General features: G+C 45.4%; 2 protein-coding genes and 1 pseudogene across 2 annotated transcripts in view; all 3 read left to right on the top strand.

Moving 5' to 3' along the window:
- The window catches only part of LOC123448336 (receptor-like protein EIX1), an 11,890-nt gene extending 5,042 nt beyond the window's left edge, over positions 1-6,848 (top strand). The window contains 1 exon segment of the mRNA XM_045125174.1: positions 6,707-6,848. Coding sequence (XP_044981109.1) covers positions 6,707-6,848 — 142 coding nt within the window.
- Positions 6,849-31,434: 24,586 nt separating this feature from the next.
- Positions 31,435-32,484, top strand: LOC123448338 (receptor-like protein EIX1). Its single transcript, XM_045125177.1, has one exon. The coding sequence runs from the start codon at positions 31,435-31,437 to the stop codon at positions 32,482-32,484; it is 1,050 nt and encodes a 349-aa protein (XP_044981112.1).
- Positions 32,485-32,581: 97 nt separating this feature from the next.
- Positions 32,582-36,368, top strand: LOC123448340 (annotated as a pseudogene).
- Positions 36,369-72,089: the final 35,721 nt, after the last annotated feature.

A 72,089-nucleotide genomic window follows, 5' to 3' on the forward strand; every position in this document is an offset into this window, starting at 1 on the left:
TGTGATGTGATATGGCCAATGATGTGATGTGATATATTGGATGTATGAGATGATCATGTTGTAATAGAAATATCGACTTGCACGTCGATGGTACGGCAACCGGCAGGAGCCATAGGGTTGTCTTTATACTAACATATGTGCTTGCAGATGCGTTTACTATTTTGCTAGGATGTAGCTTTAGTAGTAATAGCATAAGTTGCACGACAACCCCGATGGCAACACGTTGATGGATGATCATGGTGTGGCGCCGGTGACAAGAAGATCGTGCCGGTGCTTTGGTGATGGAGATCAAGAAGCACGTGATGATGGCCATATCATGTCACTTATGAATTGCATGTGATGTTAATCCTTTTATGCACCTTATTTTGCTTAGAACGACGATAGCATTATAAGGTGATCTCTCACTAAAATTTCAAGACGAAATTGTGTTCTCCCCGACTGTGCACCGTTGCTACAGCTCGTCGTTTCGAGACACCACGTGATGATCGGGTGTGATAGACTCAACGTTCACATACAACGGGTGCAAAACGGTTGCGCACGCGGAACACTCGGGTTAAGCTTGACGAGCCTAGCATGTGCAGACATGGCCTCGGAACACATGAGACCGAAAGGTCGATCATGAATCATATAGCTGATATGATTAGCATGGGGATGCTTACCACTGAAACTACTCTCGACTCACGTGATGATCGGACTTGGGATAGTGTAAGTGGATCATGAACCACTCAAATGACTAGAGAGATGTACTTTTTGAGTGGGAGTTTAGCATATAATTTGATTAAGTTGAACTCTAATTATCTTGAACATAGTCTAAGTCCACTTTGAATGTATTTGTGTTGTAGATCATGGCTCACGCAAGTGTCATCCTGAATTTTAATACGTTCCTAGAGAAAGCTAAGTTGAAAGATGATGGAAGCAACTTTGTAGACTGGGCTCGTAATCTTAAGCTAATCTTACAAGCTGGAAAGAAGGATTATGTCCTTAATAGTGCGCTAGGAGATGAACCACCCGCTACGGCTGATCAGGATGTTAAGAACGCTTGGTTAGCACGTAAGGAGGACTACTCAATAGTTCAATGTGCAGTATTGTATGGCTTAGAACCGGGACTTCAACGTCGCTTTGAGCGTCATGGAGCATTTGAGATGTTCCAGGAGTTGAAGTTTATCTTTCAGAAGAACGCCCGGATCGAGAGGTATGAGACCTCCGATAAATTCTATGCTTGCAAGATGGAGGAAAACTCGTCTGTCAGTGAACACGTGCTCAAAATGTCTGGGTACTCAAACCGTCTAGCTGAACTGGGGATTGAACTCCCGCAAGAAGCTATCACTGACAGAATCCTTCAATCACTGCCGCCAAGCTATAAAGGCTTTGTGTTGAACTACAACATGCAAGGGATGAACAAGTCTCCCGGCGAGTTGTTTGCGATGCTGAAAGTCGCAGAGTCTAAACTCCGTAAAGAGCATCAAGTGTTGATGGTAAGCAAGACCACTAGTTTCAAGAGAAACGGCAAAGGCAAGAAGGGCAATTCGAAGAAGAGCGGCAAGCTCGTTGCCAATCCGCCGAAGAAACCCAAGGCTGGACCTAAGCCTGAAACAGAGTGCTTCTATTGCAAGGGTATGGGTCACTGGAAGCGCAATTGCCCCAAGTATCTGGCAAATAAGAAGGCGGGCAAAGAAAAATCAGGTATATTTGATATACATGTTATTGATGTGTACTTAACCGGCTCTCGTAGTAGTGCCTGGGTATTCGATACCGGTTCTGTTGCTCACATTTGCAACTCGAAGCAGGAACTGCGGAATAGACGAAGGCTGGCAAAAGACGAAGTGACGATGCGCGTAGGAAACGGTTCCAAGGTTGATGCAATCGCCGTCGGCACAGTGTCACTTCAACTACCATCGGGATTAGTGATGAACTTAAATCATTGTTATTTAGTGCCTGCGTTGAGCATGAACATTATATCTGGATCTTGTTTATTGCGAGACGGTTACTCTTTTAAGTCTGAGAATAATGGTTGTTCTATTTCTATGAGTAACATCTTTTATGGTCATGCACCGAATGTGAGAGGATTGTTCATATTGAATCTTGATAGAGATACGCATATACATAACATTGAGACCAAAAGAGTTAGAGTAAACAATGATAGCGCCATATTTTTGTGGCACTGCCGCTTGGGTCATATTGGTGTAAAGCGCATGAAGAAACTCCATGCTGATGGACTTTTGGAGTCACTTGACTTTGATTCACTTGACACGTGCGAACCATGCCTCATGGGCAAGATGACTAAGACTCCGTTCTCCGGAACAATGGAGCGTGCAAGTGACTTGTTGGAAATCATACATACCGATGTGTGTGGTCCAATGAGCGTGGAGGCACGCGGCGGATATCGTTATTTTCTCACCTTCACTGACGATCTAAGTAGATATGGTTATGTCTACTTGATGAAGCACAAGTCTGAAACATTTGAAAAGTTCAAGCAATTTCAGAGTGAAGTGGAAAATCATCGTAACAAGAAGATCAAGTTCCTACGGTCTGATCGTGGGGGTGAATATCTGAGTTTCGAGTTTGGTACTCACTTAAGACAATGTGGAATTGTTTCGCAGTTAACACCGCCTGGAACACCACAGCGTAATGGTGTGTCCGAACGTCGTAATCGTACTTTATTAGAAATGGTGCGATCTATGATGTCTCTTACTGATTTGCCGTTATCGTTTTGGGGTTATGCATTAGAAACAGCTGCATTCACTTTAAATAGGGCACCATCAAAATCCGTTGAGACGACACCATACGAACTTTGGTATGGCAAAAGGCCAAAGTTGTCGTTTCTTAAAGTTTGGGGATGTGATGCTTATGTCAAAAAGCTTCAGCCTGAAAAGCTGGAACCCAAAGCGGAAAAGTGCGTCTTCATAGGTTACCCAAAAGAGACAGTTGGGTACACCTTCTATCTCAAATCCGAGGGCAAAGTGTTTGTTGCTAAAAACGGAACTTTTCTCGAGAAGGAGTTTCTCTCGAGAGAATTGAGTGGGAGGAAGATAGAACTTGACGAGGTTGTCGAACCTCTCATCCCTCTGGATGGTGGCGCAGGGCAAGGGGAAACCTCTGTCATTGCGAAGCCGGTTGAGGAGGAAGTTAATGATGATGATCATGAAACTCCAGTTCAAGTTTCTGTTGAACCACGCAGGTCGACGAGATCACGCGCTGCTCCAGAGTGGTACGGTAATCCCGTCTTATCAATCATGTTGTTAGACAACAATGAACCTGCAAATTATGAAGAAGCAATGGTGGGCCCAGATTGCAACAAATGGCTAGAAGCCATGAAATCCGAGATAGGATCCATGTATGAGAACAAAGTGTGGACTTTGGAGATGCTGCCTGAGGGCCGCAAGGCTATTCAGAACAAATGGATCTTTAAGAAGAAGACGGACGCTGACGGTAATGTGACCGTTTATAAAGCTCGACTTGTGGCAAAGGGTTTTTCACAAGTTCCAGGAATTGACTACGATGAGACTTTCTCTCCCGTAGCGATGCTTAAGTCCGTCAGAATCATGTTAGCAATAGCTGCATTTTTCGATTATGAAATCTGGCAGATGGATGTCAAAACGGCGTTCCTTAACGGTTTCCTTAAGGAAGAGTTGTATATGATGCAACCCGAAGGTTTTGTCGATCCTAAAAATGCTGACAAGGTGTGCAAGCTCCAACGATCCATTTATGGACTGGTGCAAGCATCTCGGAGTTGGAACAAACGCTTTGATGAGGTGATCAAAGCATTTGGGTTTATACAAGTGGTTGGAGAATCTTGTATTTACAAGAAAGTGAGTGGGAGCTCTGTGGCGTTTCTAATATTATATGTGGATGACATATTACTGATTGGAAACAACGTAGAGCTTTTGGAGAGCATAAAAGGTTACTTAAATAAAAGTTTCTCTATGAAGGACCTAGGAGAAGCTGCTTACATTCTAGGCATTAAGATCTATAGGGATAGATCAAAACGCCTGATAGGACTTTCACAAAGCACATACCTTGATAAAGTTTTGAAGAGGTTCAAAATGGAACAGTCCAAGAAAGGGTTCTTGCCAGTGTTACAAGGTACGAGATTGAGTAAGACTCAATGCCCAGCAACTGATGAAGATAGAGAGCATATGCGCTCCGTCCCCTATGCTTCAGCCATAGGCTCTATCATGTATGCAATGCTGTGCACTAGACCGGATGTTAGCCTGGCCATAAGTATGGCAGGTAGGTTCCAGAGTAATCTAGGAGTGGATCACTGGACGGCGGTCAAGAATATCCTGAAGTACCTGAAAAGGACTAAGGAGATGTTTCTCGTGTATGGAGGTGACGAAGAGCTCGCCGTAAAAGGTTACGTCGATGCAAGCTTTGACACAGATCCGGACGACTCTAAGTCGCAAACCGGATACGTATTTATTCTTAATGGGGGTGCAGTAAGCTGGTGCAGTTCCAAGCAAAGCGTTGTAGCAGATTCTACATGTGAAGCGGAGTACATGGCTGCCTCGGAGGCGGCTAAGGAGGGTGTCTGGATGAAGCAGTTCATGACGGATCTTGGAGTGGTGCCAAGTGCACTGGATCCAATAACCTTGTTCTGTGACAACACTGGTGCCATTGCCTTAGCAAAGGAACCAAGGTTTCACAAGAAGACCAGACACATCAAACGACGCTTCAACCTCATCCGCGACTACGTCGAGGAAGAGGACGTAAATATATGCAAAGTGCACACGGATCTGAATGTAGCAGACCCGCTGACTAAGCCTCTTCCACGGCCAAAACATGATCGACACCAGAACTGTATGGGTGTTAGGTTTATTACAATGTGATTCACATGGTGATGTGAGGGCTAGATTATTGACTCTAGTGCAAGTGGGAGACTGTTGGAATTATGCCCTAGAGGCAATAATAAATGTATAGTTATTATTATAATTTCTGTATCAAGATAATAGTTTATTATCCATGCTATAATTGTATTGAATGAAGACTCATTTACATGTGTGGATACATAGACAAAACACCGTCCCTAGCATGCCTCTAGTTGGCTAGCCAGTTGATCGATGATAGTCAGTGTCTTCTGATTATGAACAAGGTGTTGTTGCTTGATAACTGGATCACGTCATTGGGAGAATCACGTGATGGACTAGACCCAAACTAATAGACGTAGCATGTTGATCGTGTCATTTTGTTGCTACTGTTTTCTGCGTGTCAAGTATTTATTCCTATAACCATGAGATCATATAACTCACTGACACCGGAGGAATGCTTTGTGTGTATCAAACGTCGCAACGTAACTGGGTGACTATAAAGATGCTCTACAGGTATCTCCGAAGGTGTTGGTTGAGTTAGTATGGATCAAGACTGGGATTTGTCACTCCGTGTGACGGAAAGGTATCTCGGGGCCCACTCGGTAATACAACGTCACACACAAGCCTTGCAAGCAATGTGACTTAGTGTAAGTTACGGGATCTTGTATTACGGAACGAGTAAAGAGACTTGCCGGTAAACGAGATTGAAATAGGTATACGGATACTGACGATCGAATCTCGGGCAAGTAACATACCGAAGGACAAAGGGAATGACATACGGGATTATACGAATCCTTGGCACTGAGGTTCAAACGATAAGATCTTCGTAGAATATGTAGGATCCAATATGGGCATCCAGGTCCCGCTATTGGATATTGACCGAGGAGTCTCTCGGGTCATGTCTACATAGTTCTCGAACCCGCAGGGTCTGCACACTTAAGGTTCGACGTTGTTTTATGCGTATTTGAGTTATATGGTTGGTTACCGAATGTTGTTCGGAGTCCCGGATGAGATCACGGACGTCACGAGGGTTTCCGGAATAGTCCGGAAACGAAGATTGATATATAGGATGACCTCATTTGATTACCGGAAGGTTTTCGGAGTTACCGGGAATGTACCGGGAATGACGAATGGGTTCCGGGAGTTCACCGGAGGGGGGCAACCCACTCCGGGGAAGCCCATAGGCATTTGGGGGGGGTCACACCAGCCCTTAGTGGGCTGGTGGGACAGCCCACCAATCCCCTATGCGCCAAGATAGAAAAATCAAAGGAAAAGAAAAAAAAAGGGAGAAGTGGGAAGGGGGAAGGACTCCCTCCCACCAAACCAAGTAGGACTCGGTTTGGGGGGGGGGGAGAGTCCTCCCCCCTGGCTCGGCCGACCCCTTGGGGATCCCTTGGACCCCAAGGCAAGGTCCCCCTCCCTCCTCCTATATATATGGGGCTTTTAGGGCAGATTTGAGACGACTTTCTCACGGCTGCCCGACCACATACCTCCATAGTTTTTCCTCTAGATCGTGTTTCTGCGGAGCTCGGGCGGAGCCCTGCTGAGACAAGATCATCACCAACCTCCGGAGCGCCGTCACGCTGCCGGAGAACTCTTCTACCTCTCCGTCTCTCTTGCTGGATCAAGAAGGCCGAGATCATCGTCGAGCTGTACGTGTGCTGAACGCGGAGGTGCCATCCGTTCGGTACTAGATCGTGGGACTGATTGCGGGATTGTTCGCGGGGCGGATCGAGGGACGTGAGGACGTTCCACTACATCAACCGCGTTCTCTAACGCTTCTGCTGTGCGATCTACAAGGGTACGTAGATCACTCATCCCCTCTCGTAGATGGACATCACCATGATAGGTCTTCGTGCGCGTAGGAAATTTTTTGTTTCCCATGCGACGTTCCCCAACAGCAAGCTGTGGTGCACTGCAGTGGAGATGAAGCTTAGCATCAACAGGATGATGCCAGCAGGAAGAGACCCCTCCATGGCGACACGGAGTCAGGACACCATCACTTGCTACGAGCTGGAACAACCTTCTGCCGCTAGTATGTAATAAGGTGCCTTGTAATATCATATGAATGGACCAGCCATATGTTATTTCCTTAGAATAACCAGGTGAACTCCCTTGCCCCGCTAGATATTATTGACGATCCACTTGGACCTCTTTATAGTTCCTACTAGAGATGAAGCACGTATAATTTTCCATGTGGGTTTGCCTTTGATTTGACAAACATGTAAGTTTCTAAAATGCATTTTCTCCACTATTTACCAGGATTCATGCGTTTTTCTTATTTCTGTCAAACATGTAAGTTTACAAAATTCCTATATTTTCTAAAAGAAGTCCTCTGTTTTGCACTTGTATGTCTATCATATTCTTGTGTCTGTCCTTTCCTATGCTTTCAGAATCCCGTGTACCAAAGAGGCCCTTTTGATTGGAAACGGAGCCGGGTTTCACATTACAATTTCAATCAACAAGCTTAATGATTTCTAATTAGTCTGAAGATCATCATCCACTGACGGTGTTGCCCGTCTCCAGTCATCTAGAGCTGCAGGAAGAGCAACTGACGGTATGTTTCCAAGCAAAAACACAAAATCTTCCTTCTTTTACATGCTGAATAACATTCAAGATATAAAAACAACAAGTAGAAGAAGATATAAACCCCCGTCCACAGCCGAGTGACTCCTAGCACAGGCCAAGAAAATGAGAAAGCAGCTAACCAATTCTGATAGAAAAATGACTGGTTGCAAGCACAAACAAACAAATCTGGTATCACAATAAACACTTTCTACATGGCTCAAAATTTTGATAAAATTCCCCACCCATCCAAACGGAGATTTTGCGTCACTGGCAAACACATGTCAGAAACAATACTCAGCCAACTCTCCATAGGGTTATGGTGTTAACAACCAATTCCACAGGTTATGATGCACACAAAGACAGCCGCGGGCAACAGAAAACATAAAGGGGTAGCACAACTGACATAATATAGTTCATATAGAGTTCTAATAATACAAGCTCATATGATAAACAAGCCGGTAGGGTAGAGTAGCGATAATACAATGAAGAAAGGAACTCCAGAACACGGTCTAGATAGCCATAATTATAACCCTAAGATAAATAAAAGACAGGCAAAGGAAGGAGCAGACCAGCAGACATATAATCCACTACTCCCCCTCCATCCATTGATACCGAGTTGCTTTATCTATAAAGTGGGGCAAAAGCCTATTTCGACCATCCATTGATACCGAGTTGCTTTATCTATAAAGTTTGGCGAGAACGTCGTAGAAGACGATGTTGCGCCACAGATCCACCCAAGCAATGGTGCCATTGCTTCCTCCGATGGTGAGTGTCTTGTTTGTCAAGTGTGTTCCTGTATATGAACCCATGACCACCGGCTTGTTGCTCCAGGTCTTGGTAGCAGAGTCATAGATGCAGAGGTTAGGAGATTTTTCACCCCAGAAAAGGTAAGCTTGTGCGGCAACGACGAAGTGATCTGCCTCCGCCTCGGCCTCTCCATGTCCATGGGGGCATAGGGCGAAGTGGCGATCCGCCTCGGCCTCTCCATGTCCATGGGGGCGTAGGGCGAAGTGGCGATCCGCCTCCATCTCCGCCTCTCCATGTCCATGGGGGCGTAGGGCGAAGTGGCGATCCGCCTCCATCTCCGCCTCTCCATGTCCATGGGGGCGTAGGGCGAAGTGGCGATCCGCCTCCATCTCCGCCTCTCCATGGGGATGGGGGTGTAGGGCGAAGTGGTGGGATCGGAGGGTTAAGTCGTTGTGGTTGGTGGTGTTTTTGGAAGATTTGTTGGGTTTGCGCATGATGGCGAGCGAGGGCTCGTTGAGTTTGTGTTGGAAGCCGGGGAGTTGGTCAAGTTTGCGGGAGAGGGCGTCGTAGACGAAGTAATGTCGATTTCGTGGATACCAGTGATCGGTGTGATGGTTGCCGGTGGCGACGCATAGGAGGACGAGGCCACCGTCGGTCTCTGTGGCCAAGATGTAGGGAGTGGTGTTTAAGTCGGTGAGGTCCATGTGGGAGGTGTGGACGTAGAAATAGGAGACGAGGGGCGGGGCGACGGCGCAGAAGGTGACCTTGAGGCGGCCCGTGAGGCTGGGGCCTTCCATCTCGCAGACGGCAGTGGTGGCGTTGTCCCGGTCGATGAAGTAGGCGCATGGGTCGATGAGGACGAACGGTGGCAGCTCGCCGCCGTCGGGATAGCCATAGGCGGGAGGAGCCATCTCCTCGACCAATTCCTCGTCCTCGCCATCGCTATCGGGATAGCCTTAGCCGTAATCGGGAGGTGCCATCGATCCTCCCTCCCAGGCTTGCCGTCAATCGATCCCAAATCGATTGCCTTGTTCAAGGTCAAGCTCGATGGATCGCAAATCAATCGTTGATTCGTCTTGGGTGGGTCTGCGTGGATGGATTTATGTGGTGGATTGGTGCGATTGATCCGAGTTGGGTGGGGAGATCGATTCGAGATGGAGATGGAGACGAATTGCAGTGGGAGACGGAGTAAAAGGGGATCGACGCAGGACTCCGCCGCCGCCTCCTGCTGCTGGTGCTGGGAAGAGAGTAATTGAGAGCGGTGGGTGGTTATTGCGGATGCCGGGGCTAGGGTTTTGTTCGGGCCTCCTACTACTCTTGACAGCCGGCACTCTGGGCTGCAACATGGGCCGCTGCCCACGGCGAGCCATCCTTGCTATTTTGTTTTGTTCATCTATCAAAATTTTGGAAATGATAAATCCCAAAAAACAAATCAAGGCAATTTTTAGTTCAGTCAAGGTCGACAAACAAGCCAATTTTCCAACAAGAAAAATGAACTAAGACAAAATAACCATGTGTTAACAATTAAAATCGCCACCTCGCGTCAACTAAGGTTGCCATTAAATGAAACGTTCGGACGACATTCTTAAAATCCAAACCTTCGGGATTTATCGGATTCCTAAAATTTATTATCAACTCAAAAATATTAAAAAATTACTACGTGAAAAACAAAATATTAACACCATCAATAATATCAAGTAAACATCACTCACCGTGCCACAAATCAGTAAAAGAAGAAAAAGGTAAACGTCGCTCGATTCGTCGACCAGCGAGTGTTTACTTTTTTTTACTAGGACAACAATGTCCGTGGTTTCCACGACGTGGACAACATAAAAATGTTGCATTGGCTGTATTTGTCCCCACAACTTCATCACTCCTTCCCTTTGTTCTAATTTTTCTCGACAAACATCTTATTTCTCCTACCCCATCAAGACAAAATTTGCTCTTCCTTCGACCTCGTTTATCACGGTCTACTCTTCACTCTAACTTTGGTCTCATCACTCCATACGAGTTCCCTTAGCTCTAGATCTAACATCGCAAAAATGTATAAGCTATGTCACCAAGCCATATATCCAAAATCGGTGCCACCAAGTTATCATATTCGGGCCTACCGATTTTCATCCAAGACAGAACCTAGCCAAACCCTACCTTTTCCGTACAATCAATTCTGCATCGGTGCTATCGAGTTTGGATGGCCAACCTTTTGTTGCTCGTTACACAAAATCGGAATTTCCGAGTTTCTATATCGGTGCCACCTAGTTTTACCATGTGACCGTTAGTCACCGTTTCGGTACTACCGAGAGGCCTATATCGGTTCCACCGAGATTCGAAACTTGCTACCTTTTGATCAAATCGGTACCACCGAGTTTGTAACCTCGGCGTCACCGAGTTGGTCAGTTATGGTGTAACGGTTGGACTTTGGGGGATGCCTATATGTACCCCTCAACCTACCTCTCATTCATAGAGGAAGCACTCAGAACACACATATCATTGCCAATATTCATTTTTCTCAGAGAGAGCCACCTACTCATGTGTTGAGATCAAGATATTCCAATTGATCCATTTGAAACTTGATCTCTAGCCTCCCCAAGTTGCTTTCCACCAAATCAATCTCTCCTACCCATGCCAAATCTTTGAGAGAGTGATTGAGTGTTGATGAGACTATCTTTTGAAGCACAAGAGCAAGGAGTTCATCATTCTACTACATCTATTACCTTTTGGAGGGTGGTGCCTCCTAGATTGGTTAGGTGTCACTTGGGAGCCTCCTACTTCATGTTGTGCAGTTGAACCAAGAAGTTTGTAAGGGCAACGAGATCGCCTACTTCGTGAATATATACCGTGAGTGAGTCTAGTCCTTCGTGGACGAAAGCCGTGATGGAATAGACAAGGCCGCTTCTTCGTGGACCCCTTGTGGGTGGAGCCCTTCGTGGACTCTTGCAGTCGTTACCCTCCATGGGTTGAAGTCTCCACTAACATGGACATACGATAGCGCCACCTATCGGAACCATGCCAAAAATCGCCGCGTCAACTTTTGCGTTTGATCTCCTTACCTTACCCTCTACTTTATACTTGCATGTTTCACTTTCCGCTGGTATACTATTAGATGTGCATGTGTAGGGTGAGATTGACTTGTCATAATTGCTAAAAGTGGCCCACAACTAAAATTGGGAAAATGCTAAGTTTTTATTGGTCAAGTAGTCTAATCACCCCCCTCTAGACATACTTTTGATCCCACAAGTGGTATCAGAGCTTTGGTCTCCATTGCATTGGTTTCACAACCTAGGAGTATGGCGTCTACTGAGGGAATTATCACTGTATAGGTCCATAGTTTGATGGAACTAATTTTGCTAGTTGGAAGCAAAAGATGAAAATGCATATTCTTAGTTATAATCCTGCTGTTTGGGCTGTTATTCGTGTTGGTGTGCAAGGTGACTTCTTCAGAGAAGGGAGAGAACCGGATCGTGATGCGACAGCAGAAGAATTGAAGATGTTGCAATTCAATGCACAAGCCTGCGACATCATATTCAACTGACTATGCACCGAAGAAGTCAACAAAATCATCCGCCTTGAGAATGCAAAAGAAATTTGGGATACTTTGGTTGATGTGCACGAAGGTACTGATTCTATGAGAGAATCTAAGTTGGATGTGCTTCAAAGTCAACTTGACAAGTTCAAGATGAAGGATGTTGAAGGAGTTGCTGAAATGTACTCTAGGCTAACTCTCATCACAAATGAGATTGCCGGCTTAGGAAGCGAAGAGATGACCGACAAATTCATCATCAAGAAGATACTTAGAGCTTTGGATGGAAAATGTGACGCCGTGCGCACATTAAATCCAAATGATGCCAAACTACAAGATCGCAAGCGAATAGAAGTCATTGGAAGGATTGTTGCTCATGAGATGTCACTCAAGGACAAAGATGAGTTGCACAACAAGTCAAGCGTTGGTGTGCAAGGTGACTTCTTCAAGCGATGCTCCCGCTACTTCAAAGGACGATCTTTTACCAATGAAGACATAAGCCTCACGGTTAGAAAATTCAACAAGTTCTACAAGAGTAGAGGCGAAGAGAGAAGCTCAAGCTCAAGACATGATGAGAAGCGTTTGTCTGGTCGTGACCGAAACTGCTACGGCCGTGGGAAGCCCAGACACTAATCCAATGAGTGCTTGGCTCCTTACAAACGAAGAGAAGAGTCGCCTCGAAGACGAAGCTCAAGCGATGAGTCACCTCGCACAAAGAGAAGGAGTAGAGAAGATAATTATGAACGAAGACACTCACGGAGAGGCAAGGAATCAGAGAAGAAGGACAAATACACCAAGAGCGGCTTTAGAAGAAGACATCAAGCTCATGTTGGTGAATGGGTTTCTGGCTCTGAGTCTGACAATCAATGTGAGAGAAGCTACCACTCCAAATCCGACTATAGTTAAGATGAAGGTGTTGCTAGCATTGCACTTGTTTCCTCCAACTCCTACGACTTATTTGATTCACCAAATGAGGGGTTCGGAAACTGCTTCATGGCTGAAGGCCCCAAGGTACCACACCCCGAATATCTTGATTTTGACAGTGATGAGGATGACTTGTTAGGAGAAGATGACTTGCTCTTTGATAAGACTAGTGATAACATTGAGAATGAACTTGCTAATTATCATGCTAGTCAAGAGAAGCCAATTGATGATGATAAGAAAGAGATTGGACGACTAACTAAAGAATTAAACACTCTTAAGTTAGCTCACGAAACTACTCTAGAAGATCATCGAGAGCTTGCAAGAACTCATGAGAAGCTATGCTTCAAGAAGCTCAATTTAGAGCATGAGTTACTAAAAGCACTCAATGATGATTTTCGAAAGAAGAGTTATTCTTATCTAGCCAAACGACTACTCTTCTCTACATTTGTTCCACATGTTAAACCCAAGAACACTAGTAACAAAGACAAGAAAGTTTCTTCATCTAGTAACAACAATGCTATAGTTAAATCAAATGATGTTGTTGATATTAGCTCTCTTGATTCCACTAATGATTATCTTAGCCAAGTTACACTTGAGCAAGAAAATGATTTATTGAAAGGGATTATGGAGAGAGGTGTATTCAAGAGTCTTGACGGAAGTGAGCAATTTGAGGAAATTGTTCGCAAGCAAGGAGGATATCAAAAGAAACAAGGTGTTGGCTACTTCAACGTCAACGGATATATTTGGGAAGAAGGTCCATATCCCACTCCCAAGTTTGTTTCTCAAGAGGAGAAGTATGATCCTACTCCTCCCAAGGGAACAAGCTCTCAGGATGGCCTTCTACCACAAGACCACAAGGGCAAGGGCAAGCTTCAAAAGGAGATTGACTTATTTGAAGAGGAACCCCAAGCCAAGGTCAAGTGGATTCCCAAAAACACTACTAGCACTATCTCATCTAATGCTACCACAACTAAAAGGATCACGATCAAGTTGATGTGGATCCCCAAGATGAAGAACTAGAAAGTTCTTGATAGGTGACTCCTCCAATGAAATTCATTCTTATTCATTTTGACAAGAACTATATGCAATCAAGCTCAACCATATGCATTAGTTCAAGGAGTCACACATTCCCTCAAAGGTAAGCAAGGGATAAGGTAACTAATGTATCTTTGGACATCATACCACATGTATTTCACTCCATGTCCATAGATATTCTTGCATATGTTCCTTGTGCTTCGGGACTGGCCCATGTAGGTGAGAAGAGTAAGAAACAACAAGGATTGCTCCCAATTCAAGATGATCTTCATCAACATTGAGCATCCACCACTACTTCACCTACTTGATGTCTTCTATGACCAAACCCAAGGTTAGTTTATCCCTCTTAGGGGGGATGTAATATCAAGGGGGAGCTTCACTCTAAATCTTGAGTATAAGCATCTCCTAAAGATATGAACACATTAATGCTTTATGTAAAAGTGGTAACCCCACTTCTGCTTAAACGGTGAGTATGACCTATGATCAAGTATTCTTATTTGGCTCCTATGTCAATATACTCATATATAGATGACTTTGTTATCGCCAAAGTGTTTGATAGATGCTAGGGTATTTGTGCATGTTCACCATGTTTTACTTGTCATCTTATTGTGTGAGCATATTGGTATGCATGTCAAGGAGATCCAATTGTTGCTATTTGGCTTGTATTTTATATTTTGCCAATTGGATGTACAAGAATGCCAAGGAACCGCCTCTATCTATCTATGCTTTCTAGTCTCAAGTTCTATTCATGCTACATCACAAAACTTGAACAAGCACTTATCGATCCCTCTGTGTGAGGAGCACTCAGAGTCCCGTGTCGACAAGGGCTACTTTCCAGAACCTATTTGTGAATCTTGGTGTAACCAATCCCAAATTCTCAGTTCCATAGATTCTCAAAGTTGATCTAGGTTTTAATCTCGGTACCACCGATGCCATAATCTCGGCTTCACTGAGTTTCCATGTCAACAAACAGCAGTGGAACTCGGTGGCACCAAAATTTTAGTATCAATGACACCGACAGTGAAGGGTACTTAATCTGGCAGATCCGACATTTTGAAATTCCATCTTCAAACGTCAAGTCTCCAACACTAAATTGCCGCACGAGGACCCCTTGGTCATCGCCTTTGCGTCCTCGAGTGCCTTCGCTGTTGGGAATCGCCGCCGACGGAATCTTCACCGCCGTCATCACATAGTGGATTCATCACCAAGCTAGGGTATGAATCCAACCCCTTGTGTGCTCCTCTATCTGATTCATGCGCATTAGGTTACTTCCATCTACAATCCATATTGTGAACTCCTCTATGCCACAAAACTCTTCCATAAAATAGAGAACGAAGAAATTCTAGATCTCGTCTCCCGCAACATGGATCTCGGTGATATAGAGTTGGTAAAATCAGTTCCACCGATTTAGTTTTTAGGGTTTTTGAGAACCGCTTCGGTGAGGCCGAGTAGTTCTTTTCGGTTACGCCGAAAAGGCTGCCCAAGTTTCTACTGATGCAAGTGGTTAGTATCAGTGACTCCGAAAACTTCAACCCGGTGCTACCGAAATACATTCTGCAGTAGATCATACACAAAGTTTCTAAGTTCAAATTGTTGAAAAACTTTTGTATTTTTTGTGATGCTCAACCCTTCTGCTTTTCTACATCTATTTCACAAGGTTTGCTTGTCAGCTAGTTTGCTTGTCTGGTCGACTGTCGGGATGTCAGGTTCTGAAGAAAGCCAGAACAATTTTAGAGAGGACGGTGTTGAGATGGACTCAGGCACCACTCCTGAGAGGACACCTTCTGACCCAGGTACCCCCAGCTCCAAGGGCTTGCCCAAGGAGCTACCAGGTCCAGGAGGAAGCTCAATTCTGACGAGGAAGATGTTGATTTTGTGCCAGAAGAGATTTATGTTCCTCGGAAACAGAAGGACAAGGCTCCTATCAAGAAGACTGTCAGGAAGGAGTATGCCAGACCTTCTGACATTAGAGCTCCAAAAGCTAGGTTTGCAAAGAAGCCAGGTCAGAAGAGAGCAATGAAGAGAATTGTCCATGTTATTGGAAGACCAACCTCAATGTGTGAAGACCTAGCAGAAACTACTGCTGGAGAAGAAGAAGATATCCCAGCTGATGCACTACCTCCAAGGAAGAAGAAGCTCATGGTTGATGCCATGCCAAAGAAATCTGCTCCAAAGCCTGCTACAACTCAAGCTAAGAAGGTTGTAGCTCCCAAGAGGATTACCAAGGACATTCCTGCAGCTGTCAACGAGAAAGGCATTGCTTCCAAAGCCTTTGTTGCAGAGGAGGAAGAAGAGGATGCATCTATCCTTATGAATTTAAGACCTCATCTGCCACTACACAATAATGCTCATCCAGTTGCCGAGGACATGAAGAAGAGGAGAGATGCAGGGCTGAGGAAGTGGAGATCCATTTGATCCATATGCTGATAGGAGGAGGACTGTTGTTGATCCTTGCTTTCACACAAAGGTGCAACATGATTTCTATGAGACTGTAGGTATTCCTCCGGAGTTATGGTATTGATAATATTGCTTTCAATATTTATGGGAGTACCTGAGTTATAATGCTTGATTCTCTGCCCATTTACAACTCTCGGACAATTACCTTCCGTGTTGTTGATCTTGATAGCACCGGAACGATATACTTCCTCAACAATATAGGGACCTTCCCATTTAGAGAGAAGCTTGCCTGCAAAAAATCTTAAACGAGAATTATATAGCAAGACATAATCACCTACATTGAACTCACGCTTTTGTATCCTCTTATCATGCCATCTCTTAACCTTTTATTTGAACAACTTGGCATTCTCATATGCCTGAGTTCTCCATTCATCAAGCGAGCTAATGTCAAATAACCTATTCTCACCAGCAAGTTTGAAATCAAAGTTGAGCTCTTTGATTGCTGATGTCCCACAAGCGTATGGGATCGCAACAGTTTTCGAGGGTAGAGTATTCAACCCAAATTTATTGATTCGCCAAAACGGGAAGCGAAAGAATATTCTCAAGTATTAGCAGCTGAATGCGTCAGATTCAACTACACCTGAAATATTAGTGTCTGCAAGCAAAGTATCAGTAGCAAGGTAGTATGATAGCAACGGTGCCAGAAACAATCTGTTGACACGGCTGACTATTCCTAACTGTTGTATCAATGGTGCCAGCACGTTGACGGGGGATTATTCTTGATAAGAATGCTTCCCCGGCTACGGCTCCAACAAAGTCTTGCAACAAGTAACAGCGGAGTAGCAAGGAACAGCAGTAGCAGCAGCAGCAGCAGAGTAACAAGTAACAACATGTCACGCCCAAGATGCGACCCTATCCTCAATTTGGCACGAAGGCCTCGTCAGGGATAGAAGCGCATCTCGTCGTGTCGCAAGAATGGATATCGTTACAAGTACATGTACTGAAAAGATGAGATGTATATATATATAATTGGCTTACACTCGCCACAAGCTACATCAGAGTCATATCAGTACATTACATAATCATCAAGAGTAAGAGCAGGGTCCGACTACGGACGAAAACAAACGAGAAAAATAAGAACGACGTCCATCCTTGCTATCCCAGGCTGCCGGCCTGGAACCCATCCTAGATCGATGAAGAAGAAGAAGAAGAAGCAACTCCAAATGAACAATCAAGCGCTCGCGTCAAGTAACCTTTACCTGTACCTGCAACTGGTGTTGTAGTAATCTGTGAGCCACAGGGGACTCAGCAATCTCATTTCCAAAGGTATCAAGACTAGCAAAGCTTAATGGGTGAGGTATGGTTAAGTGGTGAGGTTGCAGCAGCGGCTAAGCATATATTTATGGTGTCTAACTTACGAGTACAAGAAATAAGAGGGGGAAGATCTACACATAACGGACGTGAACTACTGATGATCAAATGAATGATCCTGAACACCTACCTACGTCAGACATAACCATCGTGTCCTCGATCGGAGAAGGAACTCACGAAAGAGATAGTCACGGTTACGCACACAGTTGGCAAGTTTTAATTAAGTTAACTTCAAGTTATCTAGAACCAGTGTTAAACAAAATATCCACGTTGCCACATAACCGCGGGCACGACTTTCTGAAAAGATTAAACCCTGCAAGGGTGCTCCAACTAGTCCATCACAAATTACCACGAGCCGCATAGAAATCCTCAATCACGAAGCTCGCGATCTCGTCGGATTCCCTAGTGGAAAACCTCAACTCTGAGATTACCCAAAGCATCACCGGAATCCCGATGCACAAGATATCTCGTCAAAGGTAAAACTAATCCAGCAAGATCGCCCGACGTGTCGACGATCCCGATAGCAGCCGTGTATCTCGTTCTCAGGACACGGCGGATAAGCTACGCGTACGAGTGCCAAACCTCGAGTTTCCTCGCGGTGGCCCCGCACAGTGCTCTGTTTTGGACCAGCACCATCAGCACTGGCCCTACCTGTATTATGTAGAATTACTCCTCGGGTAGCGCTAACTCCCTATGCATTTCAATATTATCAAGTTATTATGTTGGGAAAATAGTACCAATGTTGGGCCTTGCCAGACCAGCTTTAATCTAAAACGAATTATCAAGGGGGTCCCCATAACAACCCCGATTGTGTTAGGAGCGCTCGTTTATGGAACATAACAACGGTAGCCGAAACTAAGGGGGCAAAGGTGGAACAAAACACCAGGCTAGAAAGGCCGAGCCTTCCACCTTTTATCAAGTATATAGGTGCATTAAATTAAATAGCATTAATATGGTGATATGACAAGGAACCCATGTTTTCACATGGAAGCAACTGCACCTGCAACTAGCAACGCTAACAACAGGGTTAAGCAAGCGGTAACATAGCCAATCAGTGGTTTGCTAGGTCGTACAGGTTGAAGGTGATCATGGCATTGTTGAGAGGTAATATTGAACAAGTGGTAGGCAACGAGACATAATCGATAGAAGCGATAAAACTAGCATGGCAATGATAGTAATGGTATCTAGGGAAATGATCATCTTGCCTGAGATCCCGCTTGGAAGAAGAACAACTCCGAGAAGTCGGCGAACCAACGTAGTCGAACGGGTCCTCACATTCCGACTCGCTTGCGGAACTCTATCGAGACGGAGCAAACCGGAATCAAACATCAACACAGATATTCACCACACGATGCACAACATGATGCATAACCTACTATGATGCATGATCAGTTCATTGATGCAAGGGATGGCATGGCAATTCACCTCACGCAAACACTACACATTAAGTGAAGCTCGATATGCAACGGGTTGCATATCGACGAAACTCCACGTTTAATTATTAGTTCACTCCCGTTAATTTACCGGCAAGGTTAAATGTTTTTAACATGGCAAGGGGTGAAGCGACGGTTCTACGTGGCATCCTAGTAGGGTAACACGCGAGACATAGATCGGAGCTACGTTACAAGAGACATGCAACACAAGACAATTATGCCATGAATGCGTCATGCATGCGAGTTCAAACATCACGGGCAAGAAGAGAAGGAAACATGTGTCGCCATGGCGAGCGAGAGGGAACCATGGCAGCAAAACGGAAATGAAGCCACGACAACGTTCCTATCCCGACAACTCGTCGAGATCTCGTGCCAACGTACTGGGAGCGCGTGCGGGAATGGTAAACAAAGATGGGGTGATCCCGATACCGGGTTCCCATGTGTCGGGCACAACATAAGGGGACAACGTGCAACGGGCAACATACGGTGCAACACACGATACAACTCATACATCATATGTGTTCGGTATACGACACGTCTCATCGGTATACCTTCGACGCATGCATATCGGAGCGGATCGGTTCGTAGAGGACGTCGTGGAAGTCGTGGACGTCGTGGAAGTAGTCGTACATGGTCTCGTCGATGGTAGTCGTTCTCTCGGCGTCGTGGTTCTCGGGTATTTGGCGTTGGTAGTCGATCACGTCTCCGTCGATGTTCGGGGTTCATCGAGGTCGTCGTTGTACTCGCCGATCTTGTCAGATCCACGGCAGGCGGGGATGGCAGTCAACACAACAGCATCAGCTAGCAACAACAGCGGAATAGCAACAGCAGCACGCTACGCCAACTAGCGGACCATAGCGACGACGACATCAACCATCATCACACAGCAGCTAAGCAGCAACTAACTATAGTAGCAAGCAACTTACATCATCTAGCATTGGCGGCAGGCAGGCACTAGCAAGAGCAGCAGGCTAGCAGCAAGCTACAACTAGCTAATTAGCAGCAGCAACAATACAGCAGCACGCAGGCACAAATAGTAGCAAGCAACGGCATCAGCGGTAGCTATAGCAATAGCAACAGCATAGCACAGGCAGCCACGGCTCCAACAGCAAGGCGAGAACGGCACCGGGAACAGCAAGGAGCAAAGCAAGCTACAACAAGCATGCACCAGCGACAGCTTAAGCAGGCAACATCAACAGTACAGCCAACAGCAACCAACAACGGGCAGCACTGGCACAAGCAGGCACAGCGGCAAGGCAAAAAAAAGGCAGCAGCAGCATACGGCGACACAGGGGCCTCAGGCCGGCCGGGAGGAGCCGAGAGCACGAGGCTGGGGAGCAGGGAGGCGGCGACCGTCGGGGAGCAGGCCATGGCGGCGCCGGCGAAGGCCTCCAGGCGGCGCGGGGACGGGTTGCACACCGGCGGGGAGGAGTCGAGCCATGGCTGACGGCGGCAGGGCCCTGTGAGCGGCGACCGGAGGCGAGGTAGGGGCGACGGTCTGGGAAGCAGGGGCGACACCGAGGCCATGGAGGCGGCGCAGAGGAGCGAGGCGGGCGGCGGCGAACGCGGCGAGGGACTCCGGCGGCAGGGGAGAGGCACGGGGCGGCTCGAGGGGAACCTCCCTGGTGGCGAGCGAGGGGAGGCTACACGCGCGTGGGAATCGGGGAGGAGGACGGCGCAGTCGGGAGGAGAGGGAGGGATCGAGCGACGAGGAACGAGAGGGGAGCTGGAAGATGACGCACACGCAGGAGGGGGATCGGGAACGAGGAGCGCCTCCTCTCGCTAGGGTTGGAGGTTGCTGGGCCTTGGCCCAACTCGGCCACAGGTTGGGCCTTTCCTCTCTCTTTACCTTTTGCTTTCTAAAAAAAATCAGAAAAACAAAATAAAGGAAAAAATAGGTTTTTAACAAAATGAAGAAAATGCCTTTTACTCCTTTTAAAGAAATAAACCCAACTTTAAAAATAGGTTGGCATTTTTTTAAACGAATAAAAATAAAACCTTTTTTTTTGAAGAATAAAAGAAACCTCTTTTATTTTTAAAGAATAAAATAAAAGCTCTTGAAAAGAGAAAATAAAATGAGACAGTTTTAAAATAAAACAAAAGGAGAATTAAAATAAAAACCCAAGGGTTAACCCCACATTTAATAAAAGGACCTTTTTTTAAAATAAGACGCTTTTTTTTAAAGGGGATAAAATGGAAACTTTAGCAAACCGCAAAAAGACATAAGAGGGGAGAGGAGGGGAGTTCCTATCGCACTAAAACTCGGCGAGCACTCCAAGCTCACACACTCAAAACACCACACGCGATGCAAGATGCCATGCATGATGCGACGATGCAAACTAAATGATGATGCCACCAAACAAAACTAATCTCACGACGGAAACGGAAATAAAAGGGGGAATCTTCTGGGCGTTGGTCTCAGGTTGTCACAACTCTCCTACACTACAAGAGGATCTCGCCCCGAGATCCAAGAATGAAAGGGGGAGAGGATGAGAAAGAATGAGAAGTAAAAATTTAGTCGCTTCTTGACAAAGAAGTGAAACCAACGATCCTTGAAGGTAGCAAAGCGATGAGGAAATATATGAGAAGAAGCAAGAATTCACGGAAAATTTCGGCAGCACTTCGGTAGGAAAATGGGACAAAAAATTCGAAAAGGTAGGAGAATTAGACAATATACATATCAAACAACTAAATAGAACAAGGGAACACCATGATCTTGATAGAACACCAAGATAGACCCAAAAGAGCAACATCACAAAGCCTCCGGAACAAGAGAATATGAACTAGCTCATACGGAAGAAGAGAATGAAGAAAGAATGACAACTACTAACTCCAATGAACTTGGCAAGCACCCTTGCGAGAAGAATTGGACGAAGTTGTTGGAAAAACAACAACGCAAAGAACAAGATAATAGTGGGCTTATGAAAATCATCTCAACATATATGAGGTGATAACCAACCACTAAAAGAAACAAGGATTGATTGGGAGAAACAAGATATGACCAATTAATTACACCAAGAGGATACATTGAGAACTTGGATTACTGACAAGCACCATGATAGCAACAATCCATAGGAAAAGCTTTAGGTGAAATCCAAACCAAGATAGCTCAATGAAGAAATCATGGGTAGAAAATATCTCATGATCATAGAATTGGTGGGTTTAATTATCTCATTCTTGAAATAAAATCTCTTCGAGGCTCCTACACTAACAAGAATGCTATAATACCACCTCAAAGGATAAGGAAGAACAAATGCACTTGGAAAAGCAAGAGAAGAAAACTTGAGGTACTCCAACAAGAATCTTGAAGAACACTTTGAGAAAGAATTGATATCATGAGCCACTCCGATAGAACAATTGAAATCTCTTGGAAGAAGGAAGAACAAGAATAAGAATTATGTTATGCTTGTCCTTCATCAAATTAAATTGATGACAAAGCAACGGATTTAGCATACAACTTATTCTACTTGAGAGAACCTTGAAGAAATAGAGAGATAAGCACCACTTGAAGCATAATTGAAGGAAGCACCGGTAATAATTCACAATTAAAAGGGAACACCAAGAATTAATGGAGATACATGCGGATGAAGAGATCATGAGCCACCTGAGAAAAACTAGAACAGGCACCGGATAAACGAGAGACGAACGAAGAGACAACAATGGAGAAGGATTGAGGATGAAAGCTGCAAGCTGAGAAGGAAGAATCTTCAGAAATGATGGCCTTCGGAGGAACGAGAAATAAAAACAACTCAGAAATGCACCGGATAGCAAGAAAGGGATACTCATGACTGACAACAATTAAGATGATGGCACAAAGCTGAAATGATGAATATCCAAGAGAATGAACCAAGATTGAGAGAAACACTCCTTCAGATTTCCAAGCTGAGAATGATGACGAGAAATAACACCAAGAATACTCAGATACTCCAGAATAATGAAGAATGAAAGGTTGAGCCAAATATGAGAATAATTCGAATAGATCTTAAAGGAAGAATATGACAGATGAAATTCATACTTACGTCATAGTTGAAAAGAATTAAAGATCTCCGGAAGATTACAATAGCTATAACAGATCCTGGGAAAAACCTGTGGGTTATGGGCCCACTCAAAGAAACCACCGTTAGAAAACATTGCTAGAAAGAGAGATATTGCACCGTTATAAATGACAACTAGATGACGCTGAGCACGTTGAAATAAATGAAAGAATTGAAAACAAGAATTTCTGAGATAACTTCAACGCTCCGGATAGAATAGAGATAACTGAATAAACAAGATAGACTGATAAGAATCTCCAACATAGGAAAGAATTACAAGGATGAACATGATATGATGACACGGACAATTGAAATAAATCACCGGAAAAATCATAAGAATGAATAACGATGAACAAGAAGCTCCTGAGAATCTTCACAATGAATCACGAGATAGGACACGGAATAAAAGATAGCTGAAGCAACAATGAAAAGAAAACTCTTGGAAGAAAATCCAATCACTGAAGAAAAAGGGCGGGAGGGTGGGGAAAAACAAAGACAACTTGGGACAGATGAGACAAACTCCGGTAAGAATTGAGAGAATGATCTGCAATATTGGAGAGGATAGAATTCACTGAAGAGAAGCACACCGGTTGAAAAAGAATTGATACGATGACTCCGGTTGAAAAGAATTGATAAGACAACTGATTGAGCAAAGAATTTGCACTCTCATATGAATATGAGAACACTGCTTAGAAAAGATCTGAAGTCACCGCTTGACATCGAAGCAACTTGAATTACCATAGTTCAACAAAACAAAGGGTGAGGATTTGTTGGAAGATTGTCCTATAAGCAACTACTTGAATTCACACCTATGAATTCCCGAAATATCTGGTCATGCAATCTGGTACACGGATACAAGGAGTAATAACACACAACTCCTATACTAACCCGTCACCTGTATCACATCCGTCAACACACAACCAGAATCTCAGACCATCATCTACTACAGACCCTCGTGATCACAACGATACAAAGTATGGCAGTACTCCCGAACAATCTGCACCAGTACTGGGGACATCGGGGTTATCTTTCCACTACTAGTATTGAAGCAATTACGAACATCCTTCGTACTGAGATACTAAGAAATCTGAATGATAACGATGTGCTCAAGAATCCCCTGGAGCTCAACTCTCCTGAAACTTAAAGAAGATAGGAGGCACCAAGACAAAACTCCGTCACATCGGCATCATATAGATTCCAAAAATATCCGCGTGATCCTAAAAAATTTGAGTGAGAAGAGGAGTAGAATTAAATTATTACGTCAAGATTCCTCACCAGAGCATAGAAGAGGACAAAAAAGAATCCTACTCTCCGATATATAACTAGACTAAAAGTAGTTTTTCACTAGACTCGACCCGGCCAAGTTCAATCAATCAAGGGGGCTCCTAGGTCGGTACTGCTCTGATACCAGCTTGTTACGCCCAAGATGCGACCCTATCCTCAATTTGGCACGAAGGCCTCGTCAGGGATAGAAGCGCATCTCGTCGTGTCGCAAGAATGGATATCGTTACAAGTACATGTACTGAAAAGATAAGATATATATATATATAGAATTGGCTTACACTCGCCACAAGCTACATCAGAGTCATATCAGTAGATTACATAATCATCAAGAGTAAGAGCAGGGTCCGACTATGGACGAAAACAAACGAGAAAAATAAGAACGACGTCCATCCTTGCTATCCGAGGCTGCCGGCCTGGAACCCATCCTAGATCGATGAAGAAGAAGAAGAAGAAGCAACTCCAAATGAACAATCAACGCGCTCGTGTCAAGTAACCTTTACCTGTACCTGCAACTGGTGTTGTAGTAATCTGTGAGCCACAGGGGACTCAGCAATCTCATTTCCAAAGGTATCAAGACTAGCAAAGCTTAATGGGTGAGGTATGATTAAGTGGTGAGGCTGCAACAGCGGCTAAGCATATATTTATGGTGGCTAACTTACGAGTACAAGAAATCAGAGGGGGAAGATCTACGCATAACCCCACCATGTCCTCGGTCGGAGAAGGAACTCACGAAAGAGACAGTCACGGTTACGCACACAGTTGGCAAGTTTTAATTAAGTTAACTTCAAGTTATCTAGAACCAGTGTTAAACAAAATATCCACGTTGCCACATAACCGAGGGCACGGCTTTCCGAAATGATTTAGCCCTGCAGGGGTGCTCCAACTAGTCCATCACAAATTATCACGAGCCGTATAGAAATCCTCAATCACGAAGCTCGCGATCTCGTCGGATTCCCTAGTGGAAAACCTCAACTCTGAGATTACCCAAAGCATCACCGGAATCCCGATGCACAAGATATCTCGTCAAAGGTAAAACTAATCCTGCAAGATCGCCCGACGTGTCGACGATCCCGATAGGAGTCGTGTATCTCGTTCTCAGGACACGGCGGATAAGCTACGCGTACGAGTGCCAAACCTCGAGTTTCCTCGCGGTGGCCCCGCACAGTGCTCTGTTTTGGACCAGCACCATCAGCACTGGCCCTACCTGTATTATGTAGAATTACTCCTCGGGTAGCGCTAACTCCCTATGCATTTCAATATTATCAAGTTATTATGTTGGGAAAATAGTACCAATGTTGGGCCTTGCCAGACCAGCTTTAATCTAAAACGAATTATCAAGGGGGTCCCCATAACAACCCCGATTGTGTTAGGAGCGCTCGTTTATGGAACATAACAACGGTAGCCGAAACTAAGGGGGCAAAGGTGGAACAAAACACCAGGCTAGAAAGGCCGAGCCTTCCACCTTTTATCAAGTATATAGGTGCATTAAATTAAATAGCATTAATATGGTGATATGACAAGGAACCCATGTTTTCACATGGAAGCAATTGCACCTGCAACTAGCAACGCTAACAACAGGGTTAAGCAAGCGGTAACATAGCCAATCAGTGGTTTGCTAGGTCGTACAGGTTGAAGGTGATCATGGCATTGTTGAGAGGCTAATATTTAACAGGTGGTAGGCAACGAGACATAATCGATAGAAGCGATAAAACTAGCATGGCAATGATAGTAATGGTATCTAGGGAAATGATCATCTTGCCTGAGATCCCGCTTGGAAGAAAAACAACTCCGAGAAGCCGGCGAACCAACGTAGTCGAACGGGTCCTCACATTCCGACTCGCTTGCGGAACTCTATCGAGACGGAGCAAACCGGAATCAAACATCAACACAAATATTCACCACACGATGCACAACATGATGCATAACCTACTATGATGCATGATCAGTTCATTGATGCAAGGGATGGCATGGCAATTCACCTCACGCAAACACTACACAATAAGTGAAGCTCGATATGCAACGGGTTGCATATCGACGAAACTCCACGTTTAATTATTAGTTCACTCCCGTTAATTTTCCGGCAAGGTTAAATGTTTTTAACATGGCAAGGGGTGAAGCGACGGTTCTACGTGGCATCCTAGTAGGGTAACACGCGAGACATATATCGGAGCTACGTTACAAGAGACATGCAACACAAGACAATTATGCCATGAATGCGTCATGCATGCGAGTTCAAACATCACGAGCAAGAAGAGAAGGAAACATGTGTCGCCATGGCGAGCGAGAGGGAACCATGGCAGCAAAACGGAAATGAAGCCACGGCAACGTTCCTATCCCGACAACTCGTCGAGATCTCGTGCCAACGTACTGGGAGCGCGTGCGGGAACGGTAAATAAAGATGGGGTGATCCCGATACCGGGTTCCCATGTGTCGGGCACAACATAAGGGGACAACGTGCAACGAGCAACATACGGTGCAACACACAATACAACTCATACATCATATGTGTTCGGTATACGACACGTCTCATCGGTATACCTTCGACGCATGCATATCGGAGCGGATCGGTTCGTAGAGGACGTTGTGGAAGTCGTGGACGTCGTGGAAGTAGTCGTACATGGTCTCATCGATGGTAGTCGTTCTCTCGGCGTCGTGGTTCTCGGGTCTTCGGCGTTGGTAGTCGATCACGTCTCCGTCGATGTTCGGGGTTCGTCGAGGTCGTCGTTGTACTCGCCGATCTTGTCGGATCCACGGCAGGCGGGGATGGCAGTCAACACAACAGCATCAGCTAGCAACAATGGCGGAATAGCAACAGCAGCACGCTACGCCAACTAGTGGACCACCTCCCATCTCCCTTCAGCGCCGGCCACTCGCTCCGGCCACACCTCCTCTTCCTCGACGACGGTCGTGGACACCACCACGGCGTCCAGCCGTGCCGCCACCGCCGCCTCCTCCCCCTTTGTCTTCGGTACACCCTCTCCCCTATCTACGTTTGCCCCTCTCTTCTCCACCACCGCACCCATCTCCGCTGCCCCTTCTCATCCACCCACCGTTCATCAACCACGCCACCCCATCTTCCATGACAACATCCAGAACCACATAAAATTCCAGCTCAACCCCGATGATCACAACTACCACAAGTGAAAGTCCTTCTTCCTCCTCATTCTTATCCGCTACAGCGTTTCCCAATTCATCGAACAACCCCTCCCACCCAACGCTGATGCCCACATCCGCGAACTCGACGCTCACCTCGTTCTCTGGATCTACTCTTCCCTGGCTGATCCCCTCATCGATCACGTTGTGGGTGCCACCACCACCTTCGATTTCTGGGGCGCATCCGCGACTACTTCCTCGCCAATCGCGCCGCCCGGTACATGACTCTGATTTGGCAGTACCACAATCTTAAACAAGGTGACCTTTTTGTCGCCGAATATGCTCGCCGCATGAAGCTCATCACTGTCGGCCTCCCCGACATCGACTACCCGGTCACTAAAGTGGATCTCACCACTCAGTTCCTCCACGTCATCGACAAACGGCTCGACACCATCCGCGTCGTTCTCGGAGACACGATGCCTCTTCCACTGTTTGAGACCGTGTTCTCTCGGCTCAAACTTGCTGAGGAGAACCCGTCCCAACGGAGGCCGACGAGCGCGCCACCATCCTCGCCGTCACCAGCAAGAACACCCCCGGCTCCTCCACTCTGCGCTCTGGTGATCTGCCCGCCGGCTCCACCGATCGCGGGCCTACACAACCTCCGGGTCGTGGTTGTGGCCAGGACGGCGATGATCGCGGCCGCGGAGATCCATCCGGCCGTGGCCGTGGCCGTGGAGATCCATCCGGCCGTGGCCCCCATCTTCCCCTTCCATACAACCCCTACATGGGGTTCTTTGCTCCATATGGCATGGCGATCCCTCCACCTCGTCCCGGCTGGGTTCCCCCAAACTCCGCCGACGTCCTTGGGCCCGCTACGGGCTCCCATGCCCAAGCATACCATGCTCACCACCTGCCGACCACTCCTTCCCCGCCGATCCACCAACCCGCATGGGATCACCTCGCCATGCTTCACGCCGCCTACATCGCCAACAACCAGCCACCTGCGGGCTCCGCCACCTCCAACTGGTACCTCGACAGTGGCGCTACCTCGCACATCACCGGCAACCCTAGTAACCTACCCTCTCGACTTCTCCATTAAAGCATAAACCATCTAGTGTTGTCGTCGGCAATGGACAAAACCTTCCCATCACTGGCACATGATCCACCACTCTTTCTCCCTCCCCCTTCCACCTTCGCGACGTTCTCTTCTCCCCGCACGTAGTCACCAGCCTCATCTCCGTTCGCCAATTTACACGCGATAACTCTTGCTCCATTGAATTTTACCCCTTTGGCTTTCTTTTGAAGGATCTGCGCACCAGGAAGGTTCTCATGATCTCCGCTAGCTCTCGCGACCTCTACCCATTCTTCGGCAATAACTAGACGTGGCCAGCTGCGCTCTCCGCCACCACCTCCATCGCCGAGCTATGGCACCGCCGTCTCGGCCACCCTGGCTCGCAGTCCCTTTCTTTCATTACTAGTGATTTTCTTGCACCTTGTAATGAAACTCCCGCATCACCATGTACTACCTGCCAATTAGGTCGGCAACCTCGCCTCTCCTTCCCCTCCTCTACTAGCCGAACCTATTTACCGTTTGAATTAATACACTGTGATCTGTGGACGTCTCCTGTTGTCAGCTTTTCGGGCTACAAATACTACCTGATCATATTGGTTGATTACTCGCACTTCTCATGGTCATTTCCTCTCCGCAACAAGTCCGACACCTCTCTCACCCTCGAACAATTCTTCTCGTTCGTCCGCACCCAATACAACGTGATCATCAAGGCCCTCCAGTGTGACAACGGCGGGGAATTCATAAACACACACCTGCGCTCCTTCTTCTCCCTCAACGGCATTTGCCTTTCAGTTTTCTTGCCCTCACACATCCCCGCAAAATGGCAAGGCCGAACGGCTCCTTCGTACAACCAACGACATTATCCGCACTCTCCTAGTCCAAGCTCACCTCCCTCCTCCATTTTGGGTTGAGGCTCTCCACACCGCCACATACCTTCTTAACCGGCGACCGTCCCGCGCCATCGACGGCCACACACCCTTTCTTCATCTCCGTGGCGTAAACCCTACTTATGATCACCTTCGCGTTTTTGGTTGTCTTTGCTTCCCCAACCTCTACGCCACAACCGATCACAAGCTTTGTCCTCGCTCCACTCGCGGTGTTTTTCCTGGCTATCCTCTTGAGCATAAGGGCTACCAATGGTACGATCTCTCCTCGCGGCGTGTCATCGTCTCCCGCCATGTCGTTTTTGATGAAGCAACGTTCCCTTACGCTCCAGACACACCATCAACCAGACACCTGCCAGCCACACTTCATCCTTCCCGCCAGTCCACAATTATCATGAACAAAGAAATATAATAATAACTAATTTATTATTGCCTCTAGGGCATATTTCCAACATGAAGATGCTAGTCTTCGATAGGACTAGGCATTCTCTCCCTTTTCTCGCATTGCTGCAGTCAGTCCACGTATAAACCCCCCCTCCTTTGATACTGATGCATGCTTAGTATAGTTCTGATGTCAGTCTTGCGAGTACTTTGAAGATCAAGAGTAGTTAGGAGGTTCCCAGGCAGGAGGCCTTGCCTCGTTCGATCGTTGTATCTTTTGTGCTAGCCTTCTCTAAGGCACCTCATGTTTAATGTTTGTACTCAGATATTGTTGCTTCCGCTGACTCGTGTGCTTATCGAGCTTCCGTATTCTAGCCCTCGAGGCCCCTGGCTTGTACTATGAAGCTTGTATGTTTTATTTGTGTCTAGAGTTGTGTTGTGATATCTTCCCGTGAGTCCTTGAGTTTGATCCTACACATTTGCATGTATGATTAGCGTACGATTAAATCGAGGGCGTCACATGGGGCGCATGGTCGAGGAGGCCCACCATCTGCGTGCCCCTGCGCTGCTGACGCCGACATCACCGTTCCCTACCCCCGTTGGTCGCCCACATCGCCAGTTCCCGCCCCCATCGGCCGCCCTCATCGCCGGATCTAGCCTCCGACCTCGTCCTCGTCGTCTGCCGCCATGGCCAGGCCGCGCGTATACAAGTGTTGCAAACGTCACCCAAACTTGCTTCAACAACTTTATGAAAAAAGCTTCAAACACAGATGAAAAAGCTGCAACTAGACATAGAAAAAAGGTGCAAGCGGTCATCACCATGACGGAATGCTACAATCATTAACATAAAATGCTACAACCGTTGATGAAAAAAGCTACAACGAGATATATAAAAAGGTGCAAGCGGTCATCGCCATGGCGGAATGCTACAACCGTTGACATAAAATGCTACAACCGTTGATGAAAAATGCTACAACTGTGGACGAGGATGGCCGGCAAGGTGCTCGCTTTTGTTGGCTCTGCAAGGACGACGACCGGCGACGAGGACGTCCAGCGAGAGGGGGCGACGGGAGAAGGACCCCTCGACCGCCGGGGGCAGGGGAGAGGGAGGGGTGGGGAGCGTTGCTGCTTGTTGGATGAGGATGACCAGCGGGGCACTCACGTTCATGACTCGAGGTTTAGGATGAGAGACGAGATCTGACGGTTAAGGGACCCCTAATTTGATGGCTGCGCTGCGACCAGCGCGAGCGTTCGGGCCCAGTACTTGCCAAAAAATATATGGGCGTCTTGGGCTCTTGGCCGACGTGTCATCCACCGCAACGCCCTGCCAAACCTGTTTAACCGACGTGTAGAAAATGACCAGGAAAAGCGATGGCCGCTGTTTAGCCGACGACAGCGTTGTTGATTGCAGATTGCTTTGTATCATACACATCCGTCAAACTAGGAAATTTTGTTATTATCACAGTCGTGGCTACATCACATCACATTAATCTAGAAATGGCCACTTACAGAACAGAAGGTGGGGAAGGAGCAGGCTGATCATGTTTCATATTTGGGGGTGTGCTAAGGAGCAGGCTGAGCAGAGGGCGACGGCGAAGCAGACGTTCGATTTGGGGCAAAAGGCTACAAGAAAGTGATGTATAACCGCCTCCGTAGAATTTTTGGAGGATCTCCTCGGCACCACCAGTTATCTGAATTCAAATTCACTGCAGATTGCAACCAGTACTGAGAGACTTGAGATAAGGACGTGCAGGGAGACCAGACTAGCAGAGAAGACAAGTTTTGATCTGCAATACAATGGGGGGTCATACGGTTCTTCAGATGAGTACCTAGCTTTTGTATTCCCCAACTAGCTCAGTTTAGCTTCACAAGTTTGGTCCACTGCCATGAGATCTCATACAATGCTTGGATTGCTCATAACGCTGGCCCTTTGGTGCCTTGTGATCACCAACAACACCCGGGGCACAGCTGCTGCATGCATCGCTGTTGAGAGGGATGCGCTGGCTACATTCAACGCCAGCATCACTGATCCTGGTGGGAGGTTACACTCATGGCAAGGGGAAAACTGCTGCAGCTGGGGTGGTGTGAGCTGCAGCAAGAAGACCGGCCATTTCGTCAAGCTGGACCTTGGTGCTTACTCCCTCAAAGGCGAGATCAGTCCATCTTTGGCCACTTTGAACAGATTGGTGCACCTCAACCTGAGCCATAGTGACTTCGATGGGGTGCCCATCCCGGAATTCGTAGGTTCCTTCAAGATGTTGAGATATCTTGATCCGTCGCATGCCGGTTTTGGCGGAACAGCTCCTGCTCAACTTGGTAATTTGTCGAGACTCGTCTATCTTGATGTGGGTTCGTTCGGAGGTCCTGGGATCACTGCAGATAACTTCCATTGGGTTTACAAGCTGACTTCCCTGAGGTATCTGGACCTCAGTTGGTCCTATCTTGCTGCTTCTGTGGATTGGCTGCAGGCAGTGAACATGCTACCGTCACTCCAAGTGCTTCACCTCAACGATGCTAGTCTTCCTGCCACTGACCTCACTTCTCTTTCTCAAGTCAACTTCACTTCCCTTAAGCTGCTTAATCTGAAGAGTAACGATCTGAATTCCTCCATGCCGAATTGGATTGACAAGCTATCTGGCCTCTCAGAGTTGGACATGACTAGCTGTGGGCTTTCAGGGATGATTCCTGATGATCTTGGCAAACTGACCTCACTTAAGTTCATATTACTAGGGGACAACAAGTTGACTGGAGCGATACCAACATCAGCTAATAGATTATGCAACTTGGCTCAAATCAGTTTGTCCGGGAACATCTTGTCAGAAGATATTGAGGAAGCAGGCAAGAGCCTGTTTCCCTGTATGAAGTGGTTGCAGGTCCTTGAACTTTCGGGTAACAAGTTAACTGGAAACCTATCTGGTTGGCTTGAGATATCTTGATCCGTCGCATGCCGGTTTTGGCGGAACAACTCCTGCTCAACTTGGTAATTTGTCGAGACTCGTCTATCTTGATGTGGGTTTGTTCGGAGGTCCTGGGATGACTGCAGATAACTTCCATTGGGTTTCCAAGCTGACTTCCCTGAGGTATCTGGACCTCAGTTGGTCCTATCTTGCTGCTTCTGTGGATTGGCTGCAGGCAGTGAACATGCTACCGTCACTCCAAGTGCTTCACCTCAACGATGCTAGTCTTCCTGCCACTGACCTCACTTTTCTTTCTCAAGTCAACTTCACTTCCCTTAAGCTGCTTAATCTGAAGAGTAACGATCTGAATTCCTCCATGCCGAATTGGATTGACAAGCTATCTGGCCTCTCAGAGTTGGACATGACTAGCTGTGGGCTTTCAGGGATGATTCCTGATGATCTTGGCAAACTGACCTCACTTAAGTTCATATTACTAGGGGACAACAAGTTGACTGGAGCGATACCAACATCAGCTAATAGATTATGCAACTTGGCTCAAATCAGTTTGTCCGGGAACATCTTTTCAGAAGATATTGCGGAAGCAGGCAAGAGCCTGTTTCCCTGTATGAAGTGGTTGCAGGTCCTTGAACTTTCGGGTAACAAGTTAACTGAAAACCTATCTGGTTGGCTTGAGATATCTTGATCCGTCGCATGCCGGTTTTGGCGGAACAACTCCTGCTCAACTTGGTAATTTGTCGAGACTCGTCTATCTTGATGTGGGTTCGTTCGGAGGTCCTGGGATCACTGCAGATAACTTCCATTGGGTTTCCAAGCTGACTTCCCTGAGGTATCTGGACCTCAGTTGGTCCTATCTTGCTGCTTCTGTGGATTGGCTGCAGGCAGTGAACATGCTACCGTCACTCCAAGTGCTTCACCTCAACGATGCTAGTCTTCCTGCCACTGACCTCACTTCTCTTTCTCAAGTCAACTTCACTTCCCTTAAGCTGCTTAATCTGAAGAGTAACGATCTGAATTCCTCCATGCCGAATTGGATTGACAAGCTATCTGGCCTCTCAGAGTTGGACATGACTAGCTGTGGGCTTTCAGGGATGATTCCTGATGATCTTGGCAAACTGACCTCACTTAAGTTCATATTACTAGGGGACAACAAGTTGACTGGAGCGATACCAACATCAGCTAATAGATTATGCAACTTGGCTCAAATCAGTTTGTCCGGGAACATCTTGTCAGAAGATATTGCGGAAGCAGGCAAGAGCCTGTTTCCCTGTATGAAGTGGTTGCAGGTCCTTGAACTTTCGGGTAACAAGTTAACTGGAAACCTATCTGGTTGGCTTGAGATATCTTGATCCGTCGCATGCCGGTTTTGGCGGAACAACTCCTGCTCAACTTGGTAATTTGTCGAGACTCGTCTATCTTGATGTGGGTTCGTTCGGAGGTCCTGGGATCACTGCAGATAACTTCCATTGGGTTTCCAAGCTGACTTCCCTGAGGTATCTGGACCTCAGTTGGTCCTATCTTGCTGCTTCTGTGGATTGGCTGCAGGCAGTGAACATGCTACCGTCACTCCAAGTGCTTCACCTCAACGATGCTAGTCTTCCTGCCACTGACCTCACTTCTCTTTATCAAGTCAACTTCACTTCCCTTAAGCTGCTTAATCTGAAGAGTAACGATCTGAATTCCTCCATGCCGAATTGGATTGACAAGCTATCTGCCCTCTCAGAGTTGGACATGACTAGCTGTGGGCTTTCAGGGATGATTCCTGATGATCTTGGCAAACTGACCTCACTTAAGTTCATATTACTAGGGGACAACAAGTTGACTGGAGCGATACCAACATCAGCTAATAGATTATGCAACTTGGCTCAAATCAGTTTGTCCGGGAACATCTTGTCAGAAGATATTGCGGAAGCATGCAAGAGCCTGTTTCCCTGTATGAAGTGGTTGCAGGTCCTTGAACTTTCGGGTAACAAGTTAACTGGAAACCTATCTGGTTGGCTTGAGGGCATGTCAGGATTAAGAATCCTTGATCTCAGCGCGAACTCACTGTCTGGAGTTGTGCCATATGGTATTGGTAACCTATCAAGCTTGACATACCTGGATATTTCCTTTAATAGATTTGAAGGCAAACTATCGGAACTCCACTTTGCCAATTTGTCAAGATTGGATACTTTAGATTTAACATCAAATTCATTCGAGATTGTCATCAAACAAAGCTGGCTGCCACCTTTTCAGCTCAGAAATCTCGGACTGCAAGATTGCCTTGTAGGGCCAGAGTTTCCAACTTGGCTGCAATCACAAACTAGAATTGAGGCTATTAATCTGGGCAGTGCAGGCATCAATGATTCATTACCTGACTGGATCTGGAACTTCTCCTCGTCCATCACTAGCTAAAATGTCTCTACAAACAACATAACTGGTAGGTTGCCTGCAAGCTTGGAGCAATTGAAAATGCTGAAAACCCTAGCTATAAGGAGTAATAAGCTTGAGGGGACATTCCAGATTTGCCTATTAGCATCCGAGTGTTGGACCTATCCTGCAACAACTTAGCAGGATCACTGCCACATAGCTTTCAAGACAAAGAACTTCATTACCTATCGTTGTCAAGAAATTTCATTAGTGGAGTAATCCCAGCAGATTTTTGCAACATGACATCAATGGAACTGATTGACCTATCTGATAACAACCTTTCAGGAGAGCTTCCCAACTGTTGGCAAAAGAAATCGGAACTGTATGCCATAGACTTTTCAAGCAATGACTTTTGGGGAGAAATACCAGCTACCCTGGGTTCTCTAAATTCCCTCATGTCACTGCATCTTAGCAAGAATAGGTTATCCGGAGTATTGCCCACCTCATTGAAGTCATGCCAAATGTTGATATTACTTGATTTTGCAGAGAATAATTTGTCAGGAAACATACCAAGATGGATAGGTGAGAGTCTAAAGTCTCTGATACTTGTGAGTTTAGGGTCCAACCAGTTTTCTGGTGAAATACCTGAAGAATTGTCCCAACTTCCTGCTCTGCAATATTTGGATCTTCATAACAACAAACTATCTGGCCCTGTACCACGTTTCCTGGGAAATTTAACAGCCTTACACTTGCGCAATCTTTACCAGATAACATCGTCTTCCGTTCAGTTCAAGGTTTATGGTCTCGGGGGTGCTTACTTTTCTGTGTACACAGATGCCTTGGAGGCAACGTGGAAAGGTCAAGTTATTGTTTTTGAGAGAACACTATTCCTGCTTACCGGAATTGATCTCTCCGCAAACCAGTTAACTGGTGAGATTCCAAGTGAAATAGTATCTCTATCTACATTACGGTTATTGAATCTGTCAAAGAAGCACATTGGAGGAAGTATTCCTGGTGAACTGGGGAATTTGGTCGATTTAGAGTCACTCGATCTCTCATGGAATGAACTATCAGGTCCAGTTCCTCACAACTTGGCGTCAGTACCATATTTGTCCTACCTGAATTTGTCCTACAACGATCTCTCAAGGCAGATACCGTACGGAAATCAATTGAGCACTTTTGATAATCTCAGCTACTTGGGAAACGAAAATCTTTGCGGGCCTCCACTTTCCAGAATCTGTGTACCCGAGAGTAACAGACACCAAAACCGTAAACTTCAACTCAGATTTGACACGCTGACATGTCTATTTACACTGCTCGGGTTTGCGTTCGGAATCTCCACTGTATTCACCACCTTCATATGCAGCGCGGTCGCAAGGAAGGCTTACTTTCGGTTCACCGACAGGGCACTGAGCAAGCTGTGGTGCACTGCAGTGGAGATGAAGCTTAGCATCAACAGGATGATGCCAGCAGGAAGAGACCCCTCCATGGCGACACGGAGTCAGGACACCATCACTTGCTACGAGCTGGAACAACCTTCTGCCGCTAGTATGTAATAAGGTGCCTTGTAATATCATATGAATGGACCAGCCATATGTTATTTCCTTAGAATAACCAGCTGAACTCCCTTGCCCCGCTAGATATTATTGACGATCCACTTGGACCTCTTTATAGTTCCTACTAGAGATGAAGCACGTATAATTTTCCATGTGGGTTTGCCTTTGATTTGACAAACATGTAAGTTTCTAAAATGCATTTTCTCCACTATTTACCAGGATTCGTGCTTTTTCTTATTTCTGTCAAACATGTAAGTTTACGAAATTCCTATATTTTCTAAAAGAAGTCCTCTGTTTTGCACTTGTATGTCTATCATATTCTTGTGTCTGTCCTTTCCTATGCTTTCAGAATCCCGTGTACCAAAGAGGCCCTTTTGATTGGAAACGGAGCCGGGTTTCACATTACAATTACAATCAACAAGCTTAATGATTTCTAATTAGTCTGAAGGTCATCATCCACTGACGGTGTTGCCCGTCTCCAGTCATTCAGAGCTGCAGGAAGAGCAACTGACGGTATGTTTCCAAGCAAAAACACAAAATCTTCCTTCTTTTACATGCTGAATAACATTCAAGATATAAAAACAACAAGTAGAAGAAGATATAAACCCCCGGCCACAGCCGAGTGACTCCTAGCACAGGCCAAGAAAATGAGAAAGCAGCTAACCAATTCTGATAGAAAAATGACTGGTTGCAAGCACAAACAAACAAATCTGGTATCACAATAAACACTTTCTACATGGCTCAAAATTTTGATAAAATTCCCCACCCATCCAAACGGAGATTTTGCGTCACTGGCAAACACATGTCAGAAACAATACTCAGCCAACTCTCCATAGGGTTATGGTGTTAACAACCAATTCCACAGGTTATGATGCACACAAAGACAACCGCGGGCAACAGAAAACATAAAGGGGTAGCACAACTGACATAATATATAGTTCATATAGAGTTCTAATAATACAAGCTCGTATGATAAACAAGCCGGTAGGGTAGAGTAGCGATAAGACAATGAAGAAAGGAACTCCAGAATAGGGTCTAGATAGCCATAATTATAACCCTAAGATAAATAAAAGACAGGCAAAGGAAGGAGCAGACCAGCAGACATATAATCCACTACTCCTCCTCCATCCATTGATACCGAGTTGCTTTATCTATAAAGCGGGGCAAAAGCCTATTTCGACCATCCATTGATACCCAGCACCAATCTCAGGCAAAACAGCTTCCATGCAACCTAAAGCCGGTAGGGTATAGTAGGCGGTGAGACAATGAAGAAAGGAACTCCTGGACAGGGTCTAGAGGGCCATAATCCTAAAATAAATAAAAGACAGGCAAAAGAAGGGGCAGACCAGCAGGCATGATGATCTACTACCCCCACCATTGATACCAATCTTAGGACATACAACTTCCATGCAACCTCACGAATAAGAAATCACCATGGTGTCGTCTTCTTCAGGATCTTCAACATCTTTAATATGCTTCTTGCTAGGGCATTTCAGCAGCGGCACCCCTGGTCGTTTCGATGTTTGCTGTGTACCTGGGATGTCAAATTCCAGGTTTCTTCAATAATAGTTTGGGAAAGAAGAACCGGTCGACAAACAACTAGCGCTAATACAACAATTAACCATTCTATATATAAAATCTCCGTGCTGAAAGACTACTGAAAAAGACCCAAACTTGATAAGCATGTGTGTCACAAGAGAAGCAGGGATTACCTGGAGCGTGTTGGAGATATGCTGAGATCCTGCTTCCGTCGTAGCCCTTGGCTAAACAATAAGTCCTCTTAGCAGGGAACTCCACCACTTGCTCGGCAGTCTCGTTCTCCATGTCGACAACAAGCACCCAAGCTGTGCGTTCCATTGGGCTGAAGCTAATCTTGGCGAGGAAGTAAACAATGACATCATTGTTCTGCTTCTGTAGGCTGAGTGTGGGCATGCCAACGCAAAGAGACGACAATGTTGGCAAGGTAGCGGCGGCACGAGCTGCATCAACCTTTATATGGGTGGAATCGAGCTTGCCTTCCATGCGCCATTCCTTGGGCTAGGACCGAGACCGACGGGCCTTCTTGATGCTCCACATTGCGACCATCCAATCACTGGTGCCGGGGTGATGCAACATCTCAACATACTTTATGGTGTCGCCGACGACCGCAATGTCGCGAAGAGACCTTGCCTCGATACGTGGCCACATCACGTCGGGTGCGCTCGGCAGCTTCAGGCAGCTGAGCTTGGGGCGTTTGGCGAGAACGTCATAGAAGACGATGTTGCGCCAGAGATCCACCCAAGCAATGGTGCCATTGCTTCCTCCGATGGTGAGTGTCTTGTTTGTCAAGTGTGTTCCTGTATATGAACCCATGACCACCGGCTTGTTGCTCCAGGTCTTGGTAGCAGAGTCATAGATGCAGAGGTTAGGAGATTTTTCACCCCAGAAAAGGTAAGCTCGTGCGACAACGACGAAGTGATCTGCCTCCGCCTCGGCCTCTCCATGTCCATGGGGGCGTAGGGCGAAGTGGCGATCCGCCTCGGCCTCTCCATGTCCATGGGGGCGTAGGGCGAAGTGGCGATCCGCCTCCATCTCCGCCTCTCCATGTCCATGGGGGCGTAGGGCGAAGTGGCGATCCGCCTCCATCTCCGCCTCTCCATGGGGATGGGGGTGTAGGGCGAAGTGGTGGGATCGGAGGGTTAAGTCGTAGTGGTTGGTGGTGTTTTTGGAGGATTTGTTGGGTTTGCGAATGATGGCGAGCGTGGGCTCGTTGAGTTTGTGTTGGAAGCCGGGGAGTTGGTCAAGTTTGCGGGAGAGGGCGTCGTAGACGAAGTAATGGCGATTTCGGGGATACCAGTGATCGGTGTGATGGTTGCCGGTGGCGACGCATAGGAGGACGAGGCCGCCGTCGGTCTCTGTGGCCAAGATGTAGGGTGTGGTGATTAAGTCCGTGAGGTCCATGTGGGAGGTGTGGACGCAGAAATAGGAGACGAGGGGCGGGGCGACGGCGCAGAAGGTGACCTTGGGGCGGCCCGTGAGGCTGGGGCCTTCGATCTCGCAGACGGCAGTGGTGGCGATGTCCCGGTCGATGAAGTAGGCGCATGGGTCGATGAGGACGAACGGTGGCAGCTCGCCGCCGTTGGGATAGCCATAGGCGGGAGGAGCCATCTCCTCGACCTATTCCTCGTCCTCGCTGTCGCTATCGGGATAGCCGTAGCCGTAATCGGGAGGTGCCATCGATCCTCCCTCCCAGGCTTGCCGTCAATCCATCCCAAATCGATTGCCTTGTTCAAGGTCAAGCTCGATGGATCGCAAATCAATCGTTGATTCGTCTTGGCTGGGTCTGCGTGGATGGATTTATGTGGTGGATTGGCATGATTGATCCGAGTTGGGTGGGGAGATCGATTCGAGATGGAGATGGAGACGAATTGCAGTGGGAGACGGAGTAAAAGGGGATCGACGCAGGACTCTGCCGCCGCCTCCTGCTGCTGGTGCTGGGAAGGGAGTAATTGAGAGCGGTGGGTGGTTATTGCGGACGCCGGGGCTAGGGTTTTGTTCGGGCCTCCTACTACTCTTGACAGCCGGCACTCTGGGCTGCAACATGGGCCGCTGCCCACGGCGAGCCATCCTTGCTATTTTGTTTTGTTCATCTATTAAAATTTTGGAAATGATAAATCCCAAAAAACAAATCAAGGCAATTTTTAGTTCAGTCAAGGTCGACAAACAAGCCAATTTTCCAACAAGAAAAATGAACTAAGACAAAATAACCATGTGTTAACAATTAAAATCGCCACCTCGCGTCAACTAAGGTTGCCATTAAATAAAACGTTCGGACGACATTCTTAAAATCCAAACCTTCGGGATTTATCGGATTCCTAAAATTTATTATCAACTCAAAAATATTAAAAAATTACTACGTGAAAAACAAAATATTAACACCATCAATAATATCAAGTAAACATCACTCACCGTGCCACAAATCAGTAAAAGAAGAAAAAGGTAAACGTCGCTCGATTCGTCGACCAGCGAGTGTTTACTTTTTTTTACTAGGACAACAACGTCCGTGGTTTCCACGACGTGGGCAACATAAAAATGTTGCATTGGCTGTATTTGTCCCCACAACTTCATCACTCCTTCCCTTTGTTCTAATTTTTCTCGACAAACATCTTATTTCATCTACCCCATCAAGACAAAATTTGCTCTTCCTTCGACCTCGTTTATCACGGTCTACTCTTCACTCTAACTTTGGTCTCATCACTCCATACGAGTTCCCTTAGCTCTAGATCTAACATCGCAACAATGTATAAGCTATGTCACCAAGCCATATATCCAAAATCGGTGCCACCAAGTTATCATATTCGGGCCTACCGATTTTCATCCAAGACAGAACCTAGCCAAACCCTACCTTTTCCGTACAATCGATTCTGCATCGGTGCTATCGAGTTTGGATGGCCAACCTTTTGTTGCTCTTTACACTAAATCGGAATTTCCGAGTTTCTATATCGGTGCCACCTAGTTTTACCATGTGACCGTTAGTCACCGTTTCGGTACTACCGAGAAGCCTATATCGGTTCCACCGAGATTCGAAACTTGCTACCTTTTGATCAAATCGGTACCACCGAGTTTGTAACCTCGGCGTCACCGAGTTGGTCAGTTATGGTGTAACGGTTGGACTTTGGGGGATGCCTATATGTACCCCTCAACCTACCTCTCATTCATAGAGGAAGCACTAAGAACACACATATCATTGCCAATATCCATTTTTCTCAGAGAGAGCCACCTACTCATGTGTTGAGATCAAGATATTCCAATTGATACATTTGAAACTTGATCTCTAGCCTCCCCAAGTTGCTTTCCACCAAATCAATCTCTCCTACCCATGCCAAATCTTTGAGAGAGTGATTGAGTGTTGATGAGACTATCTTTTGAAGCACAAGAGCAAGGAGTTCATCATTCTACTACATCTATTACCTTTTGGAGGGTGGTGCCTCCTAGATTGGTTAGGTGTCACTTGGGAGCCTCCTACTTCATGTTGTGCAGTTGAACCAAGAAGTTTGTAAGGGCAACGAGATCGCCTACTTCGTGAATATATACCGTGAGTGAGTCTAGTCCTTCGTGGACGAAAGCCGTGATGGAATAGACAAGGCCGCTTCTTCGTGGACCCCTTGTGGGTGGAGCCCTTCATGGACTCTTGTAGTCGTTACCCTCCGTGGGTTGAAGTCTCTACTAACATGGACATACGATAGCGCCACCTATCGGAACCATGCCAAAAATCGCCGCGTCAACTTTTGCGTTTGATCTCCTTACCTTACCCTCTACTTTATACTTGCATGTTTTACTTTCCGTTGGTATACTATTAGATGTGCATGTGTAGGGTGAGATTGACTTGTCATAATTGCTAAAAGTGGCCCACAACTAAAATTGGGAAAATGCTAAGTTTTTATTGGTCAAGTAGTCTAATCACCCCCCTCTAGACATACTTTTGATCCCACAAGTGGTATCGGAGCTTTGGTCTCCATTGCATTGGTTTCACAACCTAGGAGTATGGCGTCTACTCAGGGAATTATCACTGTATAGGTCCATAGTTTGATGGAACTAATTTTGCTAGTTGGAAGCAAAAGATGAAAATGCATATTCTTAGTTATAATCCTGCTGTTTGGGCTGTTATTCGTGTTGGTGTGCAAGGTGACTTCTTCAGAGAAGGGAGAGAACCGGATCGTGATGCGACAGCAGAAGAATTGAAGATGTTGCAATTCAATGCACAAGCCTGCGACATCATATTCAACTGCCTATGCACCGAAGAATTCAACAAAATCATCCGCCTTGAGAATGCAAAAGAAATTTGGGATACTTTGGTTGATATGCACGAAGGTACTGATTCTATGAGAGAATCTAAGTTGGATGTGCTTCAAAGTCAACTTGACAAGTTCAAGATGAAGGATGTTGAAGGAGTCGCTGAAATGTACTCTAGGCTAACTCTCATCACAAATGAGATTGCCGGCTTAGGAAGCGAAGAGATGACCGACAAATTCATCATCAAGAAGATACTTAGAGCTTTGGATGGAAAATGTGACGCCGTGCGCACATTAAATCCAAATGATGCCAAACTACAAGATCGCAAGCGAATAGAAGTCACTGGAAGGATTGTTGCTCATGAGATGTCACTCAAGGACAAAGATGAGTTGCACAACAAGTCAAGCGTTGGTGTGCAAGGTGACTTCTTCAAGCGATGCTCCCGCTACTTCAAAGGACGATCTTTTACCAATGAAGAGATAAGCCTCATGGTTAGAAAATTCAACAAGTTCTACAAGAGTAGATGCAAAGAGAGAAGCTCAAGCTCAAGACATGATGAGAAGCGTTTGTCTGGTCGTGACCGAAACTGCTACGACCGTGGGAAGCCCAGACACTAATCCAATGAGTGCTCGGCTCCTTACAAACGAAGAGAAGAGTCACCTCGAAGACGAAGCTCAAGCGATGAGTCACCTCGCACAAAGAGAAGGAGTAGAGAAGATAATTATGAACGAAGACACTCACGGAGAGGCAAGGAATCAGAGAAGAAGGACAAATACACCAAGAGCGGCTTTAGAAGAAGACATCAAGCTCATGTTGGTGAATGGGTTTCTGGCTCTGAGTCTGACAATCAATGTGAGAGAAGCTACCACTCCAAATCCGACTATAGTTAAGATGAAGGTGTTGCTAGCATTGCACTTGTTTCCTCCAACTCCTACGACTTATTTGATTCACCAAATGAGGGGTTCGGAAACTGCTTCATGGCTGAAGGCCCCAAGGTACCACACCCCGAATATCTTGATTTTGACAGTGATGAGGATGACTTGTTAGGAGAAGATGACTTGCTCTTTGATAAGACTAGTGATAACATTGAGAATGAACTTGCTAATTATCATGCTAGTCAAGAGAAGCCAATTGATGATGATAAGAAAGAGATTGGACGACTAACTAAAGAATTAAACACTCTTAAGTTAGCTCACGAAACTACTCTAGAAGATCATCGAGAGCTTGCAAGAACTCATGAGAAGCTATGCTTCAAGAAGCTCAATTTAGAGCATGAGTTACTAAAAGCACTCAATGATGATTTTCGAAAGAAGAGTTATTCTTATCTAGCCAAACGACTACTCTTCTCTACATTTGTTCCACATGTTAAACCCAAGAACACTAGTAACAAAGACAAGAAAGTTTCTTCATCTAGTAACAACAATGCTATAGTTAAATCAAATGATGTTGTTGATATTAGCTCTCTTGATTCCACTAATGATTATCTTAGCCAAGTTACACTTGAGCAAGAAAATGATTTATTGAAAGGGATTATGGAGAGAGGTGTATTCAAGAGTCTTGACGGAAGTGAGCAATTTGAGGAAATTGTTCGCAAGCAAGGAGGATATCAAAAGAAACAAGGTGTTGGCTACTTCAACGTCAACGGATATATTTGGGAAGAAGGTCCATATCCCACTCCCAAGTTTGTTTCTCAAGAGGAGAAGTATGATCCTACTCCTCCCAAGGGAACAAGCTCTCAGGATGGCCTTCTGTTGGGGAACGTCGCACGGGAAACAAAAATGTTCCTACGCGCACGAAGACCTATCATGGTGATGTCCATCTACGAGAGGGGATGAGTGATCTACATACCCTTGTAGATCGTACAGCAGAAGCGTTAGAGAACGCGGTTGATGTAGTGGAACGTCCTCACGTCCCTCGATCCGCCCCGCGAACAATCCCGCGATCAGTCCCACGATCTAGTACCGAACGGACGGCACCTCCGCGTTCAGCACACGTACAGCTCGACGATGATCTCGGCCTTCTTGATCCAGCAAGAGAGACGGAGAGGTAGAAGAGTTCTCCGGCAGCGTGACGGCGCTCCGGAGGTTGGTGATGATCTTGTCTCAGCAGGGCTCCGCCCGAGCTCCGCAGAAACGCGATCTAGAGGAAAAACTATGGAGGTATGTGGTCGGGCAGCCGTGAGAAAGTCGTCTCAAATCTGCCCTAAAAGCCTCATATATATAGGAGGAGGGAGGGGGACCTTGCCTTGGGGTCCAAGGGATCCCCAAGGGGTCGGCCGAGCCAGGGGGGAGGACTCTCCCCCCCCAAACCGAGTCCTACTTGGTTTGGTGGGAGGGAGTCCTTCCCCTTTCCCACTTCTCTTTTTTTTTTCTCTTCCTTTGATTTTTTTCCTTCCTTGGCGCATAGGGGATTGGTGGGCTGTCCCACCAGCCCAGTAAGGGCTGGTGTGACCCCCCCAAATACCTATGGGCTTCCCCGGAGTGGGTTGCCCCCCTCCGGTGAACTCCCGGAACCCATTCGTCATTCCCGGTACATTCCCGGTAACTCCGAAAACCTTCCGGTAATCAAATGAGGTCATCCTATATATCAATCTTCGTTTCCGGACCATTCCGGAAACCCTCGTGACGTCCGTGATCTCATCTGGGACTCCGAACAACATTCGGTAACCAACCATATAACTCAAATACGCATAAAACAACGTCGAACCTTAAGTGTGCAGACCCTGCGGGTTCGAGAACTATGTAGACATGACCCGAGAGACTCCTCGGTCAATATCCAACAACAGGACCTGGATGCCCATATTGGATCCTACATATTCTACGAAGATCTTATCGTTTGAACCTCAGTGCCAAGGATTCGTATAATCCCGTATGTCATTCCCTTTGTCCTTCGGTATGTTACTTGCCCGAGATTCGATCGTCAGTATCCGCATACCTATTTCAATCTCGTTTACCGGCAAGTCTCTTTACTCGTTCCGTAATACAAGATCCCGCAACTTACACTAAGTTACATTGCTTGCAAGGCTTGTGTTTGATGTTGTATTACCGAGTGGGCCCCGAGATACCTCTCCGTCACACGGAGTGACAAATCCCAGTCTTGATCCATACTAACTCAACTAAAACCTTCGGAGATACCTGTAGAGCATCTTTATAGTCACCCAGTTACGTTGCGACGTTTGATACACACAAAGCATTCCTCCGGTGTCAGTGAGTTATATGATCTCATGGTCATAGGAATAAATACTTGACACGCAGAAAACAGTAGCAACAAAATGACACGATCAACATGCTACGTCTATTAGTTTGGGTCTAGTCCATCACGTGATTCTCCCAATGACGTGATCCAGTTATCAAGCAACAACACCTTGTTCATAATCAGAAGACACTGACTATCATCGATCAACTGGCTAGCCAACTAGAGGCATGCTAGGGACGGTGTTTTGTCTATGTATCCACACATGTAAATGAGTCTTCATTCAATACAATTATAGCACGGATAATAAACTATTATCTTGATACAGGAATTATAATAATAACTATACATTTATTATTGCCTCTAGGGCATAATTCCAACACCTTCTACCACAAGACCACAAGGGCAAGGGCAAGCTTCAAAAGGAGATTGACTTATTTGAAGAGGAACCCCAAGCCAAGGTCAAGTGGATTCCCAAAAACACTACTAGCACTATCTCATCTAATGCTACCACAACTACAAGGATCACGATCAAGTTGATGTGGATCCCCAAGATGAAGAACTAGAAAGTTCTTGATAGGTGACTCCTCCAATGAAATTCACTCTTATTCATTTTGACAAGAACTATATGCAATCAAGCTCAACCATATGCATTAGTTCAAGGAGTCACACATTCCCTCAAAGGTAAGCAAGGGATAAGGTAACTAATGTATCTTTGGACATCATACCACATGTATTTCACTCCATGTCCATAGATATTCTTGCATATGTTCCTTGTGCTTCGGGACTGGCCCATGTAGGTGAGAAGAGTAAGAAACAACAAGGATTGCTCCCAATTCAAGATGATCTTCATCAACATTGAGCATCCACCACTACTTCACCTACTTGATGTCTTCTATGACCAAACCCAAGGTTAGTTTATCCCTCTTAGGGGGGATGTAATATCAAGGGGGAGCTTCACTCTAAATCTTGAGTATAAGCATCTCCTAAAGATATGAACACATTAATGCTTTATGTAAAAGTGGTAACCCCACTTCTGCTTAAACGGTGAGTATGACCTATGATCAAGTATTCTTATTTGGCTCCTATGTCAATATACTCATATATAGATGACTTTGTTATCGCCAAAGTGTTTGATAGATGCTAGGGTATTTGTGCATGTTCACCATGTTTTACTTGTCATCTTATTGTGTGAGCATATTGGTATGCATGTCAAGGAGATCCAATTGTTTCTATTTGGCTTTTATTTTATATTTTGCCAATTGGATGTACAAGAATGCCAAGGAACCTCCTCTATCTATCTATGCTTTCTAGTCTCAAGTTCTATTCATGCTACATCACAAAACTTGAACAAGCACTTATCGATCCCTCTGTGTGAGGAGCACTCAGAGTCCCGTGTCGACAAGGGCTACTTTCCAGAACCTATTTGTGAATCTTGGTGTAACCAATCCCAAATTCTCAGTTCCATAGATTCTCAAAGTTGATCTAGGTTTTAATCTCGGTACCACCGATGCCATAATCTCGGCTTCACTGAGTTTCCATGTCAACAAACAGCAGTGGAACTCGGTGGCACCGAAATTTTAGTATCAATGACACCGACAGTGAAGGGTATTTAATCTGGCAGACCCGACATTTTGAAATTCCATCTTCAAACGTCAAGTCTCCAACAGTAAATTGCCGCACCAGGACCCCTTGGTCATCGCCTTTGCGTCCTCGAGTGCCTTCGCTGTTGGAAATCGCCGCCGACGGAATCTTCACCGCCGTCATCACATAGTGGATTCATCACCAAGCTAGGGTATGAATCCAACCCCTTGTGTGCTCCTCTATCTGATTCATGCGCATTAGGTTACTTCCATCTACAATCCATATTGTGAACTCCTCTATGCCACAAGACTCTTCCATAGAATAGAGAACGAAGAAATTCTAGATCTCGTCTCCCGCAACATGGATCTCGGTGATATCGAGTTGGTAAAATCAGTTCCACCGATTTAGTTTTTAGGGTTTATGAGAACCGCTTCGGTGAGGCCGAGTAGTTCTTTTTGGTTACGCCGAAAAGGCTGCTCAAGTTTCTACTGATGCAAGTGGTTAGTATCAGTGACTCCGAAAACTTCAACCCGGTGCTACCGAAATACATTCTGCAGTAGATCATACCCAAAGTTTCTAAGTTCAAATTGTTGAAAAACTTTTGTATTTTTTGTGATGCTCAACCCTTCTGCTTTTCTACATCTATTTCACAGGGTCTGCTTGTCAGCTAGTTTGCTTGTCTGGTCGACTGTCGGGATGTCAGGTTCTGAAGAAAGCCAGAACAATTTTAGAGAGGACGGTGTTGAGATGGACTCAGGCACCACTCCTGAGAGGACACCTTCTGACCCAGGTACCCCCAGCTCCAAGGGTTTGCCCAAGGAGCTACCAGGTCCAGGAGGAAGCTCAATTCTGACGAGGAAGATGTTGATTTTGTGCCAGAAGAGATTTATGTTCCTCGGAAACAGAAGGACAAGGCTTCTGACATTAGAGCTCCAAAAGCTAGGTTTGCAAAGAAGCCAGGTCAGAAGAGAGCAATGAAGAGAATTGTCCGTGTTATTGGAAGATGAACCTCAATGTGTGAAGACCTAGCAGAAACTGCTGCTGGAGAAGAAGAAGATATCCCAGCTGATGCACTACCTCCAAAGAAGAAGAAGCTCATGGTTGATGCCATGCCAAAGAAATCTGCTCCAAAGCCTGCTGCAACTCAAGCTAAGAAGGTTGTAGCTCCCAAGAGGATTACCAAGGACATTCCTGCAGCTGTCAACGAGAAAGGCATTGCTTCCAAAGCCTTTGTTGCAGAGGAGGAAGAAGAGGATGCATCTATCCTTATGAATTTAAGACCTCATCTGCCACTACACAATAATGCTCATCCAGTTGCCGAGGACATGAAGAAGAGGAGAGATGCAGGGCTGAGGAAGTGGAGATCCATTTGATCCATATGCTGATAGGAGGAGGACTGTTGTTGATCCTTGCTTTCACATAAAGGAGCAACATGATTTCTATGAGACTGTAGGTATTCCTCCGGAGTTATGGTATTGATAATATTGCTTTCAACATTTATGGGAGTACCTGAGTTATAATGCTTGATTCTCTGCCCATTTACAACTCTCGGACAATTACCTTCCGTGTTGTTGATCTTGATAGCACTGGAACGATATACTTCCTCAACAATATAGGGACCTTCCCATTTAGAGAGAAGCTTGCCTGCAAAAAATCTTAAACGAGAATTATATAGCAAGACATAATCACCTACATTGAACTCACGCTTTTGTATCCTCTTATCATGCCATCTCTTAACCGTTTCTTTGAACAACTTGGCATTCTCATATGCCTGAGTTCTCCATTCATCAAGCGAGCTAATGTCAAATAACCTATTCTCACCAGCAAGTTTGAAATCAAAGTTGAGCTCTTTGATTGCTGATGTCCCACAAGCGTATGGGATCGCAACAGTTTTCGAGGGTAGAGTATTCAACCCAAATTTATTGATTCGCCAAAACGGGAAGCGAAAGAATATTCTCAAGTATTAGCAGCTGAATGCGTCAGATTCAACTACACCTGAAATATTAGTGTCTGCAAGCAAAGTATCAGTAGCAAGGTAGTATGATAGCAACGGTGCCAGAAACAATCTGTTGACACGGCTGACTATTCCTAACTGTTGTATCAATGGTGCCAGCACGTTGACGGGGGATTATTCTTGATAAGAATGCTTCCCCGGCTACGGCTCCAACAAAGTCTTGCAACAAGTAACAGCGGAGTAGCAAGGAACAACAGTAGCAGCAGCAGCAGCAGAGTAACAAGTAACAGCATGTCACGCCCAAGATGCGACCCTATCCTCAATTTGGCACGAAGGCCTCGTCAGGGATAGAAGCGCATCTCGTCGTGTCGCAAGAATGGATATCGTTACAAGTACATGTATTGAAAAGATGAGATGTATATATATATAATTGGCTTACACTCGCCACAAGCTACATCAGAGTCATATCAGTACATTACATAATCATCAAGAGTAAGAGCAGGGTCCGACTACGGACGAAAACAAACGAGAAAAATAAGAACGACGTCCATCCTTGCTATCCCAGGCTGCCGGCCTGGAACCCATCCTAGATCGATGAAGAAGAAGAAGAAGAAGCAACTCCAAATGAACAATCAAGCGCTCGCGTCAAGTAACCTTTACCTGTACCTGCAACTGGTGTTGTAGTAATTTGTGAGCCACAGGGGACTCAGCAATCTCATTTCCAAAGGTATCAAGACTAGCAAAGCTTAATGGGTGAGGCATGGTTAAGTGGTGAGGTTGCAGCAGTGGCTAAGCATATATTTATGGTGTCTAACTTACGAGTACGAGAAATAAGAGGGGGAAGATCTACACATAACGGACGTGAACTACTGATGATCAAATGAATGATCCTGAACACCTACCTACGTCAGACATAACCCCACCGTGTCCTCGATCGGAGAAGGAACTCACGAAAGAGATAGTCACGGTTACGCACACAGTTGGCAAGTTTTAATTAAGTTAACTTAAAGTTATCTAGAACCAGTGTTAAACAAAATATCCACGTTGCCACATAACCGCGGGCACGACTTTCCAAAAAGATTTAACCCTGCAGGGGTGCTCCAACTAGTCCATCACAAATTACCACGAGCCGCATAGAAATCCTCAATCACGAAGCTCGCGATCTCGTCGGATTCCCTAGTGGAAAACCTCAACTCTGAGATTACCCAAAGCATCACCGGAATCCCAATGCACAAGATATCTCGTCAAAGGTAAAACTAATCCAGCAAGATCGCCCGACGTGTTGACAATCCCGATAGGAGCCGTGTATCTCGTTCTCAGGACACGGCGGATAAGTTACGCGTACGAGTGCCAAACCTCGAGTTTCCTCGCGGTGGCCCCGCACAGTGCTCTGTTTTGGACCAGCACCATCAGCACTGGCCCTACCTGTATTATGTAGAATTACTCCTCGGGTAGTGCTAACTCCCTATGCATTTCAATATTATCAAGTTATTATGTTGGGCAAATAGTACCAATGTTGGGCCTTGCCAGACTAGCTTTAATCTAAAACAAATTATCAAGGGGGTCCCCATAACAACCCCGATTGTGTGAGGAGCGCTCGTTTATGGAACATAACAACGGTAGCCGAAACTAAGGGGGCAAAGGTGGAACAAAACACCAGGCTAGAAAGGCCGAGCCTTCCACCTTTTATCAAGTATATAGGTGCATTAAATTAAATAGCATTAATATGGTGATATGACAAGGAACCCATGTTTTCACATGGAAGCAACTGCACCTGCAACTAGCAACGCTAACAACAGGGTTAAGCAAGCGGTAACATAGCCAATCAGTGGTTTGCTAGGTCGTACAGGTTGAAGGTGATCATGGCATTGTTGAGAGGTAATATTGAACAAGTGGTAGGCAACGAGACATAATCGATAGAAGCGATAAAACTAGCATGGCAATGATAGTAATGGTATCTAGGGAAATGATCATCTTGCCTGAGATCCCGCTTGGAAGAAGAACAACTCCGAGAAGTCGGGGAACCAACGTAGTCGAACGGGTCCTCACATTCCGACTCGCTTGCGGAACTCTATCGAGACGGAGCAAACCGGAATCAAACATCAACACAGATATTCACCACACGATGCACAACATGATGCATAACCTACTATGATGCATGATCAGTTCATTGATGCAAGGGATGGCATGGCAATTCACCTCACGCAAACACTACACATTAAGTGAAGCTCGATATGCAACGGGTTGCATATCGACGAAACTCCATGTTTAATTATTAGTTCACTCCCGTTAATTTACCGGCAAGGTTAAATGTTTTTAACATGGCAAGGGGTGAAGCGACGGTTCTACGTGGCATCCTAGTAGGGTAACACGCGAGACATAGATCGGAGCTACGTTACAAGAGACATGCAACACAAGACAATTATGCCATGAATGCGTCATGCATGCGAGTTCAAACATCACGGGCAAGAAGAGAAGGAAACATGTGTCGCCATGGCGAGCGAGAGGGAACCATGGCAGCAAAACGGAAATGAAGCCACGGCAACGTTCCTATCCCGACAACTCGTCGAGATCTCGTGCCAACGTACTGGGAGCGCGTGCGGTAACGGTAAATAAAGATGGGGTGATCCCGATACCGGGTTCCCATGTGTCGGGCACAACATAAGGGGACAACGTGCAACGGGCAACATACGGTGCAACACACGATACAACTCATACATCATATGTGTTCGGTATACGACACGTATCATCCATATACCTTCGACGCGTGCATATTGGAGCGGATCGGTTCGTAGAGGACGTCGTGGAAGTAGTCGTACATGGTCTCGTCGACGGTAGTCGTGGTTCTCGGGTCTTCGGCGTCGGTAGTCGATCACGTCTCCGTCGATGTTCGGGGTTCGTCGAGGTCATCGTTGTACTCGCCGATCTTGTCGGATCCACAGCAGGCGGGGATGGCAGTCAACACAACAGCATCAGCTAGCAACAACGGCGGAATAGCAACAGCAGCACGCTACGCCAACTAGTGGACCATAGCGACGACGACATCAAGCATCATCACACAGCAGCTAAGCGGCAACTAACTATAGCAGCAAGCAACCTACATCATCTAGCATTGGCGGCAGGCAGGCACTAGCAAGAGCAGCAGGCTAGCAGCAAGCTACAACTAGCTAATTAGCAGCAGCAGCAATACAGCAGGAGGCATGCACAAATAGCAGCAAGCAACGACATCAGCGGTAGCTATAGCAATAGCAACAACATAGCAGCGGCAGCCATGGCTCCAACAGCAAGGCAAGCACGGCGCCGGGAACAGCAAGCAGCAAAGCAAGCTACAGCAAGCATGCACCAGCGACAGCTCAATCAGGCAACAGCAACGGTACAGCCAACAGCAACCAGCAACGGGCAACACCGGCACAAGCACGCACAGCGGCAAGGCAAAACAAAACGGCAGCAGCAGCATACGGCGACACAGGGGCCTCAGGCCGGCCGGGAGGAGCCGAGAGCACGAGGCCAGGGAGCACGGAGGCGGCGACCGTCGGGGAGCAGGCCATGGCGGCGCCTGCGAAGGCCTCCAGGCGGCACGGGGACGGGTTGCACACCGGCGGGGAGGAGTCGAGCTATGGCGGACGGCGGCAGGGACCTGCGATCGTCGACCGGAGGCGAGGTAGGGGTGACGGCCTGGGAAGCAGGGGTGACGCCGAGGCCATGGAGGCGGCGCAGAGGGGCGAGGTGGGCGACGGCGAACGCGGCGAGGGACTCCGGCGGCAGGGGAGAGGCACGGGGCGGCTCGAGGGGAACCTCCCTGGTGGCGAGTGAGGGGAGGCTACACGCGCGTGGGAATCGGGGAGGAGGACGGCGCAGTCGGGAGGAGAGGGAGGGATCGAGCAACGAGGAACGAGAGGGGAGCTGGAAGATGACGCACGGGCAGGAGGGGGATCGGGAACGAGGAGCGCCTCCTCTCGCTAGGGTCGGAGGTTGCTGGGCCTTGGCCCAACTCGGCCACAGGCTGGGCCTTTCCTCTCTCTTTACCTTTTGCTTTCTAAAAAAAATCAGAAAAACAAACATAAAGGAAAAAAATATGTTTTTAACAAAATGAAGAAAATGCCTTTTACTCCTTTTAAAGAAATAAACCCAACTTTAAAAATAGGTTGGCATTTTTTTAAACGAATAAAAATAAAACCTTTTTTTGAAGAATAAAAGAAACCTCTTTTATTTTTAAAGAATAAAATAAAAGCTCTTTAAAAGAGAAAATAAAATGAGACGGTTTTAAAATAAAACAAAAGGAGAATTAAAATAAAAACCCAAGGGTTACCCCCACATTTAATAAAAGGACCCTTTTTTTAAAAGAAGACGCTTTTTTTAAAGGGGATAAAACAGAAACTTTAGCAAACCACAAAAAGACATAAGAGGGGAGAGGAGGGGAGTTCCTATCGCACTAAGACTTGGCGAGCACTCCAAGCTCACACACTCAAAACACCACACGCGATGCAAGATGCCATGCATGATGCGACGATGCAAACTAAATGATGATGTCACCAAACAAAACTAATCACACGACGGAAACGGAAATAAAAGGGGGAATCTTCTGTGCGTCGGTCTCGGGCTGTCACACAGCAGTAGCGACAACAGCAGCAAAGTGGCCCAATCCCTTTGGTAGCAAGGGACAAGCCTAGGCAAAGTAACGTAGCGAGAACCAGTAGTAAAAGACTCATAGGCAGTGGATCGGTGATGGATGAGTATGACGGATGTGATTCATCATGTAACAGCTATAACATGGAGAGGTAAGTAACTAGCTCCCGTTCGTCGATCTAATGTAGGCATGTATTCCGTAGGTAGTCATACGTGCTTAGGGAAAAGAACTTGCATGACATCTATTGTCCATCCCTCCCGTGGCTGCGGGGTCCTAATGGAAACTACGGGATATTAAAGTTCTCCTTTTAATAAAGAACCGGACCAACGCATTAACACGCGGTGAATACATGAACTCCTCATACTATGGTCATCTCCGGGAGTGGTTCCGGCTATTGTCACTCTGGGGTTGCCGGTTCGTAACACATAGTAGGTGACTACAACTTGCAAGATAGGATCTAAAACACACATATATTGGCGACAACATAATAGGTTCAGATATGAAATCATGGCACTCGGGCCCTAGTGACAAGCATTAAGCATAGCCAAGTAGTAGAAACATCAATCTAGAACACAGTGGATACTAGGGATCAATCACCGTCAAAAACTAACTCGATTACATGATAGATCTCATCCAACTCATCACCGTCCAACAAGCCTATGATGAGATTACTCACGAACGATGAAGAGCATCATGGAATTGTCGATGGAGAAAGGTTGATGATGACGATGGCGACAATTTCCCCTCTCCGGAGCCCGAAACGGACTCCAGATCTGCCCTCCACATGAAGAACAGGACGTGGCGGCGCCTCCGTATCGCAAAACGTGATGAAACCTTATCTCTGATTTTTTCCAGGCGAAACGGAATATATAGAGATGAGATTGGGGGTGGTGTTGCCACGTGGGCCCCACAAGCCTACACGGCGCGACCATAGGGGGTGGCTGCAGCCTGTGGGCTTGTGGCCCACTGGCACGCCCCCTCCGGTGGATCTTTCCGCAGGTATTTTTCTTTTATTCCAGAAAAAAATCTCCGTAAATTTTCAGGACGTTCTGAGAACTCTTATTTCTGCACAAAAACAACACCATGGCAATTATGCTGAAAACAACGTTAGTCTGGGTTAGTTCCATTCAAATCATGCAAATTAGAGTCCAAAACAAGGGCAAAAGAGTTCGGAAAAGTAGATACGACGGAGACGTATCAACTCCCCCAAGCTTAAAGCCTTGCTTGTCCTCAAGCAACTCAGTTGACAAACTGAGAGAGACAAAAGAAAAACTTTGACGAACTCTGTTTGATCTTGTTGTTGCAACTATGTCTAACTCACAACCAAAATTTCAGCAAGATCACAAGCAAACCACATAAGCAAATGACATCTAGGTCTCACGGTAAACTCATATCAATGGCATAATCAACTAGCGAGCAAATAATAATAAGCCTCAAGTGTCAACACTTCAATCAAAACAACATGAAGCAGTACGAATAGATGGTATCTCGCTAGCTCTTTCTGAGACCGCAAAACATAAATGCAGAGCACCTTCAAAGATCAAGGGCTGACTAAACATTGTAATTCAAGGCAACGAAGATCCAGTCATAGTCGTACTCAACACAGTTAAAAGCAAAGCATAAAAATGACAGAGGTGCTCTCTAATTGGTGCTTTTGTAGGAGGAGGATGACTTAATAGGAACATAAATAGACAGGCCATTCGCAGAGGGAAGCATTGATTTGCAGAGGTGCCAGAGCTCAAGCTTTGAAAACAGAGATAATAATTTTGGGTGGCATGCTTTCATTGTCAATGCAATGACTAAGAGTTCTCAACATCTTCCATGCTACACATGCTATAGGCGGTTCCCAAACATAAAAGTAAAGTTTTGATTCCCCACCACCAATCAATCACACTCCACGGCTAGCCGAATCCTCGGGTACCGTCCAAACCAACATCAATCCACGGGGAATTTTGTTTGCAATTATCTTTTCGATTTGAGCATGGAACTGGGAATTCCAATTACCGGCCCCTTTCTCGTGAATGATAGTGAATAAACACATATCGAGGATAACACGCCTAGCATGGAAGATACCAATAGCCCCCTGTCACCACATGAGCGGTTCGGGCATGCAAAACAGATTATTTCTTGAAGGTTTAGAGAGTGGCACATGCAAATTTACTTGGAACGGCAGGTAGATACCGCACATAGGTAGGTATGGTGGACTCATATGGCACAACTTTGGGTTTATGGGAGTGGATGCAGAAGCAGTATTCCCGCTTAGTACAAGTGAAGGCTAGGAAAAGACTGGGAAGCGACCAACTAGAGAGCGACAACAGTCCTCAAAATGCATTGAGATCAACTAACATTGAGTGCAAGCATGAGTAGGACATAAATCACCATGAACATGACCATCATAGAGGCTATGTTGATTTTGTTTCAACTACATGCGTGAACATGCACCAAGTCAAGCCACTTGAAACATTCAAAGGAGGATACCATCCTATCATACTACTCCCTCCGTTCCTAAATATAAGACCTTTTAGATATTGCACTATGAACTACATACGGATATACATAGACATATTTTAGAATGTAGATTCACTCATTTTGATCCGTATGTAGTCTCCTAGTGTAATCTCTAAAAGGTCTTATATTTTGAAACGGAGGGAGTACATCATAGTCATCTCAACATTCATGTGGGCAACCAAGACAAACCATTATAAGCTCCTAGCTAAATAAGCATGGCATAAGCAACTATGATCTCTAAGTTGTCATTGCAAACATGTTTCTCTCACAACAAAGCTGAACTAGGAACAGTGAGCTAGTCATATTTACAAAAACAAAATAGATCGAGTTCATACCAGCTTTTCCAGGTTCAGCCACTTCATCATATATCGTCATTATTGCCTTCCACTTGCACGACCGAACGATGTGAACAATAATAAGCGTGCTCGTGCATTGGACTAAAGCTGGAATCTGCAAGCAAACACAAAGGAGAAGACAAAGTAATATGGCTCTTTGAAAGCTAAACAGGTATGCATGCAAGAGCCACTAAACATTGTAACCAATATCTTCTACCTTGACCCAAAGAAAAAGAAAACTATCTACACGGGAAAGCTCCCAACAAGCAAAAGAAGAAAATAAAATCTTTTTGGGTTTTTCTCAAACTAGACAGACACACGAAAAGAAAACGAGCAAAAGAAAATAAACTACCATGGATGAAACAGTGGAAAAGTGTGAACACCGGCTAACAAAGTGAAAGCATAAGCAAGAATGTAAAGTCGGTGAGAACACGTACTCCCCCAAGCTTAGGCTTTTGGCCTAACTTGGTCTACTCCCAAGGATGGTCGTGGCGAAACCCAAAATCATAATCGGGGTTACACGGGAGCACTGCAGTCACTGCCAGAATAGCTGCCTCACGGAGACGAGCAACCTTAGCCTCCCTCTCATACTCCTCTACCTCTCCTCTGGTTATGTAATATCTCTGTTTGACGTGAAAGTCAAAGAGAGCAGGAGCAGGAAGGGTAATATGGAAAACACGATGCCGGTTAAATATCAATCGGTATAGGAGGGATTCATCATCCCTCTCAAGGAACTGGTAGCGTGTCAAAGCGACGCGGTCAAGGAAAGTTGTATGGAGCGGGGGATCTCCTTCGCGGATGGTACTCCAAGAAAATTTACTATGCGAGTGGCATAGATCCCACCAAAGAAATCCCCTTCAATAGCATTCTTATTCAGCCTCCTTGCTATAATAGCTCCCATGTTGAAGCTTTTGTCACCCGTCACTGCGCTCTTAAGGATACTAAGGTCGGGTGCGCAGAGGTGACAATGCTCAATCTTGCCATTAATGCATCTACCTATGAAGAGGGCAAAATAATGCAAGGCAGGAAAATGAATACTCCCCATGGTAGCTTGCGTAATGTCTCTAGTTTCTCCAACCGTAATACCAGCGCAAAAATCTCTAACCGAAGATTTAGCAGGATCATTGAGGTTACCCCAAATAGGTAATTTGCAAATTCTACTGAAATCCTCTAAATCCGTGGTATACGATTTATCATAGAGATCAAACAGTACCGATGGCTCACGGCCAGCTGAAAATTTGAATCTACGGACAAAAGAGGCAGTGAGAGCAACATACTGTTCACATTTATCGGAGATGAATTCTTCAAGTTCGACGTTGTGAACAAATGCGTCAAACTCATCTTTGAAGCCTGCCTCAATCATAAATTCATCAGAAGGCCATTCACATGGTTGTACCTGCGCGTCCCTTCGTTGGTAAGGATCAGGCTCCCGAATCGCAAGACGGGGACCTCTCTTGCTTGAGGAACCACCATGAAAGTTTCTCCTGAACATCTTCCTTTTCTGAAATTTTCAGTGACCCAAAGGAAAGGTGAACAAGGTTCAACTAAACTAGTAGCAACTACTCCAACAGGTGCGTGATGACCCACAAGTATAGGGGATCAATCGTAGTCCTTTCGATAAGTAAGAGTGTCAAACCCAACGAGGATCGGACGGCTCTAATAGACGGTTTTCAGCAAGGTAATAACTGCAAGCACTGAAAGTAGCGGTAACAAGTGATGATGTAGCGAGGTGAAACGTAGCAAGTGAAAAGTAACAAGTAGTAGCAGCAAGTGGCACAATCCCTTTTGTAGCAAGGGACAAGCCTAAACAAAGTCTTATAGGAGGGGAAAACGCTCCCGAGGACACACGGGAATTTCTGTCATGCTAGTTTCATCATGTTCATGTGATTCGCGTTCGTTAGTTTCATAGTATTATATGTGGGTGGACCGGCGCTCGGATACTGCCCTTACTTGGACAAGCATCCCACTTATGATTAACCCCTCTCGCAAGCATCCGCAACTACGAAAGAAGAATTAAGACAACGTCTAAGCATAGAATTAAACTACTGGATCCAAATCAGCCCCTTACGAAGCAACACATAGACTGGGGTTTAAGCTTCTGTCACTCCAGAAACCCATCATGTACTTACTACTCCCCAATGCCTTCCTCTAGGCCCAAGTATGGTGAAGTGTTATGTAGTCGACGTTCACATAACACCACTAGAGGAAAAGACAACATACAACATATCAAAATACCGAACGAATACCAAATTCACATGACTATTATTAACATGACTTATCCCATGTCCTCAGGAACGAAAGTAACTACTCACAAAGCATAATCATAATCATGACCAGAGGTGTAATAAATAGCATGAAGGATCTGAACATAAACTCTTCCACCAAGTAATCCAACTAGCATCAACTACAAAGAGTAATCAACACTACTAGCAACCTTACAAGTACCAATCGGAGTCGCGAGACGGAGATTGGTTACAAGAGATGAACTAGGGATTGGAGAGGAGATGGTGCTGATGAAGATGTTGATGAAGATGCCTCCCCTCCGACGAGAGGAGTGTTGGTGATGACAATGGCGATGATTTCCCCCTCTGGGAGGGAAGTTTCCCCAGCAGGATCGTCCTACCGGAGCTCTAGATTGGATCTGCTCAAGTTCCGCCTCGTGGCGGCGGCGAAACCACGAAAAAGATCCCTCTTGATTTTTTCTGGAATGAAACCCTTCATATAGCAAAAGAGGGGGGCCAGTTGGCCGTCAGGGAACCCACAAGCCGTGTAGCCGCCACCACGGGGTGGCGGCTACCAGGATTGTGGGGCCCTGGTAGCTCCCCTCTGGTACTTATTTCGCCTAGTATTTTTTATATATTCCCAAAAAATTCCACGTAAATTTTCAGGGCATTTGGAGTTGTGCAGAATAGAGGACTCGGATTTGCTCCGTTTCCAGTCCAGAATTCCAGCTGCCTGAATTCTCCTTCTTCAAATAAACCTTGCAACATAAGAGAGAAAAGGCATAAATATGGTACCACAAAGTAATATAACAGCCCATAAAGCGATAAATATCAACATGAAAGCATGATGCAAAATGGACGTATCAACTCCCCCAAGCTTAGACCTCGCTTGTCCTCAAGCGAAAACCAAGTTCCATAAACATGTCCACATGTTTAGGGACGAAGGTGTCGATAAAACATAATACGGACATGAGGGCATCATGATCACACATAGAACAACAATACATCATAAAGATTCTTATGGGAAAGTAACAATTCCTTCACAAAGCAAAGTATGAAGCAAAAACCTTACCGAGAAGTAACCAACAACAGTCCAAAGTCATTGAAGCAATTGCAATTTATCATAACATCAGAAAGAGTCAAATAAGAGCTTGTAAAGCAAACCCAGATACTCAATCATCTCTTTTATTTTCCACAATTGTTACAACTCACGTGGTACACAAGGTATCAAAGTTTCAGCTGGACACAGAGGAAGATAGGGGCTTATAGTTTTGCCTCCTAAGTATTTACCTCAAGGGTAAAGTCAACAATAATAAAACATAAGTACTCAACTCCAAGTTGATATATGAATATATATCTTTCCTAAGCATGTGAAGGTAGCCAAGACAAAGGCAAAAATAGGGAATTGGTGAAGATCACCATGACTTTTACAAGGGCAAAAAGTAAAGGTACAAGATAGGCCCTTCGCAGAGGGAAGCAGAGGTTGTCATGCGCTTTTGAGGTTTGAATGTGTGTCCTCTTAGTGCGTAGGAACGTCACTTTATATTGCCTCCTGTGATAAAGAACTTTATTATGCAGTCTGTCGCTTTTATGTCTTCCTCATCACAAGTTCGTACAAAGCTTATTTTCCACACACTAATAGATCATACATATTAGAGAGAAATTTTTATTGCTTGCACCGATGACAACTTACTTGAAGGATCTTATTCAATCAATAGGTAGGTATGGTGGACTCTCATGGCAAAACTGGGTTGAAGGTTTATGGATGCACAAGTAGTATCTCTACTTGGTGCGAGAGTTTTGGCTAATATGAGGTGGAAGCAATCGTCACATGCTAAGGGATCTCTAATCATATAACATTGTTTGGAACCAAGCAAATCCAATTCATTATGTTGTCTTCCTTGTCCAACATCTACTCCTAAGCATGTAATAGTTTGTTGAGTGCTCACAATTGTAAAAAGTGTCTAAGATGATATATTTATATGTGAACCTCTCTTTCCTTATTACTTCTTATTAATTGCAACAATGAATGAGGTCTATGTTGATTTATTCTCAACAAGTTTCAATCATCATACGTGTCATATGTGAAGCTATCACTTTCCATAAGATCATCTCATGATCTTTCATGCTATCGTTCTTTTCATACTTTTGATCACGACACAAAGCAAAACCCTTGACTAAGTTACTCTTTATTATATAGCTCGCAAGCTCGAATACATCGGGAAAGACACAAGGAAAAAGACTCAAACTAAACACTAAAGACTTATTCCACTAAGAGAAAAAATAAAAACTGAAAAGGAAAGAACTAAAACAAAGGTAAAAGCAAAAGATATAAAGGTGATACGATACCAGGGCAACTCCCCCAAGATTGGCAAAAGCCAAGGGGATTGCCCATACCAATGCTTAGTTGTCTTCCTTTGGTGGTGAAGGTGGAGGAGTTGTTGCCTTTGATTCCAAGAGAGCTATCAGTCTTTGATTTATACCTTTGAGATCTACGACATGGTTTTCCAGCAAAACAACTTCACGAGAAAGGGAAATATTGCGAGCACGAGTTGTTTCGCAAAACCTCAAGAGTTCAATCAAGGATGGAGATAGCACGTGGAGGAAGGGCTGGAGAAAATCTACTCCTTCAACGTCTTCAATGTTGTACATACGTTGAACTTCCTCCCTAGCTTGGGTTTTCTCCTTAGCTTTGTCCCTGGCTTCCGTGACTTCTACTCTTTTCAAATCAGCATCTACTTCTTCATGGACTTGGGGAAGATCATTCTCCCCAACAGATTCCTGAGACATCTTTGCTCTAAATCCGCGGCACACAACAGGCTCAAAACGAAAACAGAGGAAAACTGCGCGATACGGAGATCAAAACCTTCGGGCATATAAATAATGATTTTTTTCTGGACCAGAAGGAGTGCTCCACAAGAAAATGGAGTCCGGGAGGCACACAAGGTGCCCACAAGCCCTCTAGCCGCCGCCAAGGGGGTAGGTGGCGGCTACCAAGCTTGTGGCCGCCTCGTGCGCTCTCCGGACTGCTTTTTATTTTTCTAATTTTCCAAAAATTCCAAAACGGAGGAAATTTCCTATTGGAAAAGCTTCGGAGTCCAATTACTTACCAAAATAGATACCTCTTCATTTTCAGGGTCTAAAACAGGCTGATAAACATCCCTTATGTACTCCTCTGGAGTTATGATATTGATGATATTGGTCTCAACATTTATGGGAGTACCGAAGATATAATGCTTGATTCTTTGCCCATTTACCACTCTAGGAAAATTTTCTTCCGTGTTATTGATTTTGATGGCACCGGAACGATATACTTCCTTGATAACATAAGGACCTTCCCATTTAGAGAGAAGCTTGCCTGCGAAGAATCTTAAGGGAGAATTGTATAGCAGGACATAATCACCTACATTGAACTCTTGTTTCTGTATTCGTTTATCGTGCCATCTCTTTACCTTTTCCTTGAACAACTTGGCATTCTCATATGCCTCAGCCCTCCATTCATCTAATGAGCTGATATCAAACAACCGCTTCTCACCGGCAAGTTTGAAATCGAAGTTGAGCTCTTTGATTGCCTAATAAGCTTTGTGTTCCAGCTCAAGAGGTAAATGACAGGCCTTACCGTAAACCATTTTATACGGCGACATGCCCATGGGATTCTTATAAGCAGTCCTATAAGCCCATAGTGCATCGTCAAGTTTGCTAGACCAATTCTTTCAAGATCTATTGAGAGTCTTTTGTAGGATCAATTTGATCTCCCTATTACTCAACTCCACTTGACCACTAGACTGAGGATGATAAGTATATGCAACTCTATGGTTGACATCATACTTAGCGAGCATCTTGTGGAAAACACCATGAATGAAGTGTGAACCGCCATCAGTCATCAAATATCTAGGGACTCCAAATCTTGGGAAAATGACTTCTTTAAGCATCTTAATGGAGGTGTGGTGATCAGCATTTTTAGTGAGGATAGCCTCTACCCACTTGGTGACATAATCCACAGCAACTAAGATGTGAGTGTACCCATTGGAACTCGGGAAGGGTCCCATATAATCAAAGCCCCAGACATCAAATGGTTCAATGACAAGTGAATAGTTCATAGGCATTTCCTGATGCTTACTGATATTCCCTATTCTTTGGCATTCGTCACAAGACAAGACAAACTTACGGGCATCCTTGAAGAGAGTGGGCCAATAGAAACCTGATTGCAATACCTTATGAGCAGTTCTATCTCCAGCATGGTGTCCTCCGTAGGCTTCGGAATGACACTTCTGCATGTTCATGTTCAGGCACACAACGTCTAATAACACCATCTACTACTTCCTTATAAAGGTGAGGATCATCCCAAAAGTAGTGTCTCAAATCAAAGAAGAATTTCTTCTTATGCTGATAGGTGAAACTAGGTGGTATGTATTTGTCTACGATATAGTTTGCGTAATCGGCATACCATGGTGCACTATGTGAAGTGCGGATGACATTTAATTGCTCATCAGGAAAGCTGTCATCAATAGGTCGTGGGTCATCAAGGACATTCTCTAGCCTGGACAAGTTATCTACTACAGGGTTATCAGCACCCTTTCGGTCAACAACATACAAATCAAATTCCTGTAGCAGGAGAACCCATCTGATTAGCCTAGGCTTAGCGTCCTTCTTCTCCATAAGGTACTTAATAGCAGCATGATCAGAGTGAATAGTGACTTTGGAGTCAACTATATAAGATCTGAACTTTTCACATGAAAACACGACTGCTAAAAACTCCTTTTCCGTAGTGGCATAGTTTCTTTGGGCACTGTCTAGAGTTTTACTAGCGTAGTGAATAACATTCAACTTCTTGTCAATTCTTTGTCCTAGAACAGCACCAACAGCATAATCACTAGCATCACACATGATTTCAAAGGGCAAGTTCCAATCAGGTGGTTGAGCAATAGGTGCGGTTATCAAAGCCTTCTTAAGTATTTAGAAAGCTTCCTCACAATCCTCATCAAAAACAAAAGGAACATCCTTCTACAAGAGGTTGGTAAGAGGCCTAGAAATCTTAGAGAAGTCTTTAATGAACCTTCTATAGAAACCAGCATGACCTAGGAAACTTCGTATACCTCTGATATCTGTGGGGCAAAGCATCTTCTCAATTGCATCAACCTTAGCCTTATCAACTTCAATGCATTTCTCAGAGATTCTGTGTCCTAAGACGATGCCTTCATTAACCATGAAGTGGCACTTCTCCTAGTTCAAGACGAGGTTGGTATCTTTGCATCTGTGTAAGACTCGATCAAGGTTGCTGAGGCAATCATCAAAGGAAGACCCGTAAACAGAGAAGTCATCCATGAAAACCTCGACAATCTTTTCACAAAAGTCAGAGAATATGGCCATCATACATCTTTGAAAGGTGGCAGGTGCATTGCACAAGCCAAAAGGCATACGACTATAAGCAAAGGTACCAAAGGGGCAGGTGGAAGTGGTTTTCTCCTGATTAGATTGTGCAACAGGTATTTGCGATAAACCTGAATAAGCGTCTAGAAAGCAGAAGTGCGTGTGTTTGGATAGCCTTTCTAGCATTTTGTCAATAAACGGCAAAGGATAATGGTCTTTCCTGGTTGCCTTGTTCAGTTTCCGGAAGTCTATCACCATCCTATAGCCAGTAATAATCCTTTGTGGGATTAATTCATTCTTATCATTAGGAACGACAGTGATACCTCCCTTCTTAGGTACGCAATGTACTGGACTTACCCAATCACTATGAGCAAGAGGATAAATGATTCCTGCTTCCAGAAGCTTTAATATTTCTTTTCTAACAACCTCTTTCATCTTAGGATTTAATCTCCTTTGATGATCAACAACTGGTTTAGAATCAGGATCGGTTTTAATCTTGTGCTGACATAGAGTGGGACTAATACCCTTAAGATCATCAAGAGTATATCCAATAGCAGCACGATGCTTCCTTAGAGTTTTTAGTAACTTCTTCTCTTCGTGCTGTGAGAGGAGAGCACTAATAATAACAGGATATATCTCCTTCTCATCAAGATAGGCATACTTAAGAGTATCAGGCAACTGTTTAAGCTCGAACACAGGATCACCCTTTGGTGGGGGAGGATCCCCAGGCAGTTCAACAAGCAGATTATTCTTGAGAATAGGATATTGTTCTAAGACAATTTTATCTGTCTCATCTCTTTCATCCATATGCATATCATTTTCATGCTCAAGCAGATATTGCTCTAAAGGATTCGTAGGAGGTACGGCAATAGAGGCAAGAGCAATGATTTCATCCCTACCAGACGACTCTTTTTCATGGGGTTGTCTTCCAAACTTGGAGAAGTTAAATTCATGAGACACACCCTCGAAACTAACAGTGAGAGTCTGCTTAATGCAATCAATGTGAGCATTGACAGTGTTGAGAAAGGGTCTACTGAATATGATGGGACAAAAGCTATCTTGTGCAGTACCAAAGGACGAGGAAATCAGTAGGATACTTCGTCTTACCACACAGGACTTCTACGTCTCTCAAAATTCCGAGAGGGCAGATAGTGTCTCTATTAGCTAGCGTAATAGTGACATCAATGGGTTCTAGCTCAGCAGGTGCAATCTCATCTTTGATTTCACAATATAAGGAATGGGGTATTGCACTAACACTAGCTCCCATATCACATAAACCGTGGTAAGAGTGATCTCCTATCTTGACAGAAACAACGGGCAGGCCAACTACATTTCCGTATTTGTCTTTCGCGTGAGGTTTAGCAATTCTAGCGGAGTCCTCACAGAATTTGATAACATGCCTCTAGCTCAGGCTTTTGGATGATACAGTGGCAAAGTGTGAACACCGGTTAACAAAGTGAAAGCATAAGCAAGAATGTAAAGTCGGTGAGAACACGTACTCCCCCAAGCTTAGGCTTTTGGCCTAACTTGGTCTACGCCCAAGGATGGTCCTGGCGAAACCCAAAATCATTATCGGGGTTATACGGGAGCGCTGCAGCCACTGCCTGAATAGCTGCCTCACGGAGACGAGCAGCCTTAGCCTCCCTCTCATACTCCTTTGCCTCTCCTCTGGTTATGTAATATCTCCGTTTTACCTGAAAGTCAAAGAGAGCAGGAGCAGGAAGGGTAATATGGAAAACACGCTGCCGGTTAAATATCAATCGGTATAGGAGGGATTCATCATCCCTCTCAAGGAACTGGTAGTGTGTCAAAGCGACGCGGTCAAGGAAAGCTATATGGAGCGGGGGATCTCCTTTGCGGATGGGTACTCCAAGAAAATTTGCTATGCGAGTGGCATAGATCCCACCAAAGAAATCCCCTTCAATAGCATTCTTATTCAGCCTCCTTGCTATAATAGCTCCCATGTTGAAGCTTTTGTCACCCGTCACTTCGCTCTTAAGGATACTAAGGTCGGGTGCGCAGAGGTGACAATGCTCAATCTTGCCATTAATGCATCTGCCTACGAAGAGGGCAAAATAATGCAAGGCAGGAAAATGAATACTCCCCATGGTAGCTTGCGTAATGTCTCTAGTTTCTCCAACTGTAATACCAGCGCAAAAATCTCTAACCGAAGATTTAGGAGGATCATTGAGGTTACCCCAAATAGGTATTTTGCAAATTCTACTAAAATCCTCTAAATCCATGGTATACGGTTTATCATAGAGGTCAAACAGTACCGATGGCTCACGGCCAGCTGAAAATTTGAAACTACGGACAGAAGAGGCAGTGAGAGCAACATACTATTCACATTTATCGGAGATGAATCCTTCAAGTCTGACGTTGTGAACAAATGCATCAAACTCATCTTTGAAGCCTGCCTCAATCATAAATTCATTAGAAGGCCATTCACATGGTTGTACCTGCGCGTCCCTTGGTTGGTAAGGATCAGGCTCCCGAATCGCAAGACGGGGACCTCTCTTGCTTGAGGAACCACCATGAAAATTTCTCTTGAACATCTTCCTTTTCTGAAATTTCCAGTGACCCAAGGGAAAGGTGAACAGGGTTCAACTAAACTAGTAGCAACTAATCCAACAGGTGCCTGATGACCCACAAGTATAGGGGATCAATCGTAGTCCTTTCGATAAGTAAGAGTGTCGAACCCAACGAGGAGCGGAAGGCTCTGATAAACGATTTTCAGCAAGGTAATAACTGCAAGCACTGAAAGTAGCGGTAACAAGTGATGATGTAGCGAGGTGAAACGTAGCAAGTGAAAAGTGACAAGTAGTAGCAACAAGTGGCCCAATCCCTTTTGTAGCAAGGGACAAGCCTGAACAAAGTCTTATAGGAGGGGAAAACGCTCCCGAGGACACACGGGAATTTTTGTCATGCTAGTTTCATCATGTTCATGTGATTCGCGTTCGTTACTTTGATAGTTTGATATGTGGGTGGACTGGCGCTTGGGTACTGCCCTTACTTGGACAAGCATCCCACTTATGATTAACCCCTCTCACAAGCATCCGCAACTACGAAAGAAGAATTAAGACAACGTCTAACCATAGCATTAAACTAGTGGATCCAAATCAGCCCCTTACGAAGCAACGCATAGACTGGGGTTTAAGCTTCTGTCACTCCAGCAACCCATCATCTACTTACTACTCCCCAATGCCTTCCTCTAGGCCCAAGTATGGTGAAGTGTTATGTAGTCGACGTTCACATAACACCACTAGAGGAAAAGACAACACACATCAAATCAAAATACCGAACGAATACCAAATTCACATGACTATTATTAACATGACTTATCCCATGTCCTCAGGAACGAAAGTAACTACCCATAAAGCATAATCATAATCATGATCAGAGGTGTATTTAATAGCATCAAGGATCTGAACATAAACTCTTCCACCAAGTAATCCAACTAGCATCAACTACAAAGAGTAATCAACACTACTAGCAACCTTACAAGTACCAATCGGAGTCGCGAGACGGAGATTGGTTACAAGAGATGAACTAGGGATTGGAGAGGAGATGGTGATGATGAAGATGTTGATGAAGATGCCTCCCCTCCAACGAGAGGAGTGTTGGTGATGACGATGGCGACGATTTCCCCCTCCGAGAGGGAAGTTTCCCCAGCAGGATCGTCATGACGGAGCTCTAGATTGGATCTGCTCAAGTTTTGCCTCGTGGCGGCGGCGAAACCACGAAAAAGGCATAAATATGGTACCACAAAGTAATATAACAGCCCATAAAGCGATAAATATCAACATGAAAGCATGATGCAAAATGGACGTATCAGGGCCTAGAGGCCATATTACGCATCAAAACTACTTGGGACCAGCTAGAATCAGCATACAAAGCTCAAGAACATGGTCCCCAAGGCAGCAAAAGTACACGGAGTATAAGGCACTAGAGCAAAAACTAATTGGACCAATGGAGGATTCACTTACCAAGGAGTAATTTCCCCAAAACAGTTCGGGGAACGGTGATTTGAGCAAAGAGATCGAAAATCCCAGCAAGAGGAGCAAGAACACGGGTTTGAGATGCGAAACGATTTTTTCTGGAGGTAGGAGAAGCGGATGAGAGCGAGAATGAGTGGAGAGGGTACCTGTGGGCCCCACAAGCCTGGGTGGCGCGACCAGGGGGGTGCCCGTGCCCCTAGGGCTTGTGGCCCACTGGTGTGGCCCCTAGACAGACTCTTTGTCCTAGTATTTTTCAAATATTCCAAAAATTATCATACTAGATTTTCATAGCGTTCGGAGAACTTTTATTTTCGTGGTATTTTTCTACCGGACGCTAAAACAGAAAACAAGGAAAACAAAACTAAATCTATCACTTTTCTTCTAAGCAACCTAAAGTGAAAGCTTGGAACAGAGGTTTGTGACTCCTAGATTCATCCATCTCATGGTCATCGAATGAAATCCGTCAATGGGGTTGATCAAATCCCCTCGACGAAACTTCTCGAATCGCAAAAGAGAACGGAGAATTTTTGAATAGTCACTAGGTCACCTCAATGGGGATGTGTATCTCCCCAATGAGCAAATCATACTTCATCTTGACACGAGGAATAGGGCATTCAAAGTTCCCGATAAGAATCGATGAAGTTTTTTTCGATAGCATTGATGCAATGTACTCGATATTGTTTCTTCGGAAAGTGCACCGTATGCTCATTACCGTTGACATGGAAAGTGGCATTGCCTTTGTTGCAATCTATAACAGCCCCTGCAGTGTTTAAAAAGGGTCTTCCGAGGATGACCGCCATGGCATCATCCTCGGGAGTATCCAAGATAACAAAGTCTATTAAGATAGTGGTGTTAGCAACCACAACAGGCACATCCTCGCAAATGCCGATAGGGAAAGGAGTTGATTTGTCGGCCATTTGCACAGAGGTTTCAGTTGGTGTCAACTTACCCAGTTCAAGTCTACGATAAAGAGAGAGAGGTATAACACTAACACGGGCTCCAAGGTCGCATAACGCAGTTCTAACATAGTTGCCTTTAATGGAGCAAGGTATAGTGGGCACAGCGAGATCACCTAGTTTCTTAGGAGTTCCACCCTTGAAAGTATAATTAGCGAGCATGGTGGAAATATCAACCTCGGGTATCCTCCTCTTATTAGTCACAATATATTTCATGTACTTAGCATAAGGAGACATCTTGAGCATATCCATCAAACGCATCTGTAGAAAGACAGGTCTGATCATCTCAACGAATCGCTTAAAATCCTCATCATCCTTTTTCTTGGATGGTTTGGGAGGAAAGGGCATAGGTTTCTGGACCCATGGTTCCCTTTCTTTACCTTGCTTCCTAGCAGCGAAGTCATTCTTATCGTATCTTCTATTCTTAGGCTGTGGGTTATCAAGATCAGGTTCAATCTCCACATCCTTTTAATTGCTAGGTTGAGCATCTTCATGAACATCACTATTGATGTTATCATTAGGCTCATGTTCATCACCAGATTGTGTCTCAGCATCAGAGACAGAGGCATCGTTTGGACTCTCAGGTGTAGCAGCAACAGGGTTGCTAGCGTGCAGGTTCCTATCATCTTTCTTCTTCTTTCTAGGATGACTAGGTGCATCAGTGCTAACTCCTTGAGAATCTTGTTCAATTCTCTTTGGATGACCCTCAGGATACAGAGGTTCCTGGGTCATTCTACCGCCTCTAGTAACGACTCTGACGGAATTGTCATTCAACTCATTGAGCAAGTCATTCTGAGCTTTAAGTACTTGTTCTACCTGAGTAGTAACCATAGAGGCATGTTTACTCAGAAGCATAAGATCGTTGACGTTTCTGTCCACACAAGCACTTAAATGACTAAGCATACGAGCATTCTGTTCCAATTGTCTGCTAACCTAATTATTGAAACTCTGTTGTTTGGCAACAAAGTTATCAAATTCATCCATGCATAAGCTAGCAGGTTTATCAAAAGGAATATCACTCTCATCAAACCTACGCAGAGAATTTACTTCTACTACCTGTATCGGGTTATCGAGACCATGGATCTCTTCGATAGGTGGTAGGTTTTTGACATCTTCAGATTTAATGCCTTTCTCTCGCATAGATTTCTTGGCTTCTTGCATATGTTTAGGACTGAGGAATAGAATACCTCTTTTCTTCGGAGTTGGCTTAGGAGGTGGTTCGGGAATAGTCCAAGCATTCTCATTGCACAAGATGTTATTCAACAGAATCTCAGCTTGTTCTACGGTTCGTTCTCTAAAAACACTACTGACACAACTATCTAGATGGTCTTTAGAAGCATCGGTAAGTCCATTATAGAAGATATCAAGTATCTCATTCTCCTCAAGAGGGTGATCAGGCAAAGCATTCAGTAGCTGGATAAGCCTCCCCCAAGCTTGTGGGAGACTCTCTTCTTCAGCTTGAGCAAAGTTGTATATTTCCTGCAAGGCAGCTTGCTTCTTATGGGCACGGAAATATTTTTCAGAGAAGTAGTAGACCATATCCTGGGGGCTACGCACACAACTAGGAGCAAGAGAAGTGAACCAGGTCTTAGCATCATCCTTTAGCGAGAAAGGAAACAACTTGATCATGTAGTAGTGGTGGATCTTTTCCTCACTAGTGAATAGGGTGGCTATATCGTGCAGTTTGGTAAGATGGGCTACAACCGTTTCAGACTCATAACCGTGAAAAGGATCAGATTCGACCAGAGTGATTAACTCAGGGTCGACAAAGAATTCATAATCCTTATCGATCACAAAGATAGGCGAAGTGGTAAACTTCGGGTCGTATTTCATTCTAGCATTCAAAGATTTTTCTTTCCACTTGCGCAGAAGTTTCTCAACATCATAGCTATCCTTACAAGCAAGAAAATCCTCAGCTATCTCTCCCTCCATAACATACCGCGTATCAGGCATAACACGCAATTCAGGCAGAGTAGCAGGTTCTACTTCAGTAGTATCAGCAGTTTCAGAAGTATCATCACACCTAGCACCAACTCTAGCAATTTGTGCATCAAGGAATGCACCAAGTGGCAAAGCAGTATCAAGCATAGCATCATCAGGCATAGTATCAAGCGTATCATAATCATAAGCATCATGGGCAGCAGAGGTAGCATCATCAAGCACAGGCGACATATCAAGATTTCTAGCAGGAGGCGAAGTCGCAAACTTACTCAGAACTGAAGGTGAATCAAGTGCAGAGCTAGATGGCAGTTCCTTACCTCTCCTCGTAGTGGAAGGTAGGATTTTAGTTCTTGGATCTTTCGGATTCCTCATAGTGATCAGAAGATGTCAATCCCAAGTGACTCATAGAATATAGTTATGCTTCCCCGGCAACGACGCCAGAAAAAGCCTTGATGTCCCACAAGCGTATGGGATCGCAACAGTTTTCGAGGGTAGAGTATTCAACCCAAATTTATCGATTCGGCAAAACGGGAAGCGAAAGAATATTCTCAAGTATTAGCAGCTGAATGCGTCAGATTCAACCACACCTGAAAGATTAGTGTCTGCAAGCAAAGTATCAGTAGCAAGGTCGTATGATAGCAATGGTGCGAGAAACAATCTGTTGACACGGCATACTATTCCTAACTGTTGTATCAATGGCGCCAGCACGTTGACGGGGGATTATTCTTGATAAGAATGCTTCCCCGGCTATGGCTCCAACAAAGTCTTGCAACAAGTAACAGCGGAGTAGCAAGGAACAGCAGTAGCAGCAGCAACAAAGTAACAAGTAACAACAGTAGCGACAACAACAGCAAAGTGGCCCAATCCCTTTGGTAGCAAGGGACAAGCCTAGGCAAAGTAACATAGCGAGAATCGGTAGTAAAAGACTCGTAGGTAGTGGATCGGTGATGGATGAGTATGAAGGATGTGATTCATCATGTAACAGCTATAACACAGAGAGATAAGTACTAGCTCCCGTTCGTCGATCTAATGTAGGCATGTATCCCGTATGTAGTCATACGTGCTTAGGGAAAAGAACTTGCATGACATCTATTGTCCATTCCTCCCGTGGCAGCGGGGTCCTAGTGGAAACTACGGGATATTAAGGTTCTCCTTTTAATAAAGAACCGGACCAACGCATTAACACGCGGTGAATACATGAACTCCTCATACTATGGTCATCTCCGGGAGTGGTTCCGGCTATTGTCACTCCGGGGTTGCCG

This window comes from Hordeum vulgare, chromosome 4H (assembly GCF_904849725.1).
Source record: "Hordeum vulgare subsp. vulgare chromosome 4H, MorexV3_pseudomolecules_assembly, whole genome shotgun sequence".
Taxonomy (NCBI): domain Eukaryota; kingdom Viridiplantae; phylum Streptophyta; class Magnoliopsida; order Poales; family Poaceae; genus Hordeum; species Hordeum vulgare.

What these genes read in the sequence shown, in the direction of transcription:
- LOC123448338 (XM_045125177.1), top strand. Translation starts at nt 31,435, where the DNA reads ATGAGATCTCATACAATGCTTGGATTGCTCATAACGCTGGCCCTTTGG.